The following is a 72089-nucleotide window of genomic DNA, read 5'->3' as shown; positions in this document are numbered from 1 at the left end:
TCTGGAGGGTTCCCCTTGTTTTATACCACCACAGAACATATCTGCACATAGCTGATATTATATTTTCACACACAAGAAACTATCTCGGGTCAATACATCAAGTTCATCTTGCAAATAGAGACAACAAAACCATCAAAAAAGTTACTGGGCTAGAGGCTAAAGTAAAGGATAAAGAACTACTGCCCCTTGTTTGTGTACTTGGCAGCATCCCACAAACCTATGTGTTTTTTTTTAACTAAAACATCTTTTTGGAAAGTGACCATTGATTTATTTATTTATTAATGTAATTTGTATAGCGCCCAAATACCGGAAGGTGTCTTGGCGCTGAAGACAGTAATACAGAGCAGTTGGAGTGATTAATTACTGGTTAAAGAGCCATGTTTTTACTAACTTCCTGAAGGTAAGAAGAGAGGGACTAGTCCTGATACGAGGGGGTAGGGTGTTCCACAATTTAGCCGTGGCAACTGAGAAACATCTGTCTCCCCATGATGATTTTTTTGTACAAGGGACAGTTAAGAGACGGGCTGAGGAGGAACGCAGTAGTCGGTTGGGAATGTAACGGCATAAAGATCTTCTTAGGAACTCAGGTCCAGAGTTGTTAACTGCTCTGTATGCAATACAGAGTGCCTTGAATTTAATTTGGTTCCTAATTGGCAACCAATGAAGCTGGCGTATCACCGGGGAAATAGATTTGAACTTAGGCTTGCCTGACAGTATTCTGGCTGCTGAGTTTTGAATTACCTGCAACTTATTCAAAACTTTTTCCTAAGCATTTAAGAAAAGGCCATTACAGTAATAGATCTTAGATAAGACCAGTATGCACATAAGGGTTTTTTCCTGCACTCAAAGGAAGGGAAGGAAGAAGTTTCCTGATCATTTTGAGAGTGAAAAAAGATAAAGACACCACAGCATTAGCATGGTGTGTGAATGAAAGCTTATCATCAAACATCACTCCCAAATTCCTAACCTTGGTGACAGGAAGCGGGGGGGGATCCCATCTGAGTTGGCCACCAAGTTGGGGAACCAGCTGGGGACTAAACTGCCGAAAGGCATTACCTCCGTTTTATCGGAGTTCAACTTCTGGCAGTTGCGTGACATCCTGAAACTGATGTCTCACATCCCTTCATGAAAAGTTGCTGCCACTTCTACTCCGTCATTATGGACTGCCTGTACAAGCTGGGTGTCATCGGCAAAGATGTCAACCCCATCCCATGGGTTTTGATGATCCTAGCCAAGTCCGACACATAGATATTGAATAAAGTCAGACTAGGGAGGATCCCTGAGGCACTCCACATGGGAGGGAGAAGACCGGAGATTGGAATTCACCCAGCTTGACAAACTGGGTACGGTTTGCAAGAAATGAGGTCACTAAGGCCCTGGCCTTTTGATTGATGCCAATGGCAGAGACACGGTCGATCAAGGCGGCTATGAGCCAGCTTGAGTTTTTCACTTGAGGAGGTTTGGTTGGAAGACCAACTTTAGCACCTGAAGTTGAATATGTCTAATTTTCATGTGAGAGACTACATGCTGTAAGAGAGGTAGTTGCTGAAAGCCTATACCATGGTCAAAACATTCGCAGAAAGCAATATAGCATCATGACCAAAACATTAGAAAAACCAAATATAACCCGGAAAGCAGATCGCATACCGTGCACCAAAGAGATACAGCCCTCATCTGGCTAGCTACTTTAGCCCAGTGGCATGGTCTACATTGTAACCTTGAAATGATCCCTGGCAGTTGCAGTGATCCCAGGGCAGCCTGACAGCCCTGATCATTATATCACAGTCAGAAATCCACCACCACCGTGGACCTATGAGTGTGGCAGTCCGTGGACCGCAAGACTCCTAGTAAGCCACTCAGACTTTATTTGGGCAGCATTACCATGTGTGGTCTTATTAATTCACGTATCCGTATGCAGTGTTTGAACAAAAAGGTGAGTTAATAATATCAGAATGCAGGAATATCACAAAAAAATTAAGTGAGTCAAAAATATCTTGGTATAGAATACTGTTGTCAAGAATATAATTTTCTTTGATCAATATTAATTAAAAGTGTTTTCTAGAGTATAATGTATTAATTATTTTAATGTGTTTTAGTTAATATATTAATATTTGTGTTAGTATTGTTGGTATGATTGTTATTATTTTAAAAATATAATTTGCAATTTTATGTGATTTAGTATTTTTTTAATTGTTATTAGATTCATAAAGTCGTATCGAGTTATTGGGTTGTTCATTCTATGAATTTTTAAGTGTTTTATTTTGAATTTAAAACTGAAACTCACTTTTTATTTCATTTTAATTCTTAGTAATAGTATTTTATTCTATTTTATGATATGTGAATATGTAGTGTGTGCCTAATCACACAAGCAGCCCTGAGGAGAGAGTAGGAGATCATGCCTGTTTTGTCTGGAAGGACCATTTCTTGAGGTTCCTTCAGAAATCCATGAGGGAGTGGGAGATTCTGAGACATTTTGAGAGGTTGGTTCATGCCTTGGCTGTGAAGCGTGAGAAAAAGTGTCCTCTGCTTCTGGTTTTCTTAACGCAAGGGTGATGTTCTCTTGCCTGGGATGCAGTTTGAAGGTGTATGGCGGCTTGGTAGAAGTTGAGGCGGTGGATGATGTAAACTGGACCTGTGTTGTGGAGAGCTTTGAAGGGTTGGTTGAAGAGCTTGACTGTACATCTTTCTTGGGCTGAGAACCAGTGGAGATTTGGATGTGCTTATGTCCTGGATGTTCAGGATGAGTCTGGCAGTGGCGTCCCAGCAGGTTTGGAGTTGGTGTAGGAGATGTAGAGGGCAATTCCGTGATCAATTCTAATTGTGATAAGAGCCTGGGTGACCATTTGTCTTGTGTTCAGTGGGTTCCGCTTGAAAATCTTGTGAAGCATTTGCAGGATGTGGAAGCAGGGTGAGGAAATGGCATTGATTTGTCTGCTGATGGAGAGAGGGGTGTCCAGGATGATCTCTAGGTTCTTGGTCACAGTGGTGGGTGGGGTGCCAGGTTTGGAGGGTTTGTTGCTGAAGATCAGGACTTTGGTTTTGTCTATGTTGAGCTGGAAGTATTTGTTTTTCACATGCGGTTGGCAAACTTTGCTTTGGCAGCGATGATTGAGTCAATAAGGAGAGGATGAGCTGTGTGTCGTCAGTGTAGGATACTATGCTGATGCCATGGACTCTGTGAGGGGTGTCATGTGTAGTGTTGGGTGATGATTCTTGAGGAACTGGCTTCTGAGTTATAGGGGTGATATCCAAATCGTTGAGTTCTATCTGGGAGAAAGGAGGATATCCACTTGAGTGCTTGTCCATAGATACCCAAGAGTTGGAGTTTTCTGATGTGTGACTTGTAGGAGACTGTATCAAAAGCTGTGGAGAGGTCGAAGAAGATGCACGAGGCCATTTCTCCTTAGTCAAGGTTGCTTCTGATGTCAATGGGGGCCACAGTGAGGGCTGTCTCTGTGCTGTGGTTGGTGTGATTAAGCACCACTAAATGCCAAGGCAAGGCTCACATTAAAGATCATGTATCCTTTTACAAATGGAAAAGATTGGTCTTTACAAAAAAGCATGATTATGATCACCCATACCTCAAGATTATATGGAAATAAAAATCCGGTAACGTTGCTATCAAGCAGGCGGTAAGTTTGGCACAAGAAGAAAACAGTATGATTATGTTCACCCACACTGCAAGTTCATATGGAAACATAAATTTGGCAACTTTGCTACCGAGCAGGCGGTCCCTGTGGCACAAAAAGTAAACAGGAAGTCAGGCATCGGAAAGAGAATGCACACAAGTGCAACGACACAAACGTATTCAAACACCAATAAAATGGCAAGGTCACTATCACCCACGTGACCAACACGGAACCCGAGAGCCGCGGAAAAGAAAACCGGAGCAGCGTTTACTCAACGAACGGACAGGAGCTCCAGAACCAAGAATTTACTGAACAAATTACTGAAGGTAAAGACTTGGACTGTTGAAAGATGTATGGGTATGTTTCGAAATGCATGTTTTCACAGCAAGGCACAGGACCAGCATGCTTCTAAGACACAACACGTACCACACTAGACTCGATTGACGTACAAAAAATAGTTCAATGTCATGGTCACTACCACATGCTAAACTACAAGCACAGTAACAGCATGAAGGAAGGCCACACCGGGACTAACTTGAAATGCGACCCAGATTGCAATGAAGAAGTGCACTGCCCGAGCTGCGCACACACTATGTATCCTAACAACCAGAGCCAGTTCACATCGATGAGCACCTCCAAACTCATGGCGACAACACAAAGAGATATGTAAACCAGCACCGCGTGCTTGACTAAACAACGGCATGAGAATACACCTAAGCTCGCCCTATCTTCCCCTGATAAGCACTTCGAACACGGTGCTTTATTGTCACGGCACCTAGCCGCTTTTAATCAAATAACTAGAAACACGCCTTGATCCCTAGGGACAACGCCATTTCAATTTGTACAACCTGTTATACAGATAAAGAAAAGGAAGAAGATGTAACCCTGCAGTGCCGGACATAATTAGATAACAGGATCAGTCCTAAGAGATTCCCTGCATTTTTTTTATTTTTTTTTAGTAAGACGTTTATTAGTATTCAAAAGTGCAGTACATATAGCCAAGCCTACAACCCTGCGGGCCGGCTGCAAAAGAGCGGTAGATCGTGAGGATGCAGGCCTGCAGGGGGGGGGGGGTGCTGTTGCGCCCCACGTGTCACTGGCTTATAAGATTACAGGCATTGTGGTCACATTACCTTCGATCAGCAAGTGAGCATTTCCATAAATGACGTCTTAGTTTTACAATATTTCTAGAACTAACCATAGATTCAGCAAACTAAACAGAACAGTTCGTATCGGCGCGTCCCAATGTTCCTTTCGCGGCTGCGCCGCGTCGTGTCCGTCCTGCTTGCACAGTACTGAAAGTATACCCCTCTAGATGGTGTGGTGTACACCGACAATGCGGCAGTACATTAGGGGGTCAGTGGTGCGCATGCGCAAATGGTCGCGGATCTAAAGTGGGACGGCTCCTGTGGGCCATGGCGTCTCGCCGGTCGCCGGCCTGGCTAGTGGCGCATGTTGCAATCAAGTGGGGTAGCCTAGCTGTTGATGTAGCAGCCGGTGATCAGGAGTCCGATACTACAAACATGTGAACATATGAGGGGAAGGGGGTGGAGGGGGTGGAGTGCACTTGTGGGAGCGGTGTTAACGACTCGGAGCTGGGGGTGAATTGTGAGGCGGTGTCTGCTGGTGAGCACTCGCGTGGGTGGCTGGCCGTGTCTGCGGTCTGCGCGCTGGGTGGTCGGCGTCCGGGTGTGGGGGGGGGAGGGGTGGCCCGGTGCGTGGTGTTCCCGTCCACTGAGCTGTTGCCCCCGCGTCGCTCGCCCAGCACTGCTTTCTCTACGTGAGCCCTCTGACTGCGCCCTCCCCCTGCAGGGACCCCAGGATGCCATCCCAGTGCTGTGCAATCGGGAACTGCCTCAGACCTGCTATTTCCTCTCGGTGAAGTGCCGTACCCTCTGCTCTGGCCCAGTTAGTGAAGGATGCGAACCAGTGTGCTGGGGTAGGTGGTTCCCGCCGCTTCCAGTGCCTAGTGAGCAGCCGCTTGGCCGTGATTAGGCCCAGATCCCAGAACCGGGCCTGCGTTTTATTTAGTTTAGTCCTCTTATATAACCCGAGGATGCATGCCTCCCACGTGTCGGGCAATCCCGGGCCCGTGCTGTGGATCAGGAGTGATGTCACTTCCCTCCAGTACGTAGCCAGAGACGGGCAGTGCCAGAGCATATGTAGGATATCCGCGCCCAGCAGGTCACATCTGGGACAAGCGGCGGTGTTGATCGCGAAATACTTATTTATTCTATCCGGTGTTAAGTATGCCTGGTGTAATATGTACAGTTGGATGATGCGAAAGCGGGAGTTGCGGGGGACGTTCACAGGGCCGGCTAGGACCAGGTTCCACTCTTTATCTGTCCAGTCCCTCCCTCGGTATGTTGCCCATTTATCCCTGATTTGCTGCGTGGGTTTTTGTGTGTGGAGGAGAAGCGCCTGCGCTAACCAGTGTGTAATGTGTGAGCCTCTGCCCATTACATGCAGGTATTGGATCAGATGATGCATCGGCGGCTCCTCCTGGATGTCCCCCCAGGAGTCAGTATATGCCCGTAGTACCGACGCGTGGAGCAGGAATTGCCCAGCCGGCAGGCCCGTGCCCTCCGACAATGCCTCAAATGGGAGCAGGGCCCCATCAGCATATAGGTCGCCCATGGTCTCTACTCCGGCTGCATTCCATTGTTCCAGGTTGCGTGGCGTCACCATCCCACTCCTCCTGGGGGTGCCCATCAGGGGGAGGGCAGGAGCATACGGTCTGACGTTTTGTGTCACCTTCAGGCTGCGGACAAAGCATTTGCGGGCCACGGCCATATGTAGGGGTAGAGGGCGGGGTCCCTTAGTCAACGGGTGAAACAGGGCACACACCTGGGGGTGGGACCATTGGTGGTCCGCAGTGGCCGTGTCGTCTAGATGCGTGTCGCTAAGCCAGCACGTCACCCATTGTAGCTGTGCAGCTAGGTAATATAGCTCCATGTTGGGGACCGCCAGTCCTCCCTCCGCAGTCGGGGAATACAGCTTAGCCAGTGCCACGCGTGGGCGTCCCGCGTTCCAGATCAAGCCGCGAAGCATTGATTCTAGGTCGCGGAATATCCGCGAGGGGACATATGTTGGAATATTCGCGAAGTGGTAGAGCAGCCTGGGGAGCGCTATCATCTTGGACAGTGCTATCTGGCTGGGCACGTTCAATGGCAAAGTTTTCCAGAAGGACATCTGGGCTCGCAATGAGGAGATAGCACGCACCAGGTTACCCTCCAGTATGTTCCGCGGGTCTCTGTAGATGTGTAGCCCGAGGTATTTGAACGTGGTTGGGTACCAAGCGAGCCGAGCCCCTCCAAGGCGCACATCACATTCCTCCTGGTCCTGGCTGAACGAGTATATTCCTGACTTGTCCTAGTTGACCCTAAGGCCTGAGACTTCCGCGAAGGTCTGGAAGATGTCCGACAGCTCGGCAGGCACCGCGGCAAGGTCCCGCACATAGAGCAGCAGGTCGTCCGCATAGAGCGAGACCGTATGTGTTCCATCGGCCAACGGGATCCCCCATTCCGCTCCTTTGTCCCGTAGTAGAGCCGCCAGGGGTTCAATTGCTAGAGCGAAAAGGAGGGGCGACAGGGGGCAGCCCTGTCTGGTGCCCCTGCGTACCCTGACCTTCTCTGACAGCAGCCCGCCCGTCCTCACTCGGACACTGGGTCTCTGGTAGAGCAGTCCGACCATGTCCGCGAAGGCATCACCTACTCCGAATCTGTCCAATACCGCCCCCAGGTACGGCCACTCCACAGAGTCGAAAGCCTTCTCCAGGTCCAAGACCAGACACCCCGATCTGGGCCAATGCGTCGTGGCCACATCCTGAACCCGGAAGAGGCGGCGTAGGTTGCGAGAGGTGCTCCTCGCCGGCATGAAGCCATTCTGATCCGCATGCACCAGGGTTGGGACTTCTAGGGCCAAGCGGCGGGCCAGGAGGGAGGTGAAGATTGTATAGTCGGTATTCAGCATGGCTAACGGTCTATAGGATCCCATGTGTGTGCCGTCCCTACCTGGCTTCAGCAGTGAGACCAGGTTCGCCTCATTGAGCGAGTCTGGGAGCGTTGCGTCCTCAATTGCACTATCGTACAGTTTGAGCATCTCCGGGATCAGCGTGTCCGAACATGCCTTAAAGAATTCGGGGGCAGGCCATCCGGGCCAGGGGACTTGCCGTTGGACAGTGCGAAAATGGCTTCGCGCATTTCTTCCGGGGAGAATGGTGCCCCTAGAGCGTCCTGTTGTGCGTCTGTGAGGGAGGGCAGTGGGATTTCTACAAGGTAATCCGCAATGTAGGCCGCGGAGACCCTCAGTTGTGATTTGTATAGGGCCTGGTAGTGCCCCACAAACGCCTGATGTATCTTGTTTTGGGTGTACACTATCTCTCCCTCTACTGTACGGATAGCGGATATTGGCTCCGTGCGGTTATCCTGTCTGACCAGCCAGGCCAGTAGCCTTCCGGGTTTGTCACCGTATTGGTGCACCCGCGCCGAATGAGCCGCGAAGTTAACGTGCCGTAGCCTTTCCAGCAATGCTGCATGTTCCGCTCGGGCCTCCCTCAGCCGGTCTCCTGCGCCTCCCACCGCCTCCCGTTCCCAGCAGAGCAAGTCCGCTTCTACCCTGCGCAGCTCCACCTCCACCTTCCTCTGTATGCTACCCTGAGCGCTCAGGCAGTGTCCCCGTATCACCGCCTTGAAGGCGTCCCACTCTACTCTCAGGGAGGACGCTGTGTCTGAGTTGTCAGTGAAGTATTGCGCTACGCAGGCCTGCAGGGAGTCCCTAAAGGGGGCGTCCAGTAACAGAGCAGGTTGCAGCCGCCATGTGGGGATGGGTGGGTGCGGGCGTTCCCAAGCCATGTGTAGGGTGTGGGGGTTGTGGTCCGAATGTGTCCGGCCTAGGTATTGGGAGTCAGTGATGTGCGGCAGCATTTCCGTTGACACCATGTACCTGTCAAGTCGGACGTGCAGCGTGTGCGCCCCTGAGAAATAAGAGTATACCCTGGCGTCTGGATTGTGCGCACGCCATGCATCTTTCAGGTCCCACTGTGTCGCCCACTGTGTAAGTGCCCTCGTGGCCCCCAGGGATGTTGCTTCCGGCCTGGGCGGGACCGAGCGGTCCATCACAGGGTCCAGCACTGTGTTGTAGTCACCACCCAGTAACCATGGGACACCGTGCCAGGGCGCCAGTTTCTCCGATATGCGCGCCAGGAAGGTGCCCTGGTCCGTGTTTGGAGCGTAAATGGACGCCAGAACTACTGGTTGCCCGTCCAAACGGCCCTTCACTAGGACATACCTCCCCTCCGTGTCTGTGTGAACTTCCGACATTGTGAAGGGGGTGCCCGGCTTCACCCACAAGAGCGCCCCACGGGCAAACGAGGAGTATTCAGTGGCATACAATTGTCCCCTCCATCTTCGCCTCAGCGCAGTCACCTCCGCCCCACACAGATGCGTTTCCTGTAGGAGTGCAACCTGCACATTTTGTCTTTTCAGGTAGGAGTATATTTGGTATCTACGCGCAGGTGTGTGCATGCCCCTAATATTCCAGGTACATAACTTTATCGCAGTCATTTCGGCAGTATACACTCCCCCCCAACATTCCTACCAACAGCAGCCCCATCAAGTGCTCTCACAGTGGTTCTCCCAGCTCTCTCGTATCCACCCCCCATAGTGCACTCAGCAATGTTCGGAAAGACATTAGGGCAGGGAAAAACAATGAATAACAGCAACCAACAGCGGGCAAACCCCACTAAAATACCAAAAGGGCAGTGGCAAAACGGGCCACCGTCCATGCTCTCAAGCGAGAGGAACAATCTTACTTGTCTAAGGGGCAAAGTGCGCTAAGCACAATCTCGGCAAGGAGGATATGTAGTCAGTTAGGGAAATCAAGTCTCTTCCCCGAGCCACACAATACAGGGTACTGGTGGCCACCATCTATGCTCCGGTGGTCTGAATTACTCTGCTCGTGCGGGCCCCGCTTGCGTGAGGTTCTGCAGGCGCGGGGCAGAGTGTCATGCGGCATGGGCTGTGGGCCCCCACCGGGAGGAGCCCCCTCCCGCCCGGGCCCGCACATGGAGACGTCCATATCCGGGTGCATGCTGAAAGATAACCCCGCCAACACCCACCCCGTCTATCACCTGCGCCGCATGGGCATTACTCACTGTACCAGGTGTCCACTGTTCAAACGGCGGGCAGAGGAGGGGAGGGAGACACCCCCAGCAGTGGCGGACGTCGGTTGTGTTCCATCATCCAGTCGGCCTTTGCCAGCCCCCCCTCGCCGCGGCAAGACCATTGCAAACTTCGCCCGCGGAATCAGTGAATCAGGTCAGAGGTTTGAGGCGTGACAACAGGCAGGTCCACCGAGATCTGTGAGTTCGGGATCCCGTATATGGCCTCATCGTCGTCACTCGGTACTGGCTGCTGACCGTCTTCTAGGGCTGTCTCTTGGGAGGGCGAGTTGCTCAGTTGAGAGACCATCCGGAGCGCATCGCGCTGTTCTTGGAGCATCTGGTCTAGCGGGGGAGAGTGGCGTGCCCCTTCCGATGCATGTTGGGGCTGCTGGGTTCTGTGCCCACGGCGGCGCCGCGGCCCGCGCGGCCTGGTCCTTGTCTCTCCACCACGGGAGCGCTTGGGTGCCGTGTCCGTGCCCCTGTCCAGCCACTCATTTGCTTCCACAGGGTTGTCGAAGAAGTAGGTGTTGTCCCCCGCCACCACCCTCAGTTTGGCAGGGAAAAGCAGGGAGTACTTGAGGCCCGCGGTGCGTAGTCTCCGCTTCACTTCCATGAAGTCGTGCCTCTGGCGTTGTACCTGGATGGTATAATCAGGAAAGAACATGATCGACGCGTTGTCTATACGTATCTCGCCTAGTCGTCGTGCTTCCCGCAGCACCGTGTCCCTGTCTCTATAGTTCAGTATTCTGAAGAGCAGTGGTCTCGGGTTGGCACCGGTGGTATGGGGCCTCGTCGGTACCCGGTGAGCGCGCTCCACAACAAAATGGGGGGATAGCGAGCCTTCGGGTAACAGGGTCCGGAGCCAGTCTTCCACATGTTGCGCTGGGTGGTTCCCCTCCCATTTCTCAGGGACCCCCACGAGTCTGATGTTGTTGCGTCTCGCCCTCCTTTCCGCGTCCTCGGCCCTGTCCTCCAGGAACTCCACTCTGTTTAAGAGATCCTGCATCTGCCTGTCCGTCTGGGTGACCTTGGGCTCAATCTCCTTCACTGCGCCTTCCAGGGTCTTGGTCCGGTCGGATAATTTCCTGTGGTCGTCACGCAAGAGGGTCAGGTCCACAGCGACTCCATCTATTTTGGACTCCAGAGAGGTTCTGGTTTGCTGAAGTGACTGTTCCATTCGCTCCACAGCTGCCAGCACGCTGTCCAGCCTCGAGGCCAATTGTTCGGTGGCCATTTTGTTCAGCAGTTTGTCTGTCTTCCCCTTTGACGAGGCCCCACCAGTCCCTGTGCGGGTCCGCACTCCCCCGGACATGTGCAGGTGGTGTCCGTTCGGCAGGGTTGTCGCCTGAGTTGCTTCGGTGATGGTGCCCCCTGGGCGCTTCTCTCCAGGGTGGGGGGCTCAGTGGTCGGCAGCCGTCCCCTCAATCGGGGCCGTCTTTGTTACACCGGGGGGGGGGTCTGTCAGGCGGTGCCTCACCCTACCGCCCCACGGCTGCGTCCCACCAGTCCGGGTGAGGCAAAGGCCGGGGAGGCGCGTGTGGTGCGTGCGTCCGTGGGGTCCGGGCGCCGCCGTCTGGGCCGGATCCTCTCACCACGCGTGCCCCACTGTCCCCCAGGCAGTCTCCACCTCCGTGGGAGGGGGGCCCGCAGGTGGGCCCGGCGTTGGGTGCCTCTCCGTGTGCCCTCGGCGCAGGGGGGGTGGCCGCTCCGTCCTCGGCAGCAGTGTGACTCCCAGGCCGGGGTGTCAGGCCCTCAGTGTCGGGCTTGATGGCTGCCGCTACCTGCCGGCCCCTCTCAGTCCGTTCGGGTGTGGTGGGGTCCCCGGGTGGCGCCGGCTGCTGTGTGATCCCCCGGGGGGGGCGGTTGGTCATCAGGGCTCCCGTTGCTCCCCCCGCCTCTCCCAGGTCGATCCCTGCCTCCCGGTAGCCTCGGGTGCGCCAAGGGGGGGGCCCTGTTGTGCCTCACCTCCGTCCGGGGCAGCGGGCGTGTGGGGGCCACGATGTGGGCGGATGGCGCCTGTCCCCCCTGCCGTTTGGCCCGCCTCCGGTGTTGTGCAGCTGTGCGGGGCGGCCTCCGGACCTCTGGCGGGGTCTCCCGGTGGGGCAGTTGGCAGCCCGTGGGTCCCAGGCAGCACGGTGTGGGTGGTCCGTCGGGGCCTGTCCGCTAGGCCCAAGCCTCGGTCTCTCCTAGCTGCACTGCCGACCAGGGGGCGCCCAGTCCCGCAGGAGGGTTGCAGGAGAGGTCAGGGTCGGCCCCGTCGGCATCCGAAAATGAAAAGTCGCCAGAAGTGCCGCAGTGAGCTCCGGAGAGGTCCGCTCAAAGTTCCAGGTGGCCATGGTGGAATTTGACGGATAATTGGCTCAGGGAAGGGGAGCCGATCGCGGAGCTCTACTCAAGAGCGTCCGTCGCCATTGCGTGCTTAGCCACGCCTCCAAGAGATTCCCTGCATATTAGGTATAAAATATGAGTTAAATAGAGGACATGTTTTAATAACTTCAGAGAAGAAAGATCCCCTTGGGAAAATTGCTTAACAGGATAGAACCTATCTTCAAGTAACATTCACCCTATTGCACTCTCATTCTCATTCATCACAATCCACACATTTCAAGATTAGACCATATGTAATACGGAAACCACTATAACACTTTGTATTAAAAAAGATATATCACATATATTTATTGTTCACATTGCAAAGTATCTAAATAAAAAACACAGGAATGTCCCGTCAATCAATATATTTGATATCACAAAAATGTATAAAAACACAATGCAATTAAAATATGTGTCACAATATGCATGAAATTATAACAGGAGTGAGAAAACAAAGGCTAGACAGAAAAACTCAGAATTAACAATTTACACATCCGTCATAATGTCGTATTATGGGCATGGAGATAAGCAATCTATAATTCGCCTTTTTTGCACCAATTCCCAATGGGCGGATTGTGTATCAAGATATAGCGTCAACGTGTTTCAAAGGAAAAACCCTATAGATCCATCTTTCTCAAGACTCGGGTATAAGCACTCTGTATCTTGTTAAACATTTTCATGCAGACACCTGTTTCAATAGGAGAGATTCCCTTTGTTGTACTCTTTCATAGTCTTTACGTTGGGAATATCAATAAAGACCCAGATTTGGTGGGAACGCCCTTTCATAAAAACTTCCTGATTGGTATTGCATGAAGGGGGTTGACGAACGCCACCTCGCTTGCTCCAAGTGATAAATTCGCTGTGGACGCACCTATCTTTACCTATACATTGGAAACGCCGATTGGGGCTGTAACTGGAAAGGACTACTTATTGAATTGAACAGCATTGTCTGTCTGGGTCTTCATCTCCTCCGGCTGGAGGTTGTTGATATATGTGTGCAACTGGTCCTGATGATGGTCCGATGGATTAGTCTTAACCTACGAGGGACCGAAACGTCGACGCAAGACACCATTTTATTTACAATATATGTTGGAATGTGTTACAATGAATGAACTATGTTGTAATCATATCATCTCCACATGGTATTGTTATCCCCATGTTATAAAACATAAGGTGTCCAATACTACAAAGAAACAAATTGAATATATTGTGTAGTATTTTTGTTGCCATACTTAACTTTTTGATGAAAAACTAAATCAAATAAAAACAACAGTATTACACTGTACCTCCCTTGCTGTTGCATATTTGTAGGATCACTACGGTGACAAACAAGTATTGATAAATAATACAAAAATAATTCCTACCGGGACAATTTGATATTGTTATTGATATAGCGGGGATCATAGTGGGCACAGCATACTTCTATTTCAAGACTGATTGTATCTAGATCACAGACCTTCTCTGTATTTATCCTTTAGCAAAGAACCGGTAGCGTGGTAGAGTGACCGCTTGGTTCTGTTGATAGTTCACCCTCGGACTGTCTTTTATCTCGTTGGGCAGTAGTATCTCTATCGGTCCCTTTAATAATTAGGGATCCGCGCTTGTGTGTTGCTCGGATGTGCGGTCCTCTCCCTTGGGTCAGCATGTTTTAATAACAACAGAAACATTTAGATTTTGGTAAGCATACATTTCCCCTATCACTTTTCTTTATAATTTACAGATCACGGAGTCCTACACATAAAACCCCAGCCCTTCTTAGAATCCTCCCGGTCCACTGCACGAAGGTCAAAACGCGTCAGCACCCACATAATTCACTGTTTTTTTCACAGGACTCAGAGTAGTACCAAATAAAACTGTGACTGTATAAGTGATTCACGAGTTTAGCAAACTCAAGATGGTCTAAACATTAGGAGATTCTTTGAAAGTCACAGTACTGTTTTTTAGGACCACCCATTGAAAGACCATCGAGGAGAATTTGTGTTTAGTCTATCCCGATATATATGCAAAATTGAGTAGGACGTTTTAGATTGATGATTTTTCTGAATACAAATTAATTTGTGTAAATAAATGTTTTGCAGTGGTTTTCTATGCTTGTCTAACTTTCATTGAAAAATGGTCTTATAGGGGAGTATGTACAAAATCACGTGAAAATAAGCACTGTGAAAAGATTTGTACATTTGTTTTAACAATTGCAAGAATATTAAGTAAATCATATCTTCAAAAGAATATGTAGAAGTATTTGCTGTGTTGATTATTGTTGCAAAAGCAGAGAGATGAGTTGATGTCTATCTACCCTAAAAGCTAAGTTGTCAAAAGTATTGCATTTTCATTTATAGAAAATTGATATAGGTAAAATAATTAAGCCTAGGTCTTGATAAATACATTGAATGTATGGTCCCAAAGGTACCTCCTCTTGCTTCATGTTTCAAAGATTCCAGCCTCTAGGTTCCTTAACTGAATAGTGGTTGGTGTGAAAGCATAATTGAGAGCTATCTACGAGTTGATGGTGTTTTAGGTGGTCTGCAAGTTGGGTATTGTTGGCTTTCTCATTGACTTTCGCTTGAAAAGGCAGGAGTAAGATGGTTCTGTAGCTGCTGAGGGTGTTGGGGTATGCTATTTGTTTCTTGAATAGGGCGTGGACTTCTGCATTTTTCAGGCAAGATGGGAAGACAGCATAATTATGCAGGTGTTGATGATAGCTGTGAGCATAGGAGAGATGATGGTTCTTCCACGTTGTTTGTGAAGTGGAGACACGGGTCTGAGAGGGCTCTTGAGCGGGTGGTATTCATCAAGATTGTTTCTTCATTCGAGAGGGTATTCCAGTTGCTTAACTGCTTAAATTCTGTGTGGCGATGAAGGAAGTGTCTGGCTTGTTGGGGGAGTTTGTACCGGTATGCTGTGGGTCGAATGTCCTGTAGATCCACGCAATATTCTGTTCAAAGAAGTTTCAGATGTTGTTGCATGGTGCTTGGGATGAGATGATGTTGTTGGCAGCTGCAGGATTGGAGAACTCTTTGACGACGGTGAAGAGTTCTTTGTTGTTGTTGGAGCTGGCTTTGAGTCTGAGAGTTAGAGCATTTTTCTATGCATTTTATAGCTATTGGTGGTAAAGGTTGAGAGTGAATTTGTTTTGGATCTTGTGGTTGTGTTTTTGTAGAGTCTCAATTTTTTCTCATGTTTTTTGCAGTGGCACTTGGACCAGCTGAGTAGTTTGTTGTTTTTGTGGGTCTTTTTTCTAGTGGGAGTGGTGCTGTTGGCACAGTCAGTGAGCTGTTTATTGAAGTGCTTGGTGTTGACATTGAGGTTTCTGGTGTGGTTTGATAGGCATTACTCTAGGGTACTCGTCCAGTTTTCTTTGGATATTTTATCCCAGTGTCTTGATGGTGATTTGGGTTTTTCAGATGGGGTGGTTTGGTGGTTGGGTATCTTGAAATGTACAAAATAGTGATTGCACCATGTGAGCGGAGTAGTGTGGGTGGAGGTGATCCTGTTGTTGGACGGCAAAATAGGGTTGGTGTGGCCTGTTGTGTGAGTTGGGCCTTGGACGAGCTGGTGGAATCCGAGGTTGCTGAGGATGTCGAGGAGGGGCTTGGAGTTATGGTCAGTGGTGTCTTCCATATGTAAATTGAGGCCCCTGAGGAGGATTTAGTTGGTTGATCTGATGGAGAGGGGCGCAATGAAGGCAGCGATGTGGTTGCAGAATTGCGCTCAGGAGTTATATTTTAGTAGCGGGTTGTTGGGTTTGTAGCAGTATAGGGTGGAATGTTAATTAAGTTATAAATAATTAATATGAGTCTTAATTTGTTTTAAATTGTTCATTAATTATTTAATTGATTGATAAGGATGATAATAGTTTAAAACAGATTAAGTCGTTATATTTTAGCTGCAGATTGCCGGTTTGTAGGGGAGCACAGTGGAAGTTAAATAAAATGAAATGACATTAAATTTATTGCTAACTTTTTCAAATTAATGATTGTTTACTTTTAATCTAAATGGCTTAATTTATTATGGATTGTGTAATTGTTGTACTGTTTTATTTATTTTCATATGTATTTTAGTTTTCATATGTCTATTACGCATGTATCTTATGATGTGCATTTTTTCAGTGAGTAATTAATTACGTATATATTCATATTTGTTATTTTGTTAATAATGTTTACTTTACTTAATGGTAACGTGTATTTAAATGTGTTTGTGCAATGATACTTGTTACTTACATTTTATTTGTTTTTATCTATTAATTAAATAGATCAGTTTTGATTTAACAATTGTGTTACTTTTTGGAAGTTAGGGAATGTAATAATAATATAAGTCATTTTATTTTTCCCTTTCTGTATTTGTTCATTAATATTAAGAGTTTTTATTCATTTCAAAACATATATATATATATATATATATATATATATATATATATATATATATATATATATATATATATATATATATATATATATATATATATATATATATATATATATATATATATATATATATATATTTTTTTTTTACACCGATTCCACCAACCGCCACTCCACTTGATCACGGGTGCCTCTTGCCGCACAGTGGAGTGCGCAATATCTTCCCAACACTTAGTCCCTCAGTCCACGGGACTTATTTCAAAGAAGAGCACTCAAAGTCACTCCAGATAATAAACAAGGGTGGCAACGCCGAAACGCGTCTGTAACCCTTGTTTATTATCTGCAATGCTGTGAATAAATATGGCTAGCCACGCTGGAGTGACTTTGAGTGCTCTTCTTTGAAATAAGTCCCGTGGACTGAGGGACTAAGTGTTTGAAATATATATATATATGTATATATATATATATATATAGTGATAATGTATTAATGTTTTACAAACATTTCTTACTAAATTGATAGGAGCATTCATATATGTAATACTATTGATGTCAAACCCTTTCCCTAACGTTGCTTAGACTAGAGTTTGAATAGTAAATCACATCCCTTCAAAGTCCAACACTTTCCCTACTGTTGCTTAGACTGGAATAGGAAAAGTAAATCGAACTCCTCTGAAGTCCAAATCTTTCCCTACTGTTGTTTAGACTAGAGTGGGAATAGTATATGTATCCCCTTCAAAATCGAATATTTTCCCTGCTGTTGCTTAGATGACAATGGGAATAGCAATTGTTACCCCTCTGAAGTCCAACATTTTCCCTACTGTTGCATAGACTGGTGTAGGTATACTGTTGCTTAATCTGGAGTCGGAAATCCTATATCTAATTTTTCCGGAGTGCAACAGTTTTCCTAATATTGGTGAAATTGAATTTTTTGTTATTATATCTTTATTTTTAGTATTTTAATATTTTACTATTTTGTATGTTGGTGTCTTGATTTTTTAAGTATTTTTCAGTTGTTTTTATATGTGGATGTATTATACATATTTGTGTATATTAATGTTCTGTTTTTTAAGTACTGAATTAAAAATATCAAAGAAATTAAATTTCAGATAAAGTAAAATAAATATTTACCAATATATGTGTGTGTGTATATAGCATTAAAACAATAGTGGAATCTATGTCATTTACACTATATTAATTTTATATTTTAAAAGATTTAACATTTACTACCTTAACTGTCTAAATAGTATATGAAAAGCAATTTTGGGATGGTTTTTGACAATGTTATTGCCAACGTTTTTTTTCATATTATTTATGTCACTTCTTTCATAAGTACAATATGATTTTTGTCAACAATGATGTTTACCATGATATTGTGTCATTGATCCCTGTGTGCTACATAATACAAAATGTTTTTTAGAATCATTGTTGTTCTTTTGCCCTCCACAGCTCTTGTATAGCAACAATATAGTAATTCTATATTTTCACTGTTAAGTAAGAACACCGCATGCCAAAGATGACGAAGGGGTCCGGTGTACAAGGGTAGACGCAGGTACCAAGCGGGTGCCTGGCAGCGATGGCGGTGTGCCATATTTGCCACCACTCCCTCCCGAGACCCATGGTGTGATAAATTATTACACTTCAAGTGCAATCTGGTTTCTCTAAATAGAGCAACCCCTGACAATTTTTGATTGCATTTTTTTACACTTTTTCACATCTCACGTCCTCTGGTTAGTGTGGGCCTTGGCGTGCCCATACCGCCAATGTACAGATCTTTGGTCCTTAAGAATGCCTGGTAAATAGGACCTTCTAGGCAGAAACATGTCGACCCCACACAATGGGATACGGCTGAACAATCGATCCCGCTCTTTCATCCCACACCCTGTTTTTAGTGTGTCTGATTGACCATTTAATACATTTTTCTTTGGACACAATCTAGACACTTTTAATCACCACACTCTCTCTTTCACTTGTCACTCAGCACCGGGGTGGCACTCTGCCTCTCCTGGTGGGGCCCAATGATGAAGCATGTCACCAGTGAGAGCTTTCCAAAGAATCTAGCATGATTCTTCATGCTCGCTATTCTTGTAAGAAGGCACACTCTTTTGTTGTTTGCAATACAAAGCGACAACTGTATGCACTGAAGAATTTTATTCTGGCTTTTGATATATACCATTCATTTATTTGCATGCTCTCCCCAGTCCTTATGGTCAGGCTATACCCAGGCCTTGCTTGTTACTGCATGCCAGCACTTCAAGGCAGCTGACTGCAGAACAAGGTCCCCGAGCCTGACTTCTTATTGCATTTCTCTCAATGCAAGATTCCGGTTGTTATAAATATGCTTATGTATAAATTGAATTCATCATCATGTTCTAATTCTTCCTAATTGCTACCCCTTCTAGCTCTTTCTACCCAATTCTCTCTCCTAACCCTTTTCTCTCTCATCTTTTCTGAGTTATAGCATCTTCACCCCAGTGTGATATGTACAGTCAGTTGGAGCTAGGCTACCATTGTGACTGGAGTGGTTTACTGGTATTACTTTAGTGCAAATAAACTCTAAGGTTTTTCTCTTACGGGTCTAAGAGTGTTTTGTGATACATTTTCTTTGAAAACACAGATCAGAAATTCACATTTTATTTCTGAATCTTTCCCATATATGCTCTGGGATGTTCTCCAGTTGCAAGTTCATCGCATACATGTGCGAGGAACAGGGCAAATATCTAAACCCACACTTCCTACAATACACTGTTATCCTCTATGCAGAAAACTTTCAAAGGCCTGTCTTCACCTACAGCTGCATGTTCATCCAATGCATGAGAGGTGAAAGGTTTAGGCACCAACGCACACTTCAACCAACTGAAATGGATATTGCAATCTACCAGTTACCAGAAAATCGCTTTTCCACTTGTGTATTGCTGTCCCTGGTACTGTTTTGAAATACTCCCTCATGAATATGCAGCAGGACACTGTCTCACAAGAGGAAGCATTGCACAGGAATTAATAAAACATGGAACTTTTATTATTAGGTATCCTGTTGATAAATAGTGTTGATTGTGGCAACACAGCGACTGTGACTAATCATGTATGAATAAAAAATAATGTAATTCACGATTTTGGTTTAATACTATTGCCCAAGATTCTGTGGATCTGTGACGGCACTCAACTTCTTCACAGTTTAGGTTTGTTACTACAGGAAATACTGCATTTAACAGAAAATACACCACTACCCAATCTTTCTCTGGATGTAGCACCAACCTCTGCCATTCATGCTATCTCTATCCTGCCTGTCTTCAAAATGAAAGTTAAAGCCTTTTTTCTCAACCTCTCTTTCATGACTTCTGTGCTCTCATCATCTATCTGATTTTGCAGAAATGTGACTGCCGTCCACATCTTGCTGTTCCTCTTTGTTGCACCTGATTTGCTGGCAACATACCATATTAACTTGTAGATACTTGAGGTACTGTTGGGATCGTCATGCCCTGGAGCTAATTTTCCTAGCAATATTTCCAACTACAGACCAGCTTCCCTCCTACCTTACCCAGCAGAGGTCTTAGAGAAATGAATCAATTGACTCCTCACCAACCACCTCATCAACCACCAGTTCCTCTGTGCCATGAAGTCCGGATTAAGGCCCAACCACAGTACAGAAACAACACTCATCATCGCTGCAGATAAAATCTGCATGACCCTTGACAGAGAAGACATGGCAGCCTCCATTCTCCAGGACCGCTCTACATCATTTGGCATGGTCTAACACCCCATCTTCTCCAGGTGCCTGCACAAGATTGGAATCCAGGGACCTGCTCTCCACTGGATCCACTTCTTCGTAATGAAAAGATCAGAAGTTGTCAGTCTAGAACCCTACTCCTCTGAAGCATGCAAAAGTATCTGGGAGTTACTCAACTTTCATCGCTCAGCCCCACCCTCTTCAACACTATAGAATTCATCTGGCCAACATCATCAGTGCACACAATATCATAATCCTCTCCTACGCTGATAACACGCAACTCATACTCTCCCTTTTGTACAAGACCCCCAACAACAGAAACAAGTTCACTACAAACATGACCAGTAAGTAAATCTTTATTCGATGTTTAAAAAACATCATAAAAGCATATATATACAATTAAAAATACAATTAAATACAATATCTGAACTCCATCTAAAAATCGCCGATACAGATAAAGGTAAAAAGAATTTTATCTTGAACATTAATTAACTCAGTCCTCTAGTGTTTCTTAGCCTTACTGAGACCTTAATAAAATTCATATTACACCATAAAGTGTGCATATCATTTGCTCTTTGTAAAAAGAGCAGGGCAACTTTAGCATGACGGAACTTCGCCTGTTTTAGGATGTCTACCAAAAATTTCCGTCTTGGCATCTTATAAAAGGGACACAAAAGTACAAAATGAAGGGTGTCCTGCGGAGACCGATTGTTGCAGCCGCAGGCACCCTTCTGCTCAATTGTTAGGATAAAACCTGGTGGGTCAGCCAGTATATTTGGTAATAAATTGAGCCTAAAACGAGACATTAAAAACCGGTCCTGGGAATTGTTCATCAAATACAAATAGGGTTCCATGCCCTCGCTATTCTTAGTGAGACAATGGGCACTTACTGAGCGTTTAGAAAGTTCCACTCCTGCTCTGCGTGTGGCAAACTGTTCAAGCAACATTTTTTTAATCTTCAGTTTGTCAAGATTTGATATTGCACTTAGGTTACTAAAAAGATCCTTCTCATCTAAATCCTCAAGGCTGTCCTTGATATATTTTAGCCACGGAATCTGTAGACTTTTATCCCTATTTAGGCAATCTCTCATAATTTGTCTACTTAGGTCTGCCTCGGAATTTCCCCAGATACTTAACCATGCCATGATTGGTCTAAGCTTAACCTGGTCCTCAATGAATGGTCTACCTAATTCTCTATGCGCAAGTGTTGCTGGGGTGCTCTGAGGGATTTTTAAGATCCTTCGTAGATATTTATCTTCCTCCAGCTGTAACTGCTTAGTGTCCACAAAGCCCCACACTTCTGATCCGTACATGGCTTTTGTGCTACTTATAGAGCTATAAAGGTTCATAACCTGTTCTGGGGACCAACGACCCAACCTTCGGGCAAAGTTTGTTATAGCACCATTTGAGGATATGAGTTTTGTGCACCGCTCTTCTACCAAAGATTTAAATTTCAGTGCCCCATCAAATAGCAGCCCAAGATAAGAGAAGGACTGCACCTTCTCTAGGGTATGAGTCCCTATTTTGAATGAAAACCTCTTACAGGGGTTCCTGTCTGCCAGCATCACAAAGGACTTGCTTAAATTCACTGACAGGTCTAAAGTGTCCATGAAGTTAGCAAATCCATCAATTAGACACTGCAAGCCCCTCGGGGTACGGGCGAGCAGGACTGCGTCAGCCGCGTACAAACGCACAGGTATGTGGCATGTACCTGCTTTAGGGCAATCTGTATTCAAGGCGATCAAGGTCCTCTCTAAGTTATTGATGTAAAGCGAGAATAGAAAAGGGGCAAGAATGCAGCCTTGTCTCACTCCACTGGTACATGGAAAGGGTTCTGTATTCCCCCCCTCCAAATTGTAGCGGACTTTGGCAGTGGTGTCCCAGTGTAACTCTCTGAGGATGTCAATCAAACCTGGGTCAATACCCATGTTACTCATCATGGCCCATAAATTGTTCCTATTCACGTGATCAAACGCGGCTGCTAAATCCATGAACCCCATGTAGATGGCTTCATTGCTGGCTTTAGTATATTTTGCCACCAGCATGTAGAGGTTCAGACATTGGTCACTAGTGGACCTCCCAGATCTGAAACCGTACTGGGTGTCTGCAATGATACGATAATCTTCCGTTCAATCCATAAGCTGTTTCAAAATTACCCGGCCCAGAATTTTGGCTGAGACATCAATCAATGAAATGGGTCTGTAACATTGAGGGTTGTCCCTATTGCCCTTCTTAAAGATAGGGACAATTGTTGCAGTAGACCATAAGCGGGGCAATTCAGACTTAATGGCCGCATTTAACACCCTCGTGAGGATGGGGGCCCATAAGTCTACATTGCTCAGATATAGATCGGGTGGAGTGCCGTCAGGGCCTGGAGCTTTGTTACGAGTGAGGCCTTGGATCCTCTTAGTTATTTCTTCTAGGGAAAATTCTATATCTGTACTCCGCTTTCCCTCCCAACCCCCCTCCTCGTAGGTATCCTGGTTAGGATTGTAAAGACCCTCAAAGTGTGTCACCCACTGTTCGGGTAAGATGTTTGCCCAATCCAAGGGGTAGTGCTATCCTGAAAACATGGCCTATTGATTATCCTCCAGAATTCTGTCAGGTCCCTTTTTTCCCCAGCCACCCTTAAGTCTGTCCACACTTCAACTTGAAGAGAGATCTTTCTCTGTTTCAGAACATTTTTGTATGTCTATCTACAGTGGGCTATTCTTAGTTTATCCCTAGGGTTAGATTTCAAGCTGACTTTTAAGTCTTTCAGAGCTCGTTTGCATTTATTGTCAAACCATCTCGGCTGGGAGGTGTTACCCCAGGGGCCCTTTGCCCTTAGTAGGCCTTCTACCAAGCTAGTTACTGACCCAAACGCCCCAACCAGAGAACTCCCCTCTATCTTCAGGTCTAGGCAATTCTCATTCAGTTATTCCCCCTTGGCCATTAGGGATTTATAAAATGCTCAGTGTCAAGATGTAAACTCTTCTTGGGTCTGCCTCGACATGTAAGTTCTAGGACTAGAGGGTTATGATCACTTAATATACTCCAGTCAATCCTTACTGAGCTAATCCAAGTTCTTAAAAGCCTGGACACTAAAATATAATCTATAAAGGAAGAGCATCCTCTTCCTTTAAAGGTTGGGGTGAGAGACCCATCTTTCTCCAAACTGGACAAATCAATTGTGTGTTCCAGAACATGGGTTCTTAGGAGCTTACTAAGGTATGTTCCCTCTAAAGTGTGTTCAAAATGTGGACCCTTCTCGGTCGGACAACATGACCAATCTCTGTTCAAAGGAAACAGGTTTGGGCATAAATGACAATTTATGTCACCCATCACTAGTACAGTGGGTTCTACAACCCCTTTCCTAAGAGCTAACTCCTGGCTAAGTCTAAGATCTAGTTCCTGTAGTGCAGAGTGATTTCCTTTTGCAATCCCCGTGTTGTAAATGTTGAATAAGATCAACCTCAGCCCGCCACCAGTAAATCCTGCCCCCTGGAGAGTGTGCGATGACCAGGATGGCAGTGTCCAAACTCCTTCCAGGTTTAGGTCTACATATATTGCTAAACCTCCACTTGCTCTTCCTGATCTTACTTTTTGTGCTGGCACAAAAAACCATTTGTAACCTGCTATATGGAAAAGGGTGTTATCAACCGCCCAAGTTTCCTGCAAAACAATTATCTGGAACCCACTAATATACTGTCGCCACTCTTTGTTGTCAAACTTCCCAGCCAGACCCGCTATATCCCATGATAATATTTTTAGCCCCCCCTCTACAGGTTGTTCCCTATGTAAATCTAATAGTCTCGGTGTCTCACTATTTGGCCCCTCCTCAGACCTTACAGGCCCAAGTTGTGCCCCCTGTCCCTGCATAGGTTGGAGAGCTACAGCCACCCTCTGCTCCTTTTCTCGGATATAGCCTTCTGACGTACTCCAATGTTTACCGTACTCAGATGATGTCGCCCTGTTTCGACTTTCTGGCCTATTAAACACATTTCTATCAAGGGGTTGTGGTAAGTCAACATTATCAGTCACCCCTGACAGTGCTCTTGGCATTTTCTGCGAATTAATTTTTTCAACCTCCATCCTAATTGATTTAACTGAATGGTCCACTGACCTAGACAGTCAATCATTCGCATCGAGGGACAGTAAAGGGCTAAATCTATTTGTCCAATCGGCTAGACCCTGTTCTTTTTGCACCAAGCCGTCCCGGGTATAATTGCTAGCCCTGGGTGCATTTGAACACATTCCCAGTCTACCATAAGTGTACCTTGAATCATGGATGACACGTTGCGTGGGGTAAAAAAATCCCAGTGGCCGAGGTCTTATGGTGCTTGTCTGACTTATATTGCCACTGTTTAATATGTACTCCACTAAACTTGTGTCCCTAAAATTCACAATTATACAATTGCCTACCACATCTTTACTTCTAGTACCTAGCCAGTTCACCCTTCTAACATGCAGGATCTCCCCACTTTTGTTGTCTGGTAGTGGCCTGTTCTGGTTTAGCCAATGTATTATCTTGTTTTTTAGTTTGGTGTGTGTCTCTTTCTGTTCAGGCTTCAGTTCCGGAACCCCCACAAGTACAATTACGTAAGGGTATGCTTCAGGGGGAAATTTTATGGTTGGCACAGGACTGATAATTCTTCCATTAGTCTCCCCCCTTGTGTGGTGTGTCTCTACTGGTTTAGGAGTTGGGAGCTTATAGTTTTGTGGTTGCAGTGACGACTGACTCGTCCCCCTGTCTGCACCCATTATCCCTGCCCCCGAACTGTTATCAGCACCCAATTGCATTGATGCATTTAAAGTAATCGGTGCCTGTATAACAGTATGTTGCTTACTGCTAGCACTTTTAATTAGTGTGGGGAGATGAGGATCCGAGCTAATATCCATCACAGCAGTGTTGTCTGATGGTTTGGTGTTCGTGGTGGTGCCCTGTGTCCTACCCCGTTTGTTTAATTCATTTATAATTTTATCTAACCTATTAGCTAGTGGTTTAATCTGACTAACAATGAACATTTCTAGGTGGTTTTGTAAATCTATAACTACTTGGGCCATCCAACTCGGTGGGGCTGGCTGCTCTGATACTTGTGCTTCCATGACCTCTACCTCTATACGTTTAGTTGGCGGTGTTGAGGACCTTACTTTTGTGTTCTTAGTACAAGACTTCTTTGGGCCTACTCTTCTTCTTCTACTGATAGGAGCTTTCTTATCAGGCAGAGATATCACCCTCTCTACAACAACAGGCATCTGGGCACAGGGAATATCATGAGCGGGTGACTCCAGAGTGATATGAGGGAAGATAACCCTTATATCATTGTCATTTACCTTCGGGGGGGGGTGGATAGGTCAGTTGTTGGGGTTAGGGATAAGCGTCTCTCCGTACGCTCTATCTCACAAGAGACTGCCCCAATGGCTTTCCGCAGCATAAGATCAATCGCGGTGGGCTGTACTTTGGGGGGAAGCAGTAAATTGGGCTCAAGAACTGTTACCCGGGGAGTAAGGGTGTTATGAGGTTGAACCTTTGATGAACGTGTTTTCACATTACTGGCCATGCTGTGAATGATGGATCTAATGTGCAAAGGCTACCCCGATTTCCCCGGTTAAATGATCCCCCGACAAGCCAATGCCCCCAACTACTGGGCGTAGACCATACAACACAATCCCCTTTCCAACCCTCGGTGTTAGTTCGAGTTTAAAACACCCCGAGTCCCAGTCCAAAGGATCTTTTACGGCTGTTTGTCTTACTTTGCGAGATATCGACAGGTCAACAGACTGTAGTGGTCCTGATACCTCAGAGCGCCAAGGGGGGTGGCCCAGGCCAGCCTCATACGGCCTCGGACGGCCACAGACGGTCCCGCCCTTGTCCCGGGCTTAGCCCGGCGTCGCTCGCGCGCGTCCCGTGACGCGGGAACTTTCGCTGTCTTTTCTGCGCCTGCTGGCGCGAAACCGGCGTGTGCGTCGTCCTGCCGCAAGGGTACCTGGGGGCTGTAGTCCCCCCGCTCTGCTGCCGCGCACTAGGCTGGAGAGAGGCAGCGGCAGCAGGGGGGGACCGATGGCAAGCGTCCCCGAGTCCCACAGGAAAAGAAAGCCCAGCAATGTCACACATTCCACAAAGGCTCTGGCGTCCTAGTAAGACTTCCACAATGTCATGACCATAATTGTTAACTACATGAAAGCTAACTCAACTGTCTCAAACTCAACACTGACAAGACGAAAGTAGTGATCCTCTGCAAGATCAACTTACAAATATGCTCCAACTGGTGGCCGGCTAATAATGGACCAACACCCAGTCACATGCCAGGAATTTCGGTATAATTATCAACAGCAAACAGCACAAGAACGCACAAGTCAATGCCGTCACTGCATCCTGATTCCACACATTGACACTGCTAAGGAAGATCTTCAAATGGCTTCCAAGCAACACTAAAGACCTCATTCATGCCCTACAACACCCTCTGCACCACGATCACGATGGAGCTCACATAGCCATCCACTACTCAGCAGCCAGCTGCATCCTCAACCTCCTACACTGAAGTATCAACACACCACACATCAGGGAGCTCCATCAGGCTCCTGATATAACAAAAATGCTCATTTCAAACTCCTCACACACACATTCAAGGCACTACACATCTTAGACCCCACCTACCTGAATGGTCGCATCTCTTCCACCAACCACGCAGACACCTCTGCTCCGTAGGTCTCCCATTCGCACACATCCCACACATATACCGAAGCAGATCAGGAGAATGGGCATTCTTTTACAGAGTGAAGCGGCCTCCCACTCCACATCAGAGACTCCTCCTCTCTTCTTGAATTCTGCAAAAAACTGAAGACCTGGCTTTTCAGTTACCAAACTACCAAAGGCAGGGATAAGCACACACAACTACTCAGTGCCCGGATTACCTCCTTGGTGATAGTGTGCTTTACAAATACACATAACATTTCTCTGCTTCTACTTCAAACTCTTATTACTAATAGTTTTTTGTGAATTAGCTAAAATATTTGTACTACATTTCCCAGGAATACAAAGCTGTTTTGAGTGAAGCTCCCTGATACTCTTGGGTCTTGGACCCTGCAATGCAAATACTCCTATTAAATAAAAACATGAACAGCTTTATGACTCAATTTATATTCCTTGTCAGGTAACTCAGAAGCAATGTCGAAATGAAGTAGTGTAGGCCATAACTAAACCTAAATCGCGACCTCTGTACTAAATTGCTGGAACAGTCTTCTTGAAGGATATACACAAACCATGAAATGTCCGCTCTCCTTAAAAGACTGAGATGCAGAAGATGGACTATAGTTCAGGGAGAATGCGGTGAGTGACATTTCAGCTGTAATCAGTGTTAAATATATTATATTACTTCACAACATCTGCCTGAAGCAAATAACATGGTTTAGCAAGCTGAGCGCCTAATCAAAGAGCTACAGGTCTCAGGTATGTACTTTGGCAGACGTGACATAGCCTTTCAATTATCAGAGGTAAAATATGAATACTTTTATGGTTGTAATAACATCTGCTCATTTTAAAGTGCCTAGAAAAAATGCAGTTTGCAATGTGTGTGTTATATCAACAATAGCTAGTAGTACCTAATATTAAATGCAATGATATTTTACTTTTATTTTATTGGCTTCTGAAAGGTAAAGCTCAGAGAGGACCTGACAGGACACAAAACTGCAGCCTTCTAGGTATTCACAAGTAACTACAGTGGATCTATCAGCCCACTGATCAATATTATCACTTGTGATTAGAAAATGTTTGAAAAAAGTTCGGTGTCAATTTCTGCCTCGACGTTTCAGACCTTATTTAATGCTGCTGAATTTTCTTTTTTATGTCAAGCTCCACGAGACATTTAAATAACCATAATTCACTGTTCTTATGAAGTAAACCATTGTGGGTAACCCTCTAATCTGAAATGCGGCTTTCATTTGGTGTTCTCCAGTGCAGCCCCACAAGGATAGTGAACATTTCCCGCTGCCAAAAGTCAGATGTAGCAGATCTTGGGCTGCATTTTCATTGTGGTTTACACTTCTCAATGCACCTTGACCTTGAGATTAAATATTCTGAACCCAACATATCATCATTTGATGGGTGGCTGAGAGAAAGTAGCAATTGAGTTCCATCCTTGTATGCTGTCTACAATGACACACCAATAAATATGAGCCTGAGTTATCTGAAAGGCTGGCCGTATAGAGCATAGACAGCTCAAGGACGCCTGCAGTGTGCAGCCCTTTTGCAAATCGGAATTTTCAGTGGCTCTGTATTGCATGAGGCTTTATACTTATACAGCTAGACGTTTACCTTTTTGAGTAGATTTTCCCTTCCATTTGCATACTTGCTCGCTATTCAACCTATTGAATTACATGAACATTCTGTGCATTTTTCGCCTTTCTCCTTGCTCCGTGTCCAGTTTACATTCAAGTTGAATTACGTCACATCGTTTCACATTAAGAATAAAATGACTTCTAAACAAACCGTTCTTGCTGCATTTTAATGCATATTGCTGTGAGAATGAGTCTGCTCGTTTCTACAGCATTTATAGAGCAAGAGTTTTGCTCAAAGTGAAAACATAGACATAATTAACATGCAGCAATTATGGTTTATTGATCTAGGTTTATAATTTACTGTATGCAACAAAACATGGGAAATCTCGGGTAACAGTGTTAATCGATGCATCATCTAAAAATACCCAGGGACTCGAGTACTAATGGAATTTGTGGGAGCAAACAGCGCGATTCGCTAAATATCACTGGTTCTCCCACCGCTAAAACCAGGGTTGTAATCTGTGAAAGCTGCATTGCAATTAACATATGTTTTTGCAAACTGCGTTCTACAATCTGCGACCCGTTATGAATTGTGTGAAATGGGTGCCCAATTCTAACGATTCGCAATGGTTTGTAACAGTGGTTCAGGGAAAGTGACAGAAAAAGCAGGGGTTCAATGGCGGCTTCATCCGATGGTCAAACAATCTAAAATGAAGTATTATTACTAATCTTTCTTCTTGGGCGGGTCCGGACTTTGCACACAGCTGAATGCCCACTGATTAAGGAGCATTAGGGATATATGTGTTCTTGGTCTTGCAAAAAACGAACAATGTAATTTGGTATATGTGTTTACTCTCTGTTTGTGACCACACATTTTCGTTTATTTCCATATTTTTCGTATAAGCCATATATGTAATTCATCAGTATGGAGAGACAAATAAATAAAGTTATCCAAAATAGCTTAAATATACACATTCTTCTTTGTATGTGAGCCTTATATTTGCATTCCACTTCGGCCCAACCCGGAAATGTTTGTACATCAATCTGCTAGGCATGGATTTCGTTGCAATTCTAAACAACGTTCTCAGTTTCCGCTCGTGATTTTCAATTAAAACAGGACCAGAGCTTCTCAATAGCTGCTTTATGTGGCCCAGCTAGTAGGACTTGATCTTACAAGTAAGGCAGGGACAAATATTGAATAAGCTGTGTTAGACAGGGTGTGTGTACTCGTACCCTTTTTATTTTCATTATATACTAACGGCGTGGATACGGCTCTGTTTGGGTCTACTATAGATGTCCCTTTCATTAATTCATCACCTGTCCCGATACTTCTCTATGCAGACGATGCAGTGTTCTTGGCACGGACTGGCAATGCACTCCAGAGTCTAACAGGGATGTACTCTAAATTTATGAAGTATCTAGACCTCAGGGTGAACAAATCTAACTCTTGTGTGCTTATGGCAGGAGCGAGACTTACAAAACAGCCAAGAATGACTATAGAAGGGAGAAAACTGGAGGTGGTTGATACCTTCTCCTATCTGGGGGGACTATTTGATTAAAAAACTAATTGGCATAATATGGTGGTTAATAGAGGGCTTTTAATGGAAAAGAGTATAGGGGCTCCTTTTTGATTCATAAAAAAGCTTGGATCCAAACCAGTGGATACAATTGAAAAGATCAACGAGGCAAAAGCAATATCTGTTGCCACGAATGGGGCAGCTGAGTGGTGAATGACCAACATTCTAACTTACAATACATTGAGGATATCTTTTCGAAAAGATTAGTAGGTGTCCCCCAATCCTTCAGTACCTATAATTGTCATTCCAAACTAGATGTACCCTACATCACGGACCAGATCCACAGGGCCCCAACCCTCTGGTGGCATTCAGTTTGGAGAAGAGAATTATTAATTTTAACCCAAGAAATTCTGAGAAAATGCTTAAAGTTAGATGGCACAGGAAAGATAAAGTGGCTTTAATATAGTACAACAGCTTACACTTCTTTGGCCTCTGCTAGTTATTTGAGAACCCAACCACAATGCGCAACTGTCTCAAGGTTTGTATTGAAGAGGCTATTAATTGAAAAACTGAGGAGAAATAGGTGGGAATCCAACTTTATGAAGTCTATGGTCAAACAATATCATTTAGATCATTTAGAATCAATACACTGTTACCATGTATTTATTTTTTGTTAGGAACTGCCAACATACATTTTACTGAGGTTTCAACTGAAGTATATCCCGCTCATGCTAGGCTACCCTTCTAATATGTATTCCATGGATGCTCTCCCAGCTTGCCAATGCGATGCATGATCCTCTCAATGTTAACATCATTTTTTTTTCTGCAGCCTGTACAGTGAAGAAAGGAAAAGATATTGTTTCCTGCTTATGCATAGTCTCAATTTTAAACAGTCACCCAGCTCTCTACTTTCTTCAGCTATTATCTGATACTTTTGCATGCTATTGTCTGGCCTCGTTTTTTAGCTGTGCTATAAAAAGGAGAAGACAGTATACGTAATGTGGGATATAAGGAAATTAATATATGAATTATTTATATATGAACTCTTCTTTTTAGATGTTATGTATTTTAGCTTACAAATTTTAACTGTAATCTTTTAATACATTTTACATATCTATGTATCTTTAAACCTATCACGATTTGTAATATTTTATCCTCATTGCATGAAGAATACTTTTTATGCCATTTTTATATTGGAGAATTAAAGTGGCGATGATGATGATGATGAATAAGCACTGTATATACTGGGTGTGTGCAAAGCAGAAAAAAAGATGTTCATGACATTTCATAAAAGTTACAGATATTTTTTTTAAATTTCACTTTTATAGCAAATTGTTTGTTGGTAAATGTAATTATTTTGTACAAAAAAGTCTCTATAAATACTGGCAACAGTCCTATTTGAGCATAAAATATCTGCAGGACGTTTTCTGCATTAATCAGTCTCCTGCGGGTGGAAAATTCTCATTACACAAAACTGCATAAAAGCTAAGATATTTCGGCCGTGAACATTTTATTTCAACCAGGCCTTAAAACTTGCCTCATTTCCACATAATGTTAAACAAGAGAAATTACATGTTATTGAATACTACAAATTGCCCAATTGTGGTTTGTTTAGAGCAAAAGGTTTCAACTAGGTAGACAAATTACTTCCCCCCAGCCCCAAGAAAAATAAAATGTGCTACACTATCTTTAAGACATGTCACTTCTGAAAGATAGTGGCTGAGGACCCTAACAACAACCACATGAATAGGTTTGACTTATTTCAATTCCCTTTCATAAGAACATGTTCTTTTGTCACACGCTCAGTGGCACAGTATTTTAGAAATGTGATTTGGAGAACGACTGAGTCATCTTTGCGTAGTGCTTAGCAATGAGATAATCAATGGTATCAAAGGCTTGAAATCGTTGATGACGTGGTCATTGGTTACACGGAAGATCATACTGATGCAGGGCCAATTTGAGCTATATGCTTTAGCAATTATTTTCTCTTGAGGTTAAGAATTCTTTTCAAATCTTTTTTATACATTTTTCCTATCTTTTCCTGAGATGGAATAGCCTAATGCAAATGGATCCACTGTCTTTTGGCTAGGTGTGTGCTGTAGAAATACAATATTCATACATACATAAACAGGGCCTTTTTACAAGTTTGCTTTTAACAATAGGGGAAGGTACAGGGGCAGAGTTAACGATACAAGCTGATGCTGAAGGAAAATATGCTGCATTATGGGGACTGCACTGTGCCCAGGGCAGCCGCAAACTCCTGATGCCCTGGGGGCAGCACATTCACGTGAAATGCGTAGCGGCTGCTTTGAAGCCGCTCTGTGTTTCACTGTGCAAGCAGCAAACCGCCCGCACTTTTAAAGGATAATAGAGATCCTCTTGCAGGCGGGTGCAGTCAGTGACTTCTGGGGGCCCATATTACCCCTTTTCCCCTCCAGAGGGATGTGCTCAGGGGGCACATAGACAATGCACCCCATGAGGGCTTCCTTGCCTCTGCACCCGCGTCAGTAATACAGTGCAGGTGCAGAGGCAAATAGATTACTTCATTTGCATGGGGCATGCCCCCATGCAAATGAGGAAAAACCTCCTTGAAGAGAGCGCTGCCACTTTATGTGTGTCAACGCTATTTGTATCATATAAAGGGCTGCACAAGCATCTGCATCCCCTTGTGTAATAATAAAATGGCCCAGGGTCACGCAAAGCGAGCGCATAAGCCTGCTGCGACCCAGGGCACTTAAATTAATATGGCCACAGGTATCTAAACTCGGGTTACATTAGCCCTAGACATTACAAGTTACTAAACTTGCAGGACCAAGAATTACAAACCTATTACTTCATTTGTTTAAGTCCTGATATAATTTCAAGGTTCAATGCACTGACATTCTTAAAGCGTTTGATTGGAAGATTCGCTCCCTTCAGCAGTAGCGGCTCCTTGTGGGAGTGCTACCGGGCGGTGACGTGGGGCGGGGGAGAGGCAGGGTGGGTGTATTGCTTTGCCCACTTGCGTAATCTGAACTTACGCACACCACTTACTCACATAGAAACTCCAACACTCCACTGGAGGTAAGAATGGGCTTTTATTAATATGATAGGCAAAGGCAATAAATCACTGAAGCCAATGAATTCTTAAGCACCGAGTGAAAGGTACTAGACAATGAATACACCACACTATATACATAAATATGAAACTGTGAATACAGGTATATAAACAGTTAATGTACAAAGCACCTCACCAGATTCATTTGCAGCACCGGAGACTTCAACATCCCTGGCCAAACACTGAACACCAAGTCGGGAACCCCGTAGACCGGCAGCTCAGGGAGTAATCTCTTCGGGCACCAAAGTTGTCCCACGAGTGCGTCCACTCCAAGACTGAGTTCCTGAGCTCCACACCACGGACACCGCTTTTTATAGTTTAAATCATTATGTTCGAGAAGCCTCTAGCAGGCGCTCTCGCCCATCTATTCACAAGTGCTGGCCTCATCTCTGCATCAGACCCACCCAGACAGACCTGGCCAGATTCTATCTGGGCAGTGCCGAGGCAAAAGACATTCCTTTCCCACTCTCCGGCCTTGGAGACTGGCACGGCCAATCTCCCTCTGTCCTAGAGATAAGTATGGAATGCATGAAAACACTCTGAAGGTACAACATAACCTCACGAGGCATCCTCACGAGATGCCTCGCACCTGCTTGTACTGGTTTACGTGAAAAACATGTTTATGTTCCTGCTGAAATGTAACTCCAGGTCACGGCAGCACAAAATGGAAGTGCGATGCAACAAAATGGAAGATCAGAGCATTGCATGGAATCGAGGTCAACATGTGATTTAGCACGTGTAAAATGGCAAATGCAGTACATTCCACCCCTTGACCTTCGATTCATCTATCATACCCCATTGGCCTAAACACCATGGATCTGGCCTAAAAAGGGAGAACAGATTAGGAATGCATTGAATGCAACAACATAATGAGATAAAAACACAAATAATTACTATAATAACACCCAAGATATACCGAAGCTGTCCAAAATTAGGCAGCCACCCAAACAACCAATCCCACCATCCTTGGTCAACATCTTGGGAAACCCCTTTCACTAAATCTTTCAAAGCATTAATATGTGCAAGGATAGATGTAGAATGATCAGATAAATTGAAACAACAGAGCCCATCAAAGTCCTCGCAACCGTGGTTATGTTTTAGCAGCAATTAGTCTACAGCTGCCCTATTTTGCAAAACAGCTTTTCTTGTTCCTTGAACATCCAATAATAATTCAGCTAAAGCGGCAGAAGTGTGATTGAGATTCTTCACAATTAAACAGGCAAGCTTAGCAATTGTTCTGGCATTATAAACGGACAGTCCTGGCACTCCTACAATGGACAGAGCCAAACTAGTATATTCTGTTCTGGAAAGCAAATCAATATCAGAGTCACAATCCTCAGGTAATTGAATAGCGGCTCTAGAAGAGCGAATACGTGTAACAGAATGCATGGGAAAAAGCATAAGACTTAATCGTGATAAGGCAAAAGGTCCTCCAGTTATGTTAGCTGGTATATATGTGTATGAAATATTACCACACGAGAACAACCATCCTTTAGGTAATTTCACATGGTTAACATGGCTAGCGGCTAATACAGTGTGATTACAAACCATATAATTGGTAACATTACTACAAAAACGGTCATGTCGTGTCAGACATAATGTTTGTTGATCAGGGGTCAATTGTTTGCTTTTCTCTAGTTTTAATTGGCCACACTTGCCAATCTTGGTAGGGTCACAAGTTAATTGATAACAAACGTCTCCAGTAGAGATATTGTAGGTACCAATTCTTGTCATGTTCCTCCAGAGGCTATTTGTAACCTCTGGGCAAAAGCGACAGTACTCATAAAGACTCAGATGTGTTTGAACATCACTTTCCTCCACTACCCCATCAAAGTTAGTTTGGTTGAAAATGTGCAGAAGCACCTGTGCAGGGGTAGGTACGGCAACAAGACACGTTGATATCATATCAGCTGTACTCTGAAGATTTCTCATACAGAAGTGGGAAGTGTTCAGCACATTCCCGGCCAAGTAGGTCCAGATGTTATCTGGTTGCTGCAACAATGCTGTCATCCGACTCGGGCGGTTGATCCCCTTTGGCATCCCCGGGCCCTCCCGGACCCCTCCGGACACGCCCAAACACCGACCACACAGCGCAAGCATCGCAGCGGCAAGCCATACTGTGATCTAGAAACAGAAAACAAACTGGTATAATCACTCTCGCAAATAACATTTTTCAGCAGGTACATTTTCCCACTTTTCCTGTCCAGGTTTCATGATGACTAGGATGTTATCCTTGCCCTTAGCGATCAATTCTGCAGGTTCAGGAGGTTTGTTTGGGGACTCCACCCACAATTTTGCCCCTGGGTTCTTGTCAGTAGATCCGAACCCGCCCTTTCCTCGCACAGTTAGAAGGGCTGGGGCCGTCCCCTTCATGACATTTCCTCCATAAACCGGCATGATGACCATTTGGGCAACACGGTCACCGGGTTGTACCATCAGATCATTGTTTCCACTGTTCAATAGGATAACTTTGATCTCCCCCTGGTAATCGGCATCGACCACCCCTCCCAAAACCTGGATGCCTTTAAGGGCAAGCCCAGATCGAGGGGCGATTAGCCCGAAATGCTCTGGGGGAATTTGAACTCCAATTCCTGTCTCAATCAAAGTAATGTCTCGTGGTTGCAACCGATAGAGTTTCAAAGCATGTAAATCAAGACCGACAGCTTCTGGTGTGGCACGATATGGAGCCAAAGCTCCGGGAGCTGTCTCCCAATACAGAATTGTGTTTGTGGCCACATGGGGCTTAATCTGCAAAGCTGGGGTCAACATGCGCATCAAAGGAGTCTCTGCATCAGCAAGAGGTCGGCTGTTTAAAATCTGCAATGCATCAGGCAAGTGATCCCTCCACCCCTTCAATGACCCATCAGACAACTTTTTCAACTGTTCTTTCAGCAAACCATTCATTCTCTCAATCAAACCTGCTGCCTGTGGGTAATAAGGTATGTGATAGATCCATTCAATGTTATGCTGCACACAAAAATCTTGCACCATCTTTCCTTTAAAGTGTGACCCATTGTCACTTTGGACCTGCAATGGAATTCCGTAATACAAGATCAACAAATTCAACGTTTTCAGGGTGTTAGATTGAGTTGCTCTCTTGCATGGAAAGGCTATGAGATAGCCAGAATAGGTATCCACCACTGTGCATGCATACTGACATCCTCGACTCATTGGCATTGGCCCGATGAAATCAATTTGCCATATCTGCCCTGGTAACTTACCTCTGCCTAGCTGGCCTCTCACTACCTGTGGAACTGGTCGGTGCTGAGTATGCTGACAAAGAGGACAGTGAATGATTGCAGTCTTAATCAAATCAAGGGGAATATACATCCCTCTACTTTCAGCCCACCTGCTAGTGGCTCGCTCGCCCAAATGTCCACTTTTCTGGTGTGCCCATTTAGCCATGCCCACCAAGTCAGAATCCTGCGTCTCCACCTCAGCTTCATGAATCTTCGCTTCTTGGTCTGCAAAGGAATTGCACCAACGCTCTAGTGAGTCAGTCGGGCAATGAGCATCGACATGATAAACTGTAACTGTACTCTGGGGCAACAATTCCCAAATTTCCTGCAACAACTCCTTTCCCCAAACCTCTCTATTGTGAATCATCCAATTGTGAGCATGCCATGTGGGAAGCCAAGTGGCTAACCCATTGGCGTGTCAGGAAGCCCCGGCCGCTGGTAAATCACTGCCTGCATTGTGAACTTGTCTGGAACATGAAAAACTACATTTCCCATGTTTCCTAAAGCGGCGCGTCAGAATGATGCAGCGCGACCAGGAAACAGGATATCCTGGTGTTTGCGGAAGACACTTTGCCGATTATTCAGTTCGGACGAGCGGACTAGAGGCTCGTGTGACCGGCTCTTTGTTTTGTCCTGGTTCAGGTGAGTTGGGCGGAAGCTCACGCTGAATGGTGTTTGGAAACCGCTGGATTATCAGGTGGGGCTTAGGAAGCGCCCGTCCCGGTGGCTTATCTGTCGGTATTGGAAACCGGCTATACACCGCCTTGTGGATTAACTGGAGGGGCTTAGGAAGCGCCCGCTTCGCGTCTTGCGAGGTCCTGCTACAGGTTATCCCTGAACTAAGGGGGTGGCGTTACTCGGTACTGTACTGTACTCATTGTCACTGTTTTCCTGTTGCCTCCAACTCGGCTGAGTTCGTAGGTCTGAGCAGTTACTGACATCTAGTATCTGTGTACTGTAAAGGAAAAGTGTTCCTGTTCTTTCCTGCAGAGACGTATCTGCAGGGGAGTGCGTGTTTTCACAACAACCTTTTTGTTTTGCTGGGCAACAGTTATGTTCCTGTCTTTATTCCTGGTTGGAATACCCTAATTGACTCCCTTGTACTTGTGGTTGAGAAACTTTTGGGGTATTCGTGTACCTAACAGTACACTTCATTATCCATCCTCTCGGAGGGGAACTTTTCTTTTCCATACTTTGTGACAGGTGAATGGTATCCTCATTGGCATTCAGGTTCCCTTCCAGTTCTCAGGGGGTAGGTGGTGAATGATCTTCCTTACACTCAGTACTTGTGAAACCCTATACTGAGTGGTGGGAGATAGGGGGCATATTGATGGTCTTCTTTATATCTTTAAGCAGGAAATCCTGGGAATCGAGAAGACGCCTGATCTGTCCCTCTTGGTTCCAATACGCCTGTAGTCAAATCAGGTGGGTGTCAAACATAAAGCTGTGACTAGAGAGTAGTTAGGCATAGAGGGACTCGCCCACTGATTCCTTGCTTTGTATGTTGCAGGTTTTCAGTTCCAGTTGCCCAGCTGTTCCCCTCCGGACTATCCTCATTTTCCCCCGCTTGATCTCCTTAATAGTCTGCGTCACAAAGAGCCAGACTTGGGATGATCTAGAGGTGGGCCCCTTTTCAGCATCAAACCAATCCTGAGGAGCCACGACGAAAGGCCTGACAGAATAATCGGCCCACGAGTTCTTCTCCTCCTGGTTGGGTTGAATAAAGGGATGGCCACCTTAGATGATGTTCTGGCAGCACTTGCCTTAGTGCAAACAGAACTAGCCTCTTCTCACCAAGAGATAGCCGCGCTGCAGGCCCGGTTTGATGCCTCGCAGCGTAACCCTTTTGATGCAGGGGCTCATGCCCCTCAACCTGCCTCAGTAGTGGTGGAAATGCCTTCCCCTGTTCCCTTAGCCCCTCCGGAACGGTTTATGGGAGATAGAAAAAAGGTACAAGTTTTTATGACCCAGGTAATGTTACACTTCACTTGCAAACCTAAGTGTTTCCTCACTAACCAAGCCAGGGTTTCTTTTCTGATTTCTTACCTGGGGGGAGAGGCTGCTCAGTGGGCGGTTCCCATAGTAAAGAATAATGACGCTATACTTTATGATTGGGACCTGTTTAAAACTGAGTTTGAAAAAACCTTTGACCGGAGAGCTGAAACCTTTTCAGCTGATAAAGAATTACTCGTTCTGAAACAGGGCTCTTCAGATTTAGTCACATACCTGAACCACTTTAGAAGGTTAATAGCGGAAACTGACTGGCCTGAAGCAAAGCAAATGGTTCTGTTCTACCAAGGACTCACAGAAAACCTTAAAGATGTCATCGCTCAAGTTGACCCCCAACCTACGACATGTGCTGCCTTTATTGATTTAGCTCTACGCTTAGACCACAGACTACGGGAACGTAAAGGAGAACAAAGCAGAAAAGACCGCCCAGTATTCTTGGGGGAAAAGACAGCTACTGGGGAAAGAGCTGAAGGAAAAACAGAACCGATGGAGATTGGGGTGGTACGGGCATCTTTAACACCGAGTGAAAGAGAACATCGCCGTAAGTTCGGGCTCTGCCTGTATTGTGGAAAGAAAGGTCACTTCTTAAGGGAGTGCCCTGTGAAACCGAAAGGCAGTCGTTATCGTTCAGGACAGGCAGCAGCTTCCACAGCGGAAAAGGTGTCGGAAAACTTCAATGCTTGAGTTTATCAGAAGGGAGAAACTCGAGCACTCACTTCATCCCTTCAGTAACCGAAGAAGACTACGTAGAAAACCGCCTGTTTTTTCTGTCCCTGGAGTTGTGGATAGATAACAATCCCAAGAACATCAGCGCTATGATAGACTCCGGAGCCACTGGCTGTTTCATGGATCTAGCAGAAGCCCGGCGTTTGGGGGTAGTACCTATCACCAAAACTGTTCCTGAGGCAGTTTATGCGGTGGACGGACATGAACTGGAATCAGGCCCAATCAATCAACATACGCCAGAATACGAGATGTGGTATAAGAACTGTCATACGGAAAACATATCGTTCAATCTTATACATGCCCCTACATATGGGGTTATTTTGGGACTTCCGTGGCTGAAAAAACATGAGCCCACCATCTGTTGGACGGATCAGTCATTACAGTTTCAATCTGCGTATTGTCAAGACCATTGTCTCAGAGAGATTTCGCGGCCTTCCATGTCTTTAGCCGCTACTCAGTTCATTTCCACGGCCGCCGAGAAAGAAGTAACACTACCAAGTTGTTATCAAAAGTATGAAGAAGTATTCAGTAAGGCAAAGGCGGAGATCCTCCCTCCACACCGCGAATACGATTGCCGGATTGATTTGGCACCTGGATCTGTGGTCCCCTGTGGTAGGATTTACGCGTTATCACAACCCGAAACCATACACCTCCGAGAATATTTGGATGACCTTCTTAAATTGGGTTTCATTCGACCCTCTAGATCTCCAGCAGCTTCCCCACTTTTTTTTATTCCGAAAGCAAACGGGGAGCTTCGTTGCTGCATCGATTACAGGGCTTTAAATGCAATCACAATAAAAAATCAATACCCGCTCCCCTTGATACCGGTGTTGTTAGAGCAAGTCAGATCCGCCAATATCTACACTAAGTTGGACCTACGGGGAGCCTATCATTTAGTGAGAATAAGAAGCGGTGACGAGTGGAAGACCGCTTTTAAAACACGGTACGGGCTTTTTGAGTACATGGTAATGCCCTTTGGGCTTTGTAATGCCCCAGCCTCTTTTCAGTTTTTTTTGAATGAGGTATTGAGAGACTTTTTAGACATTTTCGCAGTGGTCTATATTGACGACATCCTGATTTACTCCAATGGGGAGAAAGAACACCAAGAACATGTATGCCAAGTCCTTCACGCCTTACACCGGAACCATCTGTTTTGTAAATTGACAAAGTGTGAATTCCATGTCACCACTGTAGAATTCCTAGGTGTTATGCTCACTCCATCAGGGCAAGTCATGGCTGAACGAAAAGTGAGGGCAATCATGGAGTGGCCGAAACCTCACAACGTTAAAGACATTCAAAAACTCCTGGGGTTCGCGAACTTTTATAGGAGGTTCATTGCACACTTCTCAGACATGGTGACTCCGCTTACTAAACTCACCAGAAAGAACACTCCTTTTGTGTGGGGTTTGGCAGAACAGACAGCTTTTGAACAACTGAAAACTGCGTTCACAACCGCTCCTGTGCTAACTCATGCCGATCCAAAACTCCCGTTTGTGGTGGAAGCAGATGCTTCCGATGTAGCTGTCGGGGCCGTGCTCTCCCAAAGGAACGAGAGTACCGGCCATCTCCATCCCATTGCCTTCATGTCCCGAAAATTGAACAACGCAGAGCGTAATTACACCATAGCTGAAAAAGAACTGCTTGCTATTAAAGAAGCGTTCGCGGAATGGAGACACTGGTTAATGGGAGCCTCTCAGCAAATCACGGTGTACACCGACCACCGCAATTTACAGTTTATGCGAGCTGCTCGTCACCTTACTCCCAGACAGCTACGCTGGATGCTGTTTTTTGCCGAATTTCACTTCGTGGTTACGTTTCGTCCGGGTTGTGATAACCGGAAGGCTGATGCACTCTCGCGTCAAGAAAACAGCCCAGCCAAGGAGGTTTTACAAGAGAAATGCATCATTGATCCCAAGAAGGTGGTAGGAGTGATACACACCAATGAGTTTCTTCACAAAGTCAAAAAAGGCATGCAAACCTTTATCTGGAAGACCTGGATCCGCCTACATCCAGAGTGGAAAATACGTCAGGGGTTGCCAAGAAAGGGCTCGCAACTGCTCCTGCCTACGTTAGCATTAAGACAACAGGCTTTTCAATGGTGTCACGAGTTGCCATGTGCTGGACACACTGGAGGAAAGAAGACTTTGGAGAAAATGCTACGCACATATTGGTGGCCTACCATCCGTCCAGATGTCTTTTCATGGGTACAGCGATGTGACATTTGCTCCCAGGCCAAGAGCGACCATCGTCCATCACAAGGCCTTCTGCAGAGCATGCCTACTCCTGTGAGTCCTTGGGAGAGCTTTTCTGTGGACTTTGTGGTGGGTCTCCCTAAAGATCAAGGGATGACGGCCATATTGGTAGTCGTGGACTACGTAACAAAAATGGGTCATTTCATTGCATGCAAAGGGATCCCAACTGCCAGCCAACTTGCTCACCTATTGCTTCTTCACGTAGTCCGGTTGCATGGATTACCAAAAGTCATTGTTTCAGACAGGGGAGCCCAGTTCACCGCTAAGTTTTGGAAGGTATGGTGTACCAGGTTAGGAATAGCATCTTCCTTGTCCACAAGCTTTCATCCCCAGACTGACGGGCAAACCGAAAGGTTAAATCAAACACTCAAGCAATACTTGAGATGTTTTGTTGATACCACTACTGAGGCATGGGTTGATTGGCTATGGACCGCTGAGGTTTCCTATAATGATGCTGCTCATTCCTCTACGTCCTACACCCCGTTTTTCTGTACATATGGGTTTCACCCTAGGTTTGCCCCTTTGAGTGTTCCTCCTTCCGAAGTTCCTATCCCACAGTTACAGGTTAGGCTGGTTCAGTTGCGGAAAACTGTGCTACAGGCAAGGAGGAATCTTGAAAAGGCTAAACTGAAGTACAAAGCACAGGCTGATAAGCACCGTAGGTCTTGTCCTCTTTACACCAAGGGCGATTGGGTTTGGTTGTCCACCAGAAATATTCGCTTCCGCAAATACAGTGTTTTCAACCCTAGGTTTATTGGTCCTTACCAGGTGCTTCGTCACATCAATCCAGTAGCTGTGAAACTGTGCCTTCCAGGTCATTTCAGGATCCATCCTGTTTTTCATGTGTCCCTGCTCAAACCTGCAAAGGGTCCTAGAACTAAAACCCCTGAGCCTGTGCGGGTGCAACCGGATGTTGAGTATGAGGTGAGGGGTATCCTGGACGCACGTAAGGTGAGGGGTCGGCTTCAGTATCTGGTAGCCTGGAAGGGCTATGGACCTGAGGAGGACTCATGGGAACCTGCTGGTGCAGTTCATGCCCCTAGGCTGGTTAAGAAATTTCATCTGTCTCATCCGGGTAAACCTGGTGGCAGTCAGTGAATCTTGTGAAGGGGGGGTGTTCTGTCAGGAAGCCCCGGCCGCTGGTAAATCACTGCCTGCATTGTGAACTTGTCTGGAACATGAAAAACTACATTTCCCATGTTTCCTAAAGCGGCGCGTCAGAATGATGCAGCGCGACCAGGAAACAGGATATCCTGGTGTTTGCGGAAGACACTTTGCCGATTATTCAGTTCGGACGAGCGGACTAGAGGCTCGTGTGACCAGCTCTTTGTTTTGTCCTGGTTCAGGTGAGTTGGGCGGAAGCTCACGCTGAATGGTGTTTGGAAACCGCTGGATTATCAGGTGGGGCTTAGGAAGCGCCCGTCCCGGTGGCTTATCTGTCGGTATTGGAAACCGGCTATACACCGCCTTGTGGATTAACTGGAGGGGCTTAGGAAGCGCCCGCTTCGCGTCTTGCGAGGTCCTGCTACAGGTTATCCCTGAACTAAGGGGGTGGCGTTACTCGGTACTGTACTGTACTCATTGTCACTGTTTTCCTGTTGCCTCCAACTCGGCTGAGTTCGGAGGTCTGAGCAGTTACTGACATCTAGTATCTGTGTACTGTAAAGGAAAAGTGTTCCTGTTCTTTCCTGCAGAGACGTATCTGCAGGGGAGTGCGTGTTTTCACAACAACCTTTTTGTTTTGCTGGGCAACAGTTATGTTCCTGTCTTTATTCCTGGTTGGAATACCCTAATTGACTCCCTTGTACTTGTGGTTGAGAAACTTTTGGGGTATTCGTGTACCTAACAGTACACTTCATTATCCATCCTCTCGGAGGGGAACTTTTCTTTTCCATACTTTGTGACAGGTGAATGGTATCCTCATTGGCATTCAGGTTCCCTTCCAGTTCTCAGGGGGTAGGTGGTGAATGATCTTCCTTACACTCAGTACTTGTGAAACCCTATACTGAGTGGTGGGAGATAGGGGGCATATTGATGGTCTTCTTTATATCTTTAAGCAGGAAATCCTGGGAATCGAGAAGACGCCTGATCTGTCCCTCTTGGTTCCAATACGCCTGTAGTCAAATCAGGTGGGTGTCAAACATAAAGCTGTGACTAGAGAGTAGTTAGGCATAGAGGGACTCGCCCACTGATTCCTTGCTTTGTATGTTGCAGGTTTTCAGTTCCAGTTGCCCAGCTGTTCCCCTCCGGACTATCCTCATTTTCCCCCGCTTGATCTCCTTAATAGTCTGCGTCACAAAGAGCCAGACTTGGGATGATCTAGAGGTGGGCCCCTTTTCAGCATCAAACCAATCCTGAGGAGCCACGACGAAAGGCCTGACATGGCGGTAGACCATGAATCAGTGTAAAGGTGACATGTACCAGGGAGCTCTTGCTTTAATGCCTGGTAAACAGCATACAATTCTGCAAACTGACTACTTCTTCCCTCTCCAGTAGTTGACAACAACTTTTTGGTCACCGGATTATATGACACTGCCTTCCAATGTCTCTTGGTCCCCACATATCTGGCTGAGCCATCTGTAAACCACACATGCTTTTTGTCCTCCGCGGATAACTCTGAAAAAGGCCCACCCCATTTCACCTGGGACTCTCGCACTTTAGGTACATCTTGCAACATTTCTGCATCTGCTACAGGAGTCTGTGCCACTTGCTCATGCAGCACGGCGGTACCCTTAGGACCGACTCGCGCTCTGTCTTGTATGTACCACTTCCACTTTATGACACTAGCCTCCTGTGCATGCCCAATTCTGTGTGTCTTGGGTGAGCTCATCACCCATTGCATGATAGGTATCTCAGGTCTCAAAAACACATTGTGCCCTAGGGTCAACTGCTCGGTATCCACCAGAGCCCAATAACATGCCAACAACTGCTTCTCAAAAGGAGTGTACCGCTCTCCAGCATCAGGTAATTTCTTTGTCCAAAACCCGAGGGGCACTTTCTGTCTCCCTTGCTTTTGCCACAGGCTCCAGGTTGCATACTGATCCTGAACACTTACATTTAAATCAATACTTCCCTCTCTTATGGGCCATAAATCCAAGGCACGCTGTTTAGCCTCCTTTGCTGACTCAAACGCCTGTTGCTGTGCCTCCCCCCACTCAAACTCATGCTTCTTCCGCGTTACCTTGTACAGAGGGGCCAAAATCTGACTCAAATGAGGAATGTGCTGTCTCCAAAAACCAAACAATCCAATGAAGCGCTGCGCTTCCTTCCTGTTTTTTGGCACTGCAAACTCTTTGATCTTTTGCCTCACTTGTGGCAGCACTTCTCTGTGTCCCTGATGCCACTGAATGCCCCAAAACTTCACACTCTGAGAGGGTCCCTGCACCTTCTCGGGGTTAATCACCCACCCTTTGCTTTGCAAGTGCTCTACCACTCTGTCTAGTTGAGCCTGCACCTGTTCTTGGGTCTCTCCTTGAATCAACACATCATCACTGTAATGACAAAGTTGTACTCCAGAAATGGGGCATTTGGACGAGGTGTCAATCATTTCGACTACTTCTCCTATGGTATTGCCAGTTTGATTAATTAACAAAGTCATTACCACAGCTTTGTATGCAGGGGGCGCCAAACGAATGATTTTGTTCCGCATTGACACAGTCATTAACTGACCCATTAAATAATGCGCCTCACCTACAAGAATAGCCAGCTTCATCCCTTCCTCCTTAATTCTCTGCGAAGCATCTCTTAGGGTAAACCATGGTTTTTCATTCCCAGGCCAGTCAGAATCTGTGGGGTACTTGTGACCACACCCCCGTGCAGCTAGCTGCAACAGGGTAGTTTGGTCATCACCATGGAAGATCCGAAAATATCCCTGCACAGTGGGATCAGTACTTAGAGTACAAAATTTGGCAGCGTCCCCCTCATCTAACATGACCCCAGAAGCGCCATGATCATAGAGGCGCACCATCCAAGCTAATAGCGTCTCACCGGGCTTCTGTCTAAACCTCGCTAAAAGATCACTTATTTCTTGCTGTGTAAAATCCTCCAAACTATTCAACATGACTCCATCCGGGTTCCCTGAAGCAATTTGAATTTTTCCGCCTGAGAATGGGCTGTGCTTCCACTCTCTTAGCATTTTTTCCTTGCTCGTCTCTCCCCTCCGCTTGCAAGGGCAGCTCTCCTTCTGAGGAGAATTCTGACGATTCCCAGATGTTGGAGTCCCAATTGGAAGGGTCGAAATCTAAGCCTGCTTTGGCAATCGCTAAATGAACCTTCCGTTTACTAACTCGGCCTCTCCTCTTCCTATATCTGTATTCAGCAACACGGACTGCAGCCCACTCTGCTATCGTCTGATATGTTTCTAACTTATCTTGTAATAACTTATTCTGACAGGATAGCATCGTAGAAATATTCTTAGCTTCAACAAGTTGTTTTTCTAAGCCCAACTGTTCCCGCTGCAGAGATAAACATTTGTCAAAAACTTGACGGTAGGCATGTAAGAGAGCCCAACCTCTGCGACCCACTGTACATAATTCCTTTCCTTTCTCCACAGGAACCTTCTGTAAACAATTTAAAACATCTTCTGGCGTTGCTTCGCCCAGACAGTCAAACCAGCTCTCACTTAATCCTGAGCTTTTAGCCTACTCACGCGCCAGCGCGGAGTACGGCGTCGCCTCCCATCCAGGAATTTGCATGGGGGCTAAAGGGATTTCACTCGGTGCCAAAGAACCAGAACCACCTTTTGTCATTTTAAACATGTTCCTTCCCGCATAATTTACGTATCCTGCCGACTACGCCAAAATGTATTGCTTCGCCCCCTTGCGTAATCTGAACTTACGCACACCACTTACTCACATAGAAACTCCAACACTCCACTGCTGGAGGTAAGAATGAGCTTTTATTAATATGATAGGCAAAGGCAATAAATCACTGAAGCCAATGAATTCTTAAGCACCGAGTGAAAGGTACTAGACAATGAATACACCACACTATATACATAAATATGAAACTGTGAATACAGGTATATAAACAGTTAATGTACAAAGCACCTCACCAGATTCATTTGCAGCACCGGAGACTTCAACATCCCTGGCCAAACACTGAACACCAAGTCGGGAACCCCGTAGACCGGAAGCTCAGGGAGTAATCTCTTCGGGCACCAAAGTTGTCCCGCGAGTGCGTCCACTCCAAGACTGAGTTCCTGAGCTCCACCCCACGGACACCGCTTTTTATAGTTTAAATCAATATGTTCGAGAAGCCTCTAGCAGGCGCTCTCGCCCATCTATTCACAAGTGCTGGCCTCATCTCTGCATCAGACCCACCCAGACAGACCTGGCCAGTTTCTATCTGGGCAGTGCAGAGGCAAAAGACATTCCTTTCCCACTCTCTGGCCTTGGAGACTGGCACGGCCAATCTCCCTCTGTCCTAGAGATAAGTATGGAATGCATGAAAACACTCTGAAGGTACAACATAACCTCACGAGGCATCCTCACGAGATGCCTCGCACCTGCTTGTACTGGTTTACTGAAAAACATGTTTATGTTCCTGCTGAAATGTAACTCCAGGTCACGGCAGCACAAAATGGAAGTGCGATGCAACAAAATGGAAGATCAGAGCATTGCATGGAATCGAGGTCAACATGTGATTTAGCACGTGTAAAATGGCAAATGCAGTACAGTGGGGGTTAGTAAACACCGGACTATGGATGAATGCAGGTAAGTTGACAATTAAATCAATAAAACAAATTTTGTTGCACGTGCTGCATCGAATTCGGCGATGCAGCACGCAACGGAATTCGATTTATTGATTTAATTGTCAACGTACCTGCATTCAACGTATTCCAGTGTTTACTACCCCCTACCCTGGTCCTCCCCCCGCCCCACCTCACCGCCAGGTAGCACTCCCACCAGAAGCCGCTACTGCCCTTCAGTTGTCTGATTTAAATTTGTTGATGAATGTTGAATGTGACTATTCAGCCCAAGCCTACTCTGAGCTTGTTGGAATCATTAGACTTCAATCATTTTTTTTATTTAGGAACGTCCACCTTGCCATTCAGTGCACAAGCGGTGGCAACATCATCGCTTTTTACTCACTTGTATATTTCAACTCGAGGTCATAAAAATATATTATATAATCCAACCACTCTGAATGTCCTGGGGGTGTTATCTTAATCTAATTTCTACATATTTCTCTCCTCGTCAACAGCTAACTGTACACTTTTACTTCCTTTATCAGGCATACCAAATATATTAAGAACATTGATTGCATTGAATTTTTCATGCATTATTTCTGTTATTGTTTTATCAACACTTTGCTAGAATAATTGTTTTTTGGAGCAACTCACGAATGTGCAGGTCTTCTGCTTTAGCACTTTCACATTTGCAACACTTGTCTTGTGTTTTCCAATTTTCACCTGCTTCAGTGGAGTCCAGTAGACCCTATGTAGAGGGAACAAAGGAATCTTCTTGAGAGTAGCAGGTTTAACTGTGGTATAAAGAGTGTGCATAGATACTTACCATAAACTCTCTGGATACCTCATTGGGATGTCTTCTTCCCACACCTTGCAAGCAAGCGTGGGATCTCTATCTGCTGTTTCCAGCATTGTCTAGGCCTAATAAGCCTTTTCCTTCTTCCTTGTGCTAATATCTTATACTTCTTGTTAAGTTTTTCTTAAGTCTTTCCCATATATCACCCTTTGTTTGAAACCACTTGCCCAGCTGATAACATTTATAGCTCAATAAGTTACCATTTGTTTTTTTCTCTCCAAATCCTGCAATAGCATCAGCTTATCCCTCCTGAACCAGCTGCCCTTATACTATCCCGCCTTGGGAGTGCTTTGAAACAAAAGGCAAAATCACAGAGAGTTCCCAGTTTCCTGATCCCCACAGGGTCAGTCTTTTCAAAACTCTTTAGGGGAGAGTTGCTGCGCTCCTGCAGCCGCCCCCACACTTCCTTTATCAAATTGGTGGTGTCCCAGCCATTCTGGGACCACCACAGGTAAAAGAAAATATGCCAATTTCAAAGCCCCACAGGGAATTATGGAACCTTCCAGCCTGCAGCAGTGAGTATTGTATGAGCAGCTCTCCTGCTGCACCTGGGAGTGTTTATGTTTGGGAAATTTGTATTGCGCACAAATACCCTAGTGTGTCTTGGCGCATAGGACAGTACCAGCCTAAAAAACAACAAGGACGCTACTGATTAAATAACCAGGTCTTTAGTTGTTTCCTAAAGATTTGGAGAGTGGGACAGATTCTGATAGAAATGGGAAGAGAGTTCCATAATTTTGCGGTGGCCACAAGAAAACGTCTGTCTCCCCAAGATGATGTTTTTGTCCAAGGGACAGGAAGACGAAGGGCCGTAGAAGAGCAAAGAGTTCTAGTGGGGGTGTAAATACGGAAGGCATCCACAAGAAACTGAGGCCCTGAGTTGTGAATGGCCTTGTAGGCGAGGCAAAGGGCCTTGAACTTGATCCGGTTTCGGACCCTAAGCCAATGGAGATGGCGAATGGCATTCGTAATTGATTTAAATTTGGGAATCCGGAGTAACACCCTCACTGCAGCATTCTGCACCGACTGAAGTTTATTCAGTACCTTCTCTTGGGCATTAAGAAGGAGTGCGTTGCAGTAGTCGATTTTCGAAAAAATCAAGGTCGTGACAAGGGTTTTACTCAACGAAGATGGAAGATAGAGAGTCAATTTTTTAATTTTCTTTAAGAGATAGAAGGTAGAGCATACCACATTATTTACGTGGTGGTTGAAAAGGAGTTTGTCATCAACCATCACTCCCAGGTTCCTAACCTTGGGGACAGGTTGTGGTGGAAGGCCCAGATCTTTGGGCCACCAGATGGATGACCAGACGGGAGATGGATTTCCAAACGTCATGACCTCGGTTTTATCCGAGTTTAACTTTAAACAGTTATTGGTCATCCATGAGCTGGTGGCTAGCATCCCCTCCTGGAATCTTGAAGCTACTTCTGCTCCATTTTTGTGAACTGCTAGGACCAGCTGGGTATCGTCAGCGTAGGTGGTTGAGCTCAGTCCATATGACTTGATTACCCTCGCCAAGTCCAGGACGTAGATATTAAATAACGTGGGACTTAGCGAGGAACCCTGCGGCACCCCACAGGGAAGCGCAAAAATGGGAGAGTAGTAAGTACCCAGTTTGACAGTTTGCGTGTGGTCCGATAAAAATTACGCCAGGAGGTCCTTTGCAAGATGGTTGATGCCAAGAGATGCGACACGGTCGATCAGAATAGAGTGATCGACCGTGTCAAAAGCCGCGGATAGGTCCAATAGTATAAGTACTGCTGATCCACCCTGGTCCATAATTTCCCTGATTTCATCCGTTGCTTTTATCAAGGCCGTTTCTGTCCCGTGGCCCTGCCTGAAGCCAAACTGAGTATCGTCTAGTAAGTGATTACTCTCAATGTAGTCAGATAACTGTCTATTCAGACGTTTTTCAACTATCTTAGCAGGAAAAGGGAGACATGCTATATGGCGGTAATTAGCGGAGCCAGTGGGGTCCAAGGATGGTTTCTTCAATAATGGCTTTATCACTGCTTGTTTCCAGGATGGGGGGAATATCCCGGAACTAAAAATGGTATTACAGATTTCCATAAGAGGGGGAGTGATTACATCTGGTATTAGCTTGAGAATAGAAGGAGGACAAGAGTCTAGTGGAGACCCTGATCTGGTAGATGAAATGAGGTTGCTGATCTGATCCGCGCTGGCCAAGTCAAAATGGAGAAACGAGGGGGACATGGGTTTTTGAGGAGGGGAGGGGAATAAGTCATTAGGGAGGGGGGAATGGGGAACGCTGTGTATATCTTAGTAACCTTAGTAGTGAAAAAATCAGCCAAGGAGTTGCATAGCTCTTGGGATATCTCGGTGGGTTCACTAGATTGTGGGGTAGATAATGTATTAACCACCTGAAAGAGTTTTTTGGCTGAATTCTGAGCAGAAGCAATTTGGGAGGAGTAAAACATACTTTTTTGATGAATAATAGCCCGCTTGTAAATGGACTGAGCGTCCTTATAGTTCTGTTTATCCTGGGGATGGTAGTGCTTCCGCCAATGCCTTTCGAGGTTTCGGCAGTATTGTCTTTGGAGCCTGAGTTCTTCGGTAAACCAAGGGGCCGAAGGGGTGGTTAGGAACGTCGCTGGTGTTTATTTTGGTCGAGCAGCCTTGTGCCACGCACCTTCCTTTACTTTCTTTTTGTTTTTGGGAGGGTGCCTGGTCCAAACCTGGAGACCCCCATGCCACCACAACTCTGAAAGAACCCACGCCTCACTGCCCCACTGGCTCCTGCATGGCCCTCACCTCCGCATATGGCTGTGGGAGCGGCAGCATCTCCTTCTCTGCCAGATCTTGAGGGAAGAGATCTTGCACGTGGTGGCCACCTGCTCAGGCACAGAGAGCGGGGTAGGCTCAACACTTCAGGGGCACGGCAGCCCTCCACCTTCCTTCTGGTCCTCCGGGGTGGGGTCCTGGCCCCCTTCCTTGGTAATTATGCCCAGAGAACGGGGTCCCTGGGTAATGGAGAGAACCTGAGAGAGGGCATGCACACTTCCTCCCTAAAAAATTAAAATAATTCCTCCTTTGCTGACCCCATGCCCTGCCCTCCCTGTGGGTAATTTCAGGAAAGGTAGCAAACTTCCATGTGCTCCATTGCAAAGTTGGGGGTCAAAGGTCACCAATCTGTGCAACGCCATAACTTGGGCCCCCTTGGGCCGATCTGGACGATCCTGGTGTCATATTACTGATAGTGGTGCACTCTAGTCACCAGGAGAAGTGCCAGCAGACCTCCTCACCTCCTAAGTGGTGTAATCTGTGGGGAGCTGGTTCTCCTGTCCCAATGTGCCAGTTTTCTTCTTTGAAGACTAGCAGCCCTGGAAAAGGATCATACTATAGCAGTAAGCCACAGACAAGAAGAGACAGCACTACAGTTGCAACAGGAAATTGTGAAGAAAAAAGCAGAAATTAGCAGCTACCATAGCAAAAGGATTGCTGAATTATTTCAGTCACATAAGAATGAGAATTACGAATATGGGTTGTCTGTGAGAAAGCTGCTAGCCCCCCACACAAGACAGAAGCTTGCTAGGAATAATATTGCTAGAATAAGAGGGAAGGTTGGACTGTATGTTACAGATTCAAATGCTTTCATTAGTATGTATGAAATTTTTTATCAGGCTGTACCAAATTAGGTAGACAAGTAATATCTTACGGCCACTATGTAAACTATAAAACTAACTAGCACACTCATTGGATAATGTCATCAGTGATCTCATCAATGACATCATTTGAGATCTCAATATTGATGTCATAAATGATGTCATAGAACATGTCATGAGGGATGTCATATGTGAGGTCATAAGCCGTGCATGACAGGGGTGAAAGTTAAAGTTAGTACTGCTAACAGTAACTGGTTAATTTCGGTGTTTTCTTTAGTTCAAGATGTTAAAGTTGTCATTGAAAAGTTCACCGAACTATTACGTCACTTTCATCATTTTCAGTGGATTTCTAAGGTTCTTTCTAAATGAAGACAGATGTTTTTATCACATCTATCTATAACGTTACTTTAACATTTGTTTTTTTCAGTGCATTTCTAGTTTTTTTTACACAAAGTAATACTTATGATACATAAATGCAACCCCCACTGCACACAGCTTTGGGCAATGCATGGTGACGGGTTGACTACCTCCAGGCTCTGTAGCCCAACACCCTCCATACAGCTAATCCAGCACTACACATGGCCAAAGGCCAAAGGCCATGTGCAATTGAGAGGTGACCATAGGGCTTGGCCTCGGGACCCCACCTCTGAAGGCTGTTTGTTTTCTTATTCAAAGAGAGAGGGGTCACACACCCCGAGCCCTGTTACTACCTGGGGACCCCATCCCCCAGGGCAATGTAAATTATCTGTCAAGCAATTGGCCTTGGGGTGAGCTCGAGAAGGGGGGCCATGTGGTCCCTTCCCATTTTACAAAATGTTAGCCCCGGGAGAGTCTTGGGGAGGGGGCCGCACATCCCCCTTGCCCTTATTTAATGACTTTGGCCCTGCAGAGGGTGGCCATGCATCCCCCTCCCCATACATACCCTGTTATTTCCTGATGTAGGCTCCCCAGTGCCTCTAATTATTGGCCGAGGGAGGGGAGTTGGGCAGCCCCACTTCCCAATAAACATAGTTTTTGGCCCCAGGGGTGTGCTTTCTAGGTATTACTATAAATAAATGTGGCCTGCCCATCATTTTGTTTCATTTGTTTACTCTATGAGAGTCTCCTGAGATTGTAGCATTTTTTTCAGTTTTTTCTTTTTGGGCCATCGAGGACCCTGAGGGTCCATCCCATGGGCCTAGTGGTCAGGGTATCCCTACCCTGCCCCTTATAATATTTATTTTTTACTAAGTCCCCGCGTCCTGTAATGGCTGCCGGCAACATTTTTGTCAGGTTGCTGGCATTCAATCCAAGCTCTTGTAGAAGTCTGACTCCCCTGGGAGTGGGATGGCCCAAGGGAAATAAAGTGCCCTGGGCCAATCAGAACATTCAATTTAAAAATTGCCATTCCGGTGAGAGTATCTCGAGACTCAAGTAGACCCAACTGCCAAAATGTACAATTAATTTTTACCCTAAATTTCTCAAAAATGACTAAACAGATTTACACAAAATCACACAATCTGCGGACCAAAATCTAGCTTCTTGCTATATTTAGTGTAATTCAGTTAAGCCGTATGTGCTGTAGCCTTGTCTACAGACATCTATTGAAAATGCATGGGAAGTGTGAGTTTTGGGACCCATCTTTTCTAGCAGCCCTTGCTTGATGGATCACCCCAAAACTTTCTAGGAAAGAGCTGAGGTGGATGACTTTTATTTGGGAAAAAGTTTGTGAAGATTTCCCCGGGAGCCTGGCCATATTTTAAAGGTGAGATGCGGACGCCATCCCTGGGCCAATTTCAGCACAGGGAGCCCCATCCCCCGGGGCTCAGCCAATAAAGTGTGGGTGACCTGGAGCCCACTCACTACACCAACTCCATCTTTTTTGGAGACCTGTGGGGAGGCCCCAAAGCTCTTGGGCTTCAGTCGGCTCCAAGCCATCAGCAGGAGCCAACATTGCTCCCACCCACAGAGAATCGCTACAAATGCTGCTCCTTGTGGGTGGGAGCACTATTTTCATATGTTTCCCTGCCTGCTTCTCTGTGGGCAGGGAAACAGATAAAAACTCCACACCCAGCGGGCGGGAGCATCTTTTATGCTCCCACCGACTGTGAGTTGACTTAGTTATTTGCTCTCGCTTGCATGGAGCCTTGAAATTGTTCCTGCCAATTGATAGCAAATACAAGTTGCCCGGCCTATGTTAGTGCAGGCAGGGAAACTGCTATGTCCTGTGGGTGGGCACCCCGGGACATAGCAATAGCCGGCCCATGGGGATGGGGTTCCTAGGGTCATTAAAGGCTCCAGAAGGGGGCCCCCTCACTACTTAAGGTACATCTGGGACCCAGAGGAAGAGGTCCCCAGGGCCGAAATAGGATCAAAAGGGGGGGCTCATGGCCCCCTTCCAATTTGTAAATCAGCCCAGCCCCAGGAAACAAACCTTATTTTTTCAAAAAGGATCCGCACATTCATAGAAACATTCAAAAGACTGTTTTCAGCCCACAGTCACAACCAGACCTAGGGGGTCAGAGTATTCCTACCCTGCCTCTTATGTTTTTTTTCCAATTTTTGGGGGGACTCACGAGTCTCAAGATGGCTGCCACTCCTTCTTGGTTGAAGTGGTGGCAGTCAATCATATCTCACCATGAGATCTGTCGGAGCTGCAGACCCTCCTTATCCCTAAATATACATGCATCTTTTTTCTTTAATAACTACAAAACTACTGAACAGATTTACACCAAATTACAAAAATGTGGTGCAATTCCATTCAGTGGTTTGGGCTGCAGTCATGTTGAAAAAAAAAAATTCGCTTAAACATTGTTTAGGGAAAAAGAGTTTTTGTACCTCGCCTTTTTCTTGGTCCCCAATTGACGAATCACTCTGAACCTTTTCCAGCAGTAGCGGAAGTAACTTGTACACTAGATCTGAAAATGTTGTGAAGATTTGTCAAACAACACCAAAGCTAATAGCAAAACAAGAAACAAAAATTCCCTCTGTAGGTTGCATGTTCCTTTAACCTAATGACTGTATTATTTCCAAATCAGCACTCTCACACTATTGCACATGCCACACTATGACAGTGCCATGAGGAGGCTAATATCTCTGGACCTAGTATTAAGAAATTGCCCAGCACAGTATCTGGCAAGAATACTAATATTTCTTTAGAAAAGTAGAAAGAAAATATTCTTCTTCGCCAAGACTTGTGCTAAGTGAAGAGGTTCAGAAATGCATTTTAAATGTTTAACTTAGGATCTTGTAGGAAGGTGTGACTCAACAGATCCTTAGTTTTCCCTAATGTGGCCCAGCCTTGGCCTGATTCACAAAGGTAAACTTACACTTTTGTGTAAATTTACAAATTTTTGCTATTCCCAAACACATTTTATGAGCGGTTTCTTTAGGACAGTCCTATCTTATGCAGAGTCTCCTCCATGAATAAGGAGACTGCAGTTGTAAAGATACTACTACTACTCCTAAAATTTGTTTGTGAATATAACAATATTTTAAACTTACACAGAAGTGTTAGTTTACCTTTGTGAATGAGGCCCACTGTTTTTGACTACAATGTGCTGGCAGCAGTAGGCAATTATAGTTGTTTTTGGGTCAGGGAATTGCCACTGGTTCCTACCTGCCTAGCTAACATAACAAGGTCTGCCATAGAAAGTAAAATGTCTACCTGTGTCAAACATTTCAATCATGAAAATACTTTACTAACTCAAAAAAACAACAGGCAAATATACCTATATGGACTGTGAAACTAAATAGTGCAGCAAGGCCTCAGAGAAATAATGGAAGGAGAAGCAGGGATATCTGTGCTTCACACTTCCTGCCTATAAACTACAACATCAAAGAGAGAGCCTCACCCTAAATTATAACATGTGGTGTGATACCTTTGAAGGACAGAAGATGCTTCAATAAAACATTACACTATTAAGATCTTAAAAATGATTCATTAAATTCAGGTTTCACTTTTCTCTGATGTTAGACCTGGCCCCATTGTCATGGGTTTCCCTTCCATTTTTGCTGTTGCCGCATGTATTTTTGCTGGTGTTAGATGCTTTGGGCACTGTGCCACTGCTGTCCAGTGCCACAGTGCAAGTGCTCCCTACTGTAAATTGATGTATTAATCGGTTGTTCCATGTTTGGCTATTTGGTTTACTTGTCAGACCCTAGTACAGTGCACCAGGGGTGCCGAGGGCGTGTAAATCCAAATGCTGCTAGTGGGCCTGCAGTACTGGTTGGGCCACCAACACAGAAGCAGCCTTGTAAAATGTGTCTAAGGTCTGCCATTGCAGAGCTTGTGTGCAGTCCGGTACTGTCATGCTGACTGGGCAAGTGCACCCACTTGCCAGTCCCTAAACCTTCCCTTTTCTTCACATCAGTCACCCCTATACTAGGCCCAAGGGCAGGGTGCCGTGTAAGTATAAGGTAGGACATGCCATGGTCTATGTGGCATGTCCAAATAGCCATTTTTGTTTTTCACTATTGCAAGGCTACCTGTTCTCCATAGGCCAGAATGGGCTGTTAGAATTATTACATTTTATAATTCTAACTGACTCAGAGAACATCGAGGAATTCGGGTTTAGTATGCCTGGACTCAGAATGATAAAATGCATCTTTTAGTGAAGTTGGTTTTAACATTCTGTGTTTGAAAATACCGCTTTTAGAAAGTAGGTATTTTCTTGCCTAAACCTTTCTAACCTGCCTCTGCTAGGTTGTGTATTCCTTGTCTGGAGTTTGTGAGTGACAGGGCTGGGGATTCCAAGAGACAGGATGGGTCAGCCAGTGGTGAATAGAGAGATCTGCATCTAGATGGGAGGGAGGAGTTGCACCTGAACCTTGAATAGGGCTGTGCTGGCCTTCAACAATGCTGGCTCCACCTCCTGGGGTGCGGCTGATGTCTCTGCCCTGCACACTGAAAGAAGAGAAGGAATCCTGTCAACAAAATGCTCCAGGGCTGTGCTTGCCTACCACAATGCTGGCTCGACCTCCTGTGTGGCGTCTGATGTTTCTGCCCTGCACTGCGAAAGGAAAAGAGAAGTCTGGTAAGCAGAGTGCTTCAGAACTGATTTTGACTGGGCAAAGGCCCCTCTCCCCTCAGAGAACAACGGATTTTGGGGTATACATATTGAGACCCTGATCCCATGAAATTAGATCACTTTTGGACAAACAAGAAGAAACCTCTGCTGAGGAGAGGAACATGAAGAAACTGAGGGGAGACTATTCCTAAGCTAAAGTGCTGCTTAGGGGATTGGCCTGCAGTGGTTGCCTTACTGCCACAGAGAGGAGAAAGGAACTTTGTGTATTTTGCTTTCAACTTGTGAAGGATTTGCAAAGGCTTTGAAAAGAACTTGCCTCCTGCTGAAATCTCAGGGATGACAGATTTCAACCCCCAGCTCCCCAGAGTTCTTTTGGAAGTGCCTGCTGCTGCTTTGGGCCTTCTGAGGGACTGCGTGTCGCAAGCAGCTGGAAGCGCGATGCAAAAAAGAGGAAGCATGTCGCCGTCGCTGCTGCTGCTGTCGCACTTCTGAACAAGGGTGTCGCCACTGGAGTTGTCGCACTGCACCGCATTGAGAGAAGCGTCTCGCAACGAAGAGGAAGCGTGTCACCATCGCTGCTGCCTGCCGTCGCACTTCTGAACAAGGGTGTCGCCGCTGGAGTTGTCGCACAGCACAGCATCGTGAGAAGAGTCTCACAACGTGGAAGAAGTGTGTCGCCGACGCTGTTGCTGCCGTCGCACTTCTGAACAAGGGTGTCGCCACTGGAACTGTCACATTGCACTGCATCGAGGAAAGCGCCTCTCATCTCCCGAGAAGCGCGCCGCCATCGGAGCTGCTGCCATCGCATTTCTGAACAAGGATGTCACCGCTGTAGTTGTCTCATCGTGCAGAAGCTCCACGCAAACGTGGGAGAAGAGTGTCGCAGCTGAAGCTGTTGCCGTCGCACTTCTGAACAAGGGTGTCACCGCTGCAGTCCATGCATCGATCGGAGAACTTCTCGCATCCCCGGAGGAGCGTGCCGCATCTGGAAGATCTTCATGTCTTTATTTCTTTGCACCGGAAATTTGCCGTATTTCCATCACTGCAACATTACTTGTTGTGGAAGCGCAACGTATCGTAAGCTACATTGCCACAAAGTGTCGCATCTTAAGAACTGAACTAAACTAAGCTAAAACTACCATCCTAAAGTAACAGTATTGGGTATTTTTGTCGTTTATGGTCTTGTGGTAAATCTATATAAAGTATACTTATTTTTTTATATAAAAACCTTGTGTGGTGTCCATCTGTAGTGTTTTCACTGGGTTACTGTATGTAGTCACAAATGCTTTACACACTTCCTCTGAGATAAGCTTGTCTGCTCGTGCCAAGCTACCAAGAGGGTGAGCAGGGTTTATTTAGGAGTGTAATCCCCTTATCCTGACTAGGGGCAAGGGTCCCTATTTGTCACAAGTACCTACCTGTGCCAACTAGAGACCCCCAAATCTAACATCTGACATCTATGGTTTCTAGAAGTTCTAAATGTTGTGGATTGTAAATATAGAATTCCATGAATTTTCATCTGGATAGTTGAGAGTTTAGTGCACATTTATCTATTCAGTAAATAACGTAAGGCTCGTTTGGAATTTCACTGCAAACTGGACTGTTATCTATGCATTGATATCTATTACAACTAGGCTTTTACAGTATTTTTGTATTAACCCAAGTTTTGTTTCCTTTTCAATCAATCAATCATCTGTAGGGCACACTAATTACCCGTAAGGGACTCAAGGCGCTGAGGGATGGGGGGTGCAGCTACTGCTCGAACAGCCAGGCTTTGAGAAGATTCCTGAAGGTCAGCAGGTCCTGGGTCCGCCGCAGCTGTGTGGGTAGGGTGTTCCACTTCTTGGCAGCGAGGTAGGAGAAGGATCTGCCGCCGGTGGATGTCTTGTGGATGCATGGGATGGTGGCGAGGGCGAGGTCGGCGGAACGAAGCTGGCGGATTGGGGTGTAGAACATGAGACGTTTGTTGAGGTATGCTGGTCCGGCGTTGTGGAGTGCTTTGTGAGCATGGGAGGAGCTTGAAGGTGATCCTCTTGTTGACTGGGAGCCAGTGCAGGTCTTTAAGGTGGGTGTGGTGAGGTAAGTTGAGGATGAGGCGTGTGGAGGCGTTTTGTATGCTGCTGACGAGGGCCTGAGTGACCGTACTTCTGATTCCAGGGGGGATCCATCTGTAGATCATGTGGAGGGTGTTGAAACAGGCGGAGGAGATGTCGTTGACTTGCTGGGTCATTGAGAGCGATGAGTCCAGGGTGAACCCTAGGTTACGTGCGTGGTTAGTGGGCTTTTCAAATGAATCTCTAGCTGACTATGAGATACTAACTTGAAACCAGAGAGAGCACTAGAATTACTTGGGCCTTACCCTAAGTGTCATGAAGCATCACAACACACCACAAAGATATCACCTTTCATGTACAAAAGCAATTCAACACTGAAAGCTGATAATCACTCTGAGCAGCAACCCTTTTGCATCACCACCCAGTTAGTTAGGAAGGGGGCTTGTGAAGGATGGGCCAAGGCAATAACCTTAGATTTTGGTGGAAAGCCAGATTTACTTAACTAAAGTTATCTGCCTTTGCCCCAAATTCTTATGGCAAAGGACAGTAGGCCCACGAAATGGGTCAAGCAGAATATAAGGCCCATATATCTACATGCAACATGAACTTTACTCTAAAGCACATCTTACGTGACTGACCCGTGTGCTGTTGTTTACACACAGGAATTTGTACTGAAGGGTGTACCACCAGGAAGATGACTCTTGCTAAATCTTATTCAAGACTCTTGCTATGGTTTAAAGTAATTGGCAGGTAGCTTTGATGGAAACACCATCCTTCCAACAGAGTTTGACCCTAGGGCTTCAATAGGTTCACCAGTACAGACTACAGGGAAAGGAGGGAACAAAAGGGAAAAGGGTGAGATCAGATTTGCAGCAACTGGTAAAGTATGATGGCAATTCTCAGCATGAGGAGAATGCTCCCTGGGATAGATGAGTGGAACCATGCACAAAATATCAAGAAAGTAAATAGATAATAAAGATTATGGAGACACTATCCAACAAGTGTTTAAAGGTAAACAGTGGCAAACCACATTCAAGACCTCTTGTAATCCAAGCACATCTGAGGTACACCTGTAGCTTGCAAATAAAACATAGTACGAACAACAGCCAACAAACAGGTAAGTATGAAGTGCAAGGGCTGGTAAAAGTGGAAAACAGAAAAGGCAGAAAAGGGTCGCAAAACAAAGATGAGTAAACATAAAGCCAGTGAATGAACTATAGTGAGTAGTGTGAGCCACACTAACACAAATGCATTTTTGCCAGACCCCAATGACACAGATCGGAGAATCTTTACAAAGCTACTGCCCTGCTTGACCTCTAACTATTGAGTGGCCTAAAAACTGGCTGACTTGCAAGTGATATGCGCTAGTCTATTCCACAGGTACCAATGTCCTATTCTCTGCTGTCTCCTGTCTCATACACTTAGCACCCTTCTAGAGGTTTCTTGGTACAATATGTTGGCACACTTCCTGCTATACCCTCGTGGTGTTCAGATATGTGTGTTCCCCTCCTGCTCTCTCTAGATGAACATGTTACTCGAGCCTAATCCCCATGGTTCCTGATTATCTGGTGTACCCTGTTTTCTGTTGTTTGTGTAACTCAGCTCTGCCATTTTTCACTCTGCCCTCTCTTGTGTGAAGGACACTAAATCATCCCAATGACTAAATTAAGAAACACACTTGTCATAACAATTTTTGGCCTGTAATAAAAAAATGTTCATCCAAACTGCATATAAAATATATCAAACACAAGAAGATGATGGATGGAGGGCTTAAACGTTTAAACCACTCAACACCAGTCAAGAGATCTGGGCTTAATATATTGTTCTTTTGCTCACAATGTCCCAGTTTAGACAAAGCCATATGCAAATCAGTCTTGACCCTGCTCCTCTTGGGAGCAGTCCTGTTCGAACTGCTAAGCCAGGTCCTCCCTGGACTGGACAAAAGCATCCTGGGACCAGTTTCACGGTATAACCCCTCATCAGCCAGGCTAGCTTAAATCCAGTGGCACAGCGAGCAAGGGACCCGTGTCTGGGCATACCCTTAGCCACTTAGGGCAAACATAGGAAACACAACAAGATGAGGGACGGAGTGCTGAAACTTTTCACCCACTCACCCCAGACAAGAGATCTGGGTTTAGTCCATTGTTGTTTTCCTCACTATGCCACCCAGTTTGGAGCCTAGCCATATGCAAGTCTTGACCCTTCTCCTCATGGGAACAGTTCAGCCCAAACAGCCGTGCCAGGTAATCCCTGGACCGGAAACAAGCATCCTGGGACTTGTTTTTGGGGTATCACCCCTCATCTGCAACATCTGGACATACCCTTGGCCACTTAAGGTGAACATAGCAAACACAACAAGATGATGGATGGATTGCTGAAATCTTTCAACCACTCACCCATTCAAGAGATCAGGGTTTAATCCATCATTCATTTACTGACTATGCCACTCTAGTTTGGACCCAGCCATATACAAATCAGTCTTGACCCTTTTCCTCATGGGAACAGTTCAGCACGATCTGCCAGGCAAGGTCCTCCCTGGACTGGAAGCAAGCATCCTGGGCCTGGTTTTGGGGTCTCACCTCTCATCATTCCAGTAAGCTAATGTATTCTAAAATCAAGGGAAAGGTAACAGAATCAAATGAATCAAAAACGACTGATTCCTTTTCTGAAAATGTTTGTAATCATAGACCAAAAACATTCCCTTAACAATGTATGTCTTATACACAGTCTTCTTAAATTTCTCGTACCTTTCATTCTTCACCTATCCATACTTACTGAGAATATAATTAAGTCTGGGCTGTGAACTCCGTTCCGCTCGTGGAGTTTGCGAAGTTTTCCGCACTCCGCTATACCGAAGCTTGCAGAGTTAAAAAAAAAAACTCCACGTAACGGAGTTTTTTTCCCTTGCTCGCATTCATCAACGTCAGGTTGGAGAGAGTGAGTGAGGAAAATCTACCTCCCGGCAAGATTTTTCCTCGTTCACAATCGTCAATATCAAGTTGGCGAAAGCGAACATGGAAAATCAACCTCACGGCGAGATTTCTCAACATGGGCAGTCAGATTTCTCATTGCAAATGGTCGCTTATGCTTGCAACCGCTCGCATTGAGAAACCGTCTGTTTGTGTTGATAAAGCTGCTGCTAGAGTAAAAATCTACTCGAGCAACAGAAAGGAAGCATTGTCCGTTTGCACTGGGCATGGTGCCGTTCCCGATGATTGCACAGTGCGTACAAGCACCTGGCACTGAAAATCAGAGCAAACAACATTTATTTAAAGAAACTCTGACACTTGCGGAGCGCCACGTAGAGCGGCAGAGTTTTTTGCACTTCGCAGAGTTCCGCTTAGCAGAACTCCGGGAACTCCGTCCAGACTTAAATATAATCCAAAAACTCCAGAACGCAATATTACAGCACCCAGGGAAGAGAGCCCTGTATATGATATTATCTCAATGCTGAAAAAGTGTAAGAGGACTCAAAACACAAAGGAATAAGTTGGCACAATCATAGAGGTTATAGGGCTTTCCTTTATTGCAAATATTGCTCTTAGTTTGTGAAGCCCTTACAATTCAATTCTCCTGGTTGAGATACCACATCTTGAAATAGTACTTTTCTTTTAATCTTTGTTTCCCTTACTCTTGATTCAGTTTACCTATCATTTTAATCAAGCCATCCAGGATATTATAATGATCTATAGATACCAATTTATCTATTAGAAAATCGAATTGCTACCTAAAAAGACAATTTGTCTGCATTCTTAAACCTAAAATCAAGGGAAAGGTAACAGAATCAAATGAATCAAAAACGACTGATTCCTTTTCTGAAAATGTTTGTAATCATAGACCAAAAACATTCCCTTAACAATGTATGTCTTATACACAGTCTTCTTAAATTTCTCGTACCTTTCATTCTTCACCTATCCATACTTACTGAGAATATAAGTAAGTCTGGCTGTGAACTCCGTTCCGCTCGTGGAGTTTGCGAAGTTTTCCGCACTCCGCTATACCGAAGCTTGCAGAGTTAAAAAAAAAAACTCCACGTAACGGAGTTTTTTTCCCTTGCTCGCATTCATCAACGTCAGGTTGGAGAGAGTGAGTGAGGAAAATCTACCTCCCGGCAAGATTTTTCCTCGTTCACAATCGTCAATATCAAGTTGGCGAGCGCGAACATGGAAAATCAACCTCACGGCGAGATTTCTCAACATGGGCAGTCAGATTTCTCATTGCAAATGGTCGCGTATGCTTGCAACCGCTCGCATTGAGAAACCGTCTGTTTGTGTTGATGAAGCTGCTGCTAGAGTAAAAATCTACTCGAGCAACAGAAAGGAAGCATTGTCCGTTTGCACTGGGCATGGTGCCGTTCCCGATGATTGCACATTGCGTACAAGCACCTGGCACTGAAAATCAGAGCAAACAACATTTATTTAAAGAAACTCTGACACTTGCGGAGCGCCACGTAGAGCGGCAGAGTTTTTTGCACTTCGCAGAGTTCCGCTTAGCAGAACTCCGGGAACTCCGTCCAGACTTAAATATAATCCAAAAACTCCAGAACGCAATAATACAGCACCCAGGGAAGAGAGCCCTGTATATGATATTATCTCAATGCTGAAAAAGTGTAAGAGGACTCAAAACACAAAGGAATAAGTTGGCACAATCATAGAGGTTATAGGGCTTTCCTTTATTGCAAATATTGCTCTTAGTTTGTGAAGCCCTTACAATTCAATTCTCCTGGTTGAGATACCACATCTTGAAATAGTACTTTTCTTTTAATCTTTGTTTCCCTTACTCTTGATTTAGTTTACCTATCATTTTAATCAAGCCATCCAGGATATTATAATGATCTATAGATACCAATTTATCTATTAGAAAATCGAATTGCTACCTAAAAAGACAATTTGTCTGCATTCTTAAACCTAAAACAATTTCTTTAGATAGTTCTTTTAATTGAGTATAATGCTAAATATAATAATAACTATCTTGTCACATTTTTCATGAAACTCCTCTGTACAAAAATCTTTGTAAACCAACAAGACATTTAAAAATGCTGTCACTTAATACTCAGTTGCTTTACAATGATTATTAATTTTAGAAGCAGATCCATAATGTTATGGTGAAGTGGTAGAAGAGAGGATGAATGCTTAAGATTGCAAGTTTTGCACAAAGATGTCAATGCATAAATTAAAGAGTCCGGAAAATCAATGGTGATGCAGAATAATATATAGCACACTGAATAACAAGGACTAGAACTCGGCTTAAATGACCAGAACAGCCCCTACTTACATGTAACCCTAGCAGGAAACAACAGGTATGAAAAAATGTTCAAAGGAAGGCCAGGATGAACCAACAACACAATTTAAAAAGGAGCGTCAATTATGCCCAATTTATTTCTGCTCTTTTGTAAGCATAAATAAAACTTTCAAAAAGTCCACACATCTCCCAAATATGTATAGTCTGCCAGGACTGAATTTTCGAGAGTCTTGAGAAGAAGTTAAAAGTCCAACTTTTATTTTATATTCCAGACAAATAGCTTTTTCTAATAAGCCCAGCCAACATGTTTAGTCCTTTAGGACTTCATCAGCGCTGTGAATTAAAAGAACATACATCACTGCTATGTAATATGCATTTACCCCATATTAACATGCATACAGTATGCACATATTTATTAACACAATACAATCATCTTACGTAAATACCCCAAGGTTCCCATCCCATACAAAAAGTACATAGTATGTATGTTAGAACTGGCTATTTCTGGTAGGCTAAAGCTGACGCCAAAGCCAGGCCGAAACCACCATTCTAGTCAGGGCAAGGGAGTCACACGCCAAGATAACCCCTGCTCACCCCCTTGGTAGCTTGGCACGAGCAGTAAGGCTAAACTCGGAGGCAATGTGTAAAGCATTTGCGCCAGCACACAACAGCAACAACATCCTAGGCACACCACAAAAGGAACTCCACACAAGGTTATATAAAAATAACTTCTGTATTGTCAAAATCACATCAGATAGAAATCACACATGTACATTGTGCCAACTGGCACGGGCAATATTCACAAGGGATTATTTAGGGGTATCAGCAAGAACACATTACACATGATGCTCCACAACATTTAGAGGTGTAGGGAAAAGGTAAACACATGATGTATAAAAACACATTCAGCGGTGTAATAATAAGGAAAAACACATGATGCATAAAACATTCAGAGGTGTAAAATCAAGGAAGACACATGATGCATAAAAACATTCAGAGGTGCCAGACCATAACTCAATAGCGCAAAAACACATTAGCCACTACTTGTGGCAGTCCTTAGGCCAACTGGCCTTGTTGGGGCTAGGACGCCCTGTGTCTCAATGTCAGGGGCAGGGCCTAAACGGTGCAGCTGCCCACTAATTGCTGGGCAGCTGGGATCAAAAGCAAACTAGGGCATGGGCTCTCACTACCCCTTGAACGGTACTGCGCCAAACGGCAGGAGCCCCACAGGCTCTTGAACCAATATGCCCCCATGAACCTCCCTGGTTCATCTGCACCTGTATTATCAAGTTCTTGTCATCCAAGAATAGTCTCTAGTCTCTTAAATCAGTGTTACAAATAACGCTACTGACTTAATTTAAATTAGCTCTCAAAACGAGTGGTAAAATCACTGTCAGCGTGTACTTAACTCCCCTGTGGAGCCCTTTGATGAACTGGACCCGAACAATGCGGGCGCGCGTCCACCACGGACTTCCGACGCACTGCGCCGTGCAGAACAGACTCGTTCCCTGCCCCGGTCCGTCCCAGCAGCCCTCCGCCCACTCTGATCCTCGGGGAGCGGCGGGGAGCTAGCTCAGCGCTCCGAGCAGGGACAGGCAGGCCAGGGGCAGGGGGGCACTCACGATGCTCCCGCGGCGAGGACGGGTCTCGAGGACGGGTCTCCTTCTCCCTGCGGGCGCGGCTCTGCCGATCTTCCATAAGCTTCCCCGGGCCGGCCAATGATGTCGCGGCACTTCAGGTGAGCCTCCGTGTGCACCCGGGAGTCAGCCAATGGCAGTGCGGATCCCGGGACCAGCCCCTGATGACGCTTGAGCCGGCAACCAATCCGTGCACGGCTTCGACGATGATGCGGCTACGCTGGGCCAATCCCAGCACGGCGTTACTGGAGGGGCTCGTTTCTCCTGGCCAATGGGAGCGCGGCGGCTTCGTTCTCCGTCTCCGCAGCCCCCACCAAGAACGGCAAGCTTTCGAGGATGTTGCTGGCCACGGGCCGCGGCGATGAACAGGCAGCAAGAGATTTACGAGGGCGCAGGTCACAACAAGACCGCTCTCACGGCCACAAGATCGTTTTAGAGCAGAACTCACGAGGGGAGGCACCAGGGACCTCCGACCCTCGCTTAGTATGTGCCGATGAGCACACCGATCTCTGCCCACGCTCAGCAGTTGTTCCCCAAGCACGCACCAGGCAAAAAACAGCACGATCTGCACAGCGTCTTGGGGTTTCTTTAGGAACCTTTTAACCCTGGGTTCCAGGAACAGGAAGCCAGCTCTTCTCAGGCCCTTGGAGATTCAAGTTGAAGACACAGCACACAGCAAGTCTTTTTGGTTCAAGCAGGCAGGGTCACAGCACCCAGCAAAGTCCCTTTCTTCTTCTCAGCTTTTAGTTGAACAGCAGAACAGGTCAACCCTTAGAGCACACAGCAAGGCAATCTTCCTTCAGTTCTCCAGCAGTCCTTCTTCCAGCAGAGGTTCCTCTTGATTGTAGAATCTACTCTTCTGTTGTCAGGGGTCCTTATCTTATACCCCTAAAAGTCTTTGAAGTTCTTTGAAGTCTTTGTGCCAGTGGGCCCTGAGCCCGGTCTAAACCAGTTCTGGGTGTTGCTGGAGCACTGGGGCTTTCCTGGCTTCCTTCTTCCTTTCAGTATCAGGGACAGAGGTGACAGTCGCCCAGTGGGAGGTGGAGCCAGTATTGTGGTCAGGCAGGCACAGCCCTATTCACTCCTAGGTGCTATCTCCTCCCACTTCCCTGGCAGCAGATGCAGCCTTTCATCCACGGGCTGACTCAGACAACCTCCTGGGGGCTCTGAAGCCCCTGTCACCCTCAAACCAGACAGTCAATCCACAAGCAGGCCCAGGCACTCTGAGCAAGGCTCACCAGCCAATCACACGCCAGGCACAAATTACACAAATATGCCAACTTCTAGAAGTGGCACTTCTCCACTAGACACAATCATGCCACATATACCATTGCGCAGCATTCAATCTCACGAGTTCGCACATACCAAACGCGACCCTGCACTCCCCACACATCAGGAACTACCATCGGCATACATATTCCCCACTCATTCCTATGGGAGGGCAGGTCACTCTCAGGGCCGGACTGGGGACCGAAATCGGCCCTGGCAAAGTGCTCAGCCGCCCCCCCCCCTCTCCCCTGGGGGTGCGACCGCACTCTTTGCGAGGGCTGGTTTTCGGACGATTTTGTTACAGGGCCGTTTTTGCAGCTATGCTGCAAAGAACGGCCCTGTAACAAAAACGGCCCCCTGGGGCCCAAAACCGGCCCCCACCCATGCGGCCGACCGGGGGATTGCCCGCTGCCTGCAACTGCCAGTCCGGGCCTGGTCACTCTCACCACACATACACAGAGAGCTCACGCACTTTACACTGTACCACAGTGAAAAAGTGCGCAGAGGCCTAAAATCACCACCACCAGGTTCCAGAAACAGGCTAGGAAAAAGCAAAAAGTCTCGGGGTGAACCTGCCAAAAGGGCCGGGTCCAACACAACCCCCTTCCAGCCAAAACGCAGGGTAGACCAATCACTCCACTGATGGGATTCACTGCTTTGGGCGACAAAACATGGACACGGGCCCGCACGGCAGGGACACCCTCCTGTTTTTCGCCATTCTGTACCCACATGGATCTCGCTCAACTAAAGTTTTCTGGCACAACTAGGATACCCAACTGGTACTCTCTAGTCATCCACGGTCAAGACTAGGCCCTAGGCCATCCAAATGTCACAGGTCCTGTCCAATCCACAGATTGGGGGCAGTAACCTCTGGCACACAATAGCCATTCTCCACTCGCCCTCTCAGTGTAGCTACAACTACCACTGATCCTTCAACCTAGGGACCATACCCTCAGGCTGACCAGAGGTCACGGGCAAGAATGCCCCACCCTACCTCTACTTCTGGGTTTCCGAACGCTCACAGGGAAGCACTCACCAGCACACAATTCTCCTACCAGATCAGGACCTCACTCCATCACTGGTCTACCACCTAGGATCTAGAAACTATTTCACTTCTGAGGTACAAATCACACAGCACAGTCCCTCTTCAAGCAGGTGGGGGGGACACAGCACACAGCAAAATCCCCTTTCCTCTACCTTAGTGGAAACAACAAACTGCAGGTGGGCCCCAGAACACACAGCAAGGACAGCCCCCTTAGTCTCTTCAGCTGATCTTCTTCCAGCAGAGGTTCCTCTTGATTGTAGAATCTACTCTTCTGTTGTCATAGGTACTTCTCTTATACCCCTAAAAGTCTTTGAAGTTCTTTGAAGTCTTTGTGCCAGTGGGCCCTGAGCCCGTTCTAAACCAGTTCTGGGTGTTGCTGGAGCACTGGGGCTTTCCTGGCTTCCTTCTTCCTTTCAGTATCAGGGACAGAGGTGACAGTCACCCAGTGGGAGGTGGAGCCAGTATTGTGGTCAGGCAGGCACAGCCCTATTCACTTCTAGGTGCTATCTCCTCTCACTTCCCTGGCAGCAGATGCAGCCTTTCATCCACCGGCTGACTCAGACAACCTCCTGGGGGCTCTGCAGCCCCTGTCACCCTCAAACCAGACAGTCAATCCACAAGCAGGCCCAGGCACTCTGGGCCAGGCTCACCAGTCAATCACACGCCAGGCACAAATTACACAAATATGCCAACTTCTAGAAGTGGCACTTCTCCACTAGACACAATCATGCCGCATATACCATTGCGCAGCATTCAATCTCACGAGTTCGCACATACCAAACTCGACCCTGCACTCTCCACACATCAGGAACTACCATGGGCATACATATTCCCCATTCATTCCTATGGGAGGGCAGGTCACTCTCACCACACATACACAGAGACCTCACGCACTTTACACTGTACCACAGTGAAAAAGTGCGCAGAGGCCTAAAATCACCACCACCAGGTTCCAGAAACAGGCTAGGAAAAAGCAAAAAGTCTCGGGGTGAACCTGCCAAAAGGGCCGGGTCCAACACTGTATAAACCATATATTTACAATCGGATATCATTACTATGATATGTACAAAATTATTCCAATACCGCATTGAACAAGAGTTCAATATAGCCCAATTCCCTACCTATATACAAGCTTAAAAGACTTTATAAAAAATTAATGTTATTCCTTCACTTTCTATTTACATGGTATTGTTTGGGTAAAAGAAAAAAAATTCTCCGTTCAATGTTTTGGTAAATCAGCCCTGAAATCCCAGTGGCGGCTCAAAATTGAACAGAGCTATCCATCTAGCTTTTATCAAAATTACACTCACTTGTGCGATCCATGAAGTGTTTCGAAAAGTGTGTGATGCAGTTTTCTGCTCAATCCCCTCATGTGTGATCAGTCTCTTTCCTAGGTAGCATAGTACCCCCTAATTCAAATATTAAATACAAAAAACGTTTGTTTATATAATGAAAATCAGCCCCAAAGTATTATTTTCTCAAAGATATTACTGTTCATTGACCGCTATAACAATGCCACATAAGTATCCTAGAGTAGTTCTCCTATTTTACTTTCCAGGTAAAACCCATAAATATTTAAATTAAAAAGATATGCCCTGTCATATTAGTCCTGTCAAGTACAAATCTCAAAAAGCTCAAATTTACCATCAGAAAATCCCCCATGGATTATTCTTCCATAATCAGGCAGTCACCCCCTATTTCCATCAATTATCTTTATATTCAGTCTCTCACATACACTGACCATACTTCTTGGTTTAGCAGAGCCCAATGCCACAGGATAAGCGTATACAACCGGCACTATTAGGCTCAGGCGATTTTAAATATGCATGCCCCAATCAGTAGAGGGTTTACAACTATCACGTCTCCTTAGCATGGTCTTGGTGTAATACGCCAATGCCACGTCACATTGGACCTCCCGGTCCGACCGTTTTCATTGCATCTGTTTAGTTATTTCAATTCTAAATTATATATTAGCTATCATTATGTGTGCAAGGGAACCGTATTCCAGCACCTTACTACCGCAATCTACGGGACCATGATGATAGGCCTTTCAGAGATGATTACTACATTTAATAATAGACTCCTAATCATTTCAGTCTGCCTAAAGATCCCCCTTTGTGGTCTGTCGTATTCTAACCAATCAGCTGTAGGCATCCTGTGTTAATATTTTGTACATAATCATGTTTGTGCACCAAGAGAGCTTCCTCTGTGATCCGTTGGCTCCTGACCAATCCGATAACAGGTCCTTCGAATTCAAACCAATCCGAATCGAGTGTTATGTATTGGTGTTTTAAATTGTTTAATTTTTGTGGACCAAAATATATAACTCTCTGGTTAGTATTGTTACGACCAATACAATAACAACATTACAGAGACTGCAATCCCACATACCGATTCCTGTCCCTTCCATTGAGACAATGGGATGTTTGCTACGCTTCATGAAATACTTTTGATTATTTTGGTCTACTACAAAAGCCCCCTCTTAAGTCCGTCGGACTCCAACGAATCAGGTATAAGCATCATGTATAGATATTTTAGACATATTAGTGTACATGGACCAAGAGAGCTTCCTCTGTGGTCCGTTGGTCCTAAACGAATCCAATACCAGGTTCATCTGATTCTGACCCAACCGGTATAAATGTCATAGTGATTTAAAATATTTCATGTTTGTGGACCTAGAGAGCTTTCTCTCTGGTCCATGTTGTCCTAACAGTTCATATAACAACATCACAGAAACACCAGTGGAACATGCTGATTCCCACCTCTCTCTGGTCCATGTTGTCCTAACCATTCATATAACAACATTACAGAGACGTCAGTGGAACATGCTGATTAGTGGAAGAGGTGTGGCGCCGCGGCTAGGGCGACTGACTCCAGAATCTGGGGATCACGGTTCGATCCCCGGCACCGGCGGCAGGTTAGCCCAGCACCATGTGACTCTGGGCAATAGCTTGCTTAATCTTCCCGACGGCCCCCAGCGCCTAGAGACCCTTACGGGTGATTGTGCGCTTTACAAATGTGAATTATTATTATTATGATTCCCGCCTCTTCCAATAGGACTCCATTCCCATGTATCTAAGCCAATCACTCTGCCTATTCATTCCTATACAAATATCCACATGGGCCCTCATAGTTGAGGAAATGTTTAAAACCTGTCAAGAACCACTTATTGTGTCTATTAACAATGGTAATAAATCTGTCATCCACACTAAAACACAAAGGGGCCGATTACAATGTTGGGTGGAAAGCCTCCTACCGACATTCGGAATCTCCTCGACCGTGTCAGAGCCCTTCCGATTGACTTGGTCGGTTTACAATCCACCCAACCGATTATAACGTTCTTGGTCAGAAGGTAAACCACACGGTCATACCGATCTACTCCCAGAGTAATCAAGTCATTTGGAACTGCATTGTATACCCTATGGACAGCGTTTCCAACCTCAGGATTACAATATTGGTTACCAACAGTCTTTCCACGTCAGCCTGCTTGACACAAAAAGGCTGTCAGAAAGGGCCCCCTTCATCATGCAGCCTCCGGTTGGGGGCCGAGGGGGTACCTATAGGACCAACCTTGTAAAACCCGGCACTCTGAGGCAAGCACCGTGTGGAGCCTGCGACAGAGTGCAGGGTTGTGCACACACACCCCCATATCCCCATAGGAGCCTGTGTTATTGGGCAAAACACAAGCATCCTAGGAAATCATGGAAATTCAACTGAACAGGGTTCGGATGCATTGTAATCGGGCGGGTCGGTCCCGATTCCGAGTCGGTGTCCGGCAGAAAGTTTCCGCCTGTCATCTAATTTGGCCCAAAACTCCTTCTGGACATGTAATAGAACAAGGTTCAGTCATAAACATTACATTTCCTCATGGAACCGGTCCTCTCTACATGAATCAGCTGCATAAGGCAAAACATATGCTTTACCTCTTTTTCCTTCTATATTTCATCTATTCCAATCGACCTAATAGCGATGAGACGATGTTTGACTGCTAGTTAAGAAGATAAGCCATATGCATATAATATATTGCAAACCAACTAGCCCAATTAACAATTTGGCCAAAGACAGGCACCAAAAACTACAAAACAATGAAAATACAGCTATATCTGCCAGATCATCTTCGCTAGCTGTTATAAATCACCTATACCTGTCCATTTTGTGTCAAAGTTAGCCTTGCAATCCTTAGATCTCAACATTTCATGAATGAATATCAGCAAATCTATATTCAAAAATGGAGCACCACAAAAGTAAGTCAACAATTATAAATCCATCTCTATTAAATCACAGTGTAATGATTTGTATTCCACCTCAATTTGTAATCAATC

The 72089-nt window shown here is 45.7% G+C and overlaps 1 protein-coding gene across 1 annotated transcript; it reads right to left on the bottom strand.

Annotated features, from left to right (window-relative positions):
- Positions 1 to 20416: 20416 nt before the first annotated feature.
- Positions 20417 to 46502, bottom strand: LOC144824209 (uncharacterized). Its single transcript, XM_078683358.1, is given in 4 exon segments — positions 20417 to 20536; positions 21135 to 22348; positions 33912 to 35241; positions 46398 to 46502. Coding segments are annotated over 4 exon segments (2697 nt in total). The 5' UTR covers positions 46431 to 46502.
- Positions 46503 to 72089: the final 25587 nt, after the last annotated feature.

Source organism: Lissotriton helveticus, chromosome 3_1 (assembly GCF_964261635.1).
Source record: "Lissotriton helveticus chromosome 3_1, aLisHel1.1, whole genome shotgun sequence".
Taxonomy (NCBI): domain Eukaryota; kingdom Metazoa; phylum Chordata; class Amphibia; order Caudata; family Salamandridae; genus Lissotriton; species Lissotriton helveticus.
Note: the sequence above shows the minus strand (reverse complement) of the source record. Positions and strands in the feature narration are given on the sequence as shown.